The 72,089-nt window shown below is 39.4% G+C and overlaps 2 protein-coding genes across 2 annotated transcripts; both read right to left on the minus strand.

Moving 5' to 3' along the window:
• Positions 1-13,782: 13,782 nt before the first annotated feature.
• Positions 13,783-16,642, minus strand: LOC145043504 (ras-related protein Rab7-like). Its single transcript, XM_078992188.1, has 6 exons — positions 16,449-16,642; positions 16,307-16,333; positions 16,068-16,167; positions 14,970-15,197; positions 14,187-14,344; positions 13,783-14,102 (listed from the first exon to the last, which is right to left on the minus strand). The coding sequence occupies exons 1-6, from the start codon at positions 16,499-16,501 to the stop codon at positions 14,039-14,041; spliced, it is 630 nt and encodes a 209-aa protein (XP_078848314.1). The 5' UTR covers positions 16,502-16,642; the 3' UTR covers positions 13,783-14,038.
• A 2,021-nt stretch (positions 16,643-18,663) lies between these two features.
• Positions 18,664-25,542, minus strand: LOC145040597 (uncharacterized). Its single transcript, XM_078988508.1, has 4 exons — positions 25,458-25,542; positions 19,923-20,041; positions 19,153-19,851; positions 18,664-18,984 (listed from the first exon to the last, which is right to left on the minus strand). Exons 1-4 carry the CDS (start codon positions 25,540-25,542, stop codon positions 18,664-18,666), a joined length of 1,224 nt encoding a protein of 407 aa, XP_078844634.1.
• Positions 25,543-72,089: the final 46,547 nt, after the last annotated feature.

Genomic DNA, 72,089 nt, shown 5'->3' on the forward strand with positions numbered 1-72,089 from the left:
ACACATGTATGGGTATTTTGGTAAATACTTACTTGAGCTCGGCTTATTGCGTGCATCACAGCCCTTTTCTTTGTATAAACATTTTTAGAAAACTATTTTCTTTCAAAACGTTTACCAATTCCTCAGTTTGACTTCAGCCACACCCGAGAGTGTACCCGAATCCCTTAAACCAAGGCTCTGATACCAATTTGTAAGGTCCCAAAAATACCAAGTAAAATTTCATTTTTAAATAAGGCAAAACAATTTATTTAATATCTCAAGACAATCGGAATAATAGTGTTCTCAAAACAACAGAGTAATTCGTAAATATTCAGTGCGAAATGAATCATCAGGGGATGTAGTACGATCAATTTGGGCCCTTCCTTTTGAAACTAGAAATTCCTGAAACATTTTAAACATAAACCATAAGCACAAAGCTTAGTGAGTTCCCCAAAATACCCCCCTCCCCCCCCCCCCCACACACACATATATATATATATATATATATATATATATATATATATAAGAACACGTAGCTATGCCGGGTGCATGATAACCCCCGGGTCCATATCAACCTAAAGTCCATAATGACTCCATATAAAAACTTGTAACTATGTCGGGTCTTTACAACACCTCGGGCCCGAGTCAAACCCAAGTCCATAATGACTATATATAAAAGCATCTAGTTGTGTCGGGTTCACACCAACCCCTTGGTCTATTTCACCCTACATACATGTGCATATAGGCATATCAATGTGAGTTACAAAGATAACAAGCATATACATGCATATAAGCAACTGTCACAAAGACAACTATCATCCTACAAACATAATCTAGTAGGCCGATATTGGTGTCTTCGACCCACGAGCACAGTGAAGAGACTCACCTCAAACGATATCTGGGTAAAACACATACTTAAGCTACTGCTATCATAAGCTCCTCACTCTAGACATAACCAAAACAACACGAAATAACAATTAAGGAAATTTTCCTACTTAACATGTCCAAAAATAATGGGGCTAACCCTTATTTGGGAAAAATACCATTTTGCCCCTTCCAAGCCTTAAACCCCTCACAGTAGACCAAAAGTCAACTAGTGAAAAAGTCAACAGTCAACCCTTTATTGACACATGTGCTACACACTCTAGCTCTACACTGGACGTAGAGCTTCAATCCGTAAAAACAAGCCTCAATTAGGCTACGCAGGGCGTAGCTTGAATTACCCATGACATACTGCCTTAGGTTCTGATATTCACATTAAGCACTTATTTTATTAAGGCCTATCAATCAAAGCTCAGATCTAGTTCCTAATTGTCACAACTCACAAATTAGGGTTAAGATGATGACCCTTGTACAAGATAATCTCCTTGTGTAACCTTGCAACATTTCATTAGTGAAATCGAAACTTCAATGCTATTAAGCTTCTATTTTCATACATTGTCATTTAGGGCGAAACAACCACACTTAAGCCCAAAACTCGATCCAATAAGCCAAGTCTAATCATTGTGGGACTTAGCCTAAGAATTGCCAATCCAAATCCCTTATTGGACTAAGACTCTTTAGTGGACTCTATAATGGGCCAAAAAACTTCTATTTAGCATTAGTAGGCCAAACAACCACTAATAAGCCTTCCATTAAGCCAAAAACCACTATTGGGCCTCTCATTGGTCCGAAAGCTTTTAATGAAATTTCTTTGGACCAAAAACTCATACTTGGGCACAAATTGGGGCGAAAACCTCTTAATTGAACCAAGAACCCTTCATAGAATATTAATGGGCCAAGAATCCTCTTGGGCTAGCCAAGATCGAAGCCCATTATCTTTTGGACCACCTATGGGCCTAATACCTCTCTTAATCGATTATGTCCATGAGTAAAAAAAAAAAGATAGGTTGGGTAATAAACTTGACACCTCAAAGTTGTACAACAAATAACAATGCATTAACCCAAAACATCAAGACAAGATGCCATTACCCAACATGTTTCAAGGACACACACTCTTCCCTCTCTTCCCTCTTATCTCTCGGCCAAACACTCCCTTCATAGAAAATATCAGATTTTTTTAAAGTACTATGAGAACTATTCTAAAAAAGTACCAAAACCACTTTTATACAAAATTCTTATGAACTCACCAACTTTTTAGTTGACGCTTTTCAAAATGACTTGTATTCTCAGGGAATCTAGTAACAGGTAATCAACTATGCGAAGAGATAAAGTGGTGTAACCTTATAAAATTTTACCTTTTGTCACTTTTGTGTAACTAATGAACAAGTACGATATGTAAACAATGTAAGTTTGTGTTCTCAATGTATGTCGCTTGTAATGCTATGTTTAATTCATATTCAATTGTGATGGTACTATACAATGACATCATCCGCCCCCGGACGTTTCCGCCGTGCTGGTTCGGGGGTGTGACAGGTAGGTATCAGAGCATTGTTATAACAAGTATAATTATAAAAATAGTATGATGATTTGAACACTACAGGTAGGCCCCGGGATATGTATTTAGACTTTGAATAAATATAGCCTGATCAACTATATTTATCCGAGGTGTAACTAGCATACGTTGGGAAATAGTCATGGCAAACAACAAGTCTATCACTTACCAAGAAACTCTAGAATCAAACATAAACGATTAAAATACTATAAAAGTATTTTAGGATACCATATAACCCCTGCATTTGAATCTTCTACATGTTTCTCACACCTCTATTCTCGTGCAAACAACATGGCTAAATTCCATCACAAAGACCCCTACTATCCTAACGTAATAGCCAACGGATGGATCGGGGAGGCGACAAAAGAGGTTCAAGAGGAAAATCCAAAAGTGGGTCTTGAAGAATACCAAGAAATGGACTATGAGGGGGAGAATGCTGCTGAGGAGTTAGACAAGGATGAAGACACCAGAGGGATCCTTAGCGAGCCTTACCTTTCAGGAGCAATACTAAAAAATCACACAATGCAAGAGGGCCCTACCGACCGTCTACGCTCTTTAGAGGAGGAAGTGGACAGCCTAAAGCAGCAGCTCTTTGCAACCGAAGCTAGAGCAGTTCAAGCAGAGCAGAGGGTAGATGAGACCACTCGTGAAATGAGTGAAATGGACGAGCACCTTGTGCGTTATTTCGGCATATGAGCGTCACTACACTACTCACACTATCTCTTAGGTTTATTATGTACTTTGTTATGACTAGTCGTAGTAAATCAAGAGAGTTACACCCTCCAAGAACCCATGTAATACGAATCAACTAATTATACAAATATCTATATTCTCTTTTGTTAAACTTAACAATCGTTAAATACCTCCTACTATTTATTAACATAGATATAGCGAAGGGATGTAGATCGAAACATTTAGACTCATATCACAAAACATGTGGATTGTATGTGTGCATACATAAATGTGTATTTATAAATATAGAAAACATACAAATGGAAACAACCATAGTCACTTACGAGCTCGCTTCCCCTCATGCAACAAAAATCATGTCTTCCCATGGAAACAACCAATCAACCGGTGAAATACCGATCCAACAAATAGACTTTGCTACTTTCCAAGCCACAGTGACGACTGTTGTGACAGTTGTCATGGTACAACTCAACAACACAAATGGAAATGGAAATAGTGCTGACAATCCTATCCTTAGTGAGGACCAAAAGAACCAACAAGTGTTTGCCTACAAAAACGCCCTAAACCACAAACCCAAGAACAAGAAGCGAAGTCTTGCAACAAGAGAGGGAGCAGTTCAACTCAAGGACCTACCAAAAGGCAACAAGCTGTAACAACCCCTATCCTTACTGACTCTACTACCTCGACACTGAGAACCTCATATGTTGGGTCTCACCCAAAATGCAAGTGCGGTTTGCATCACTCTGGAGCCTGCCGAAAGTTACACTGCAAAAATTACAACATGAAGTCTCACAACTAGCAAATTTAGGTTAAGATGTGAATTCTTGCACAAAATAATCTCCTTGTGTAACCTTACAACATCTCATCTGGTGAAATTCAAAACTTCAATTCCATTAAGATTCTATTTTTATACATTGACATTTGGGTCGAAACAATCTCATATAAGTCTGAAACTCGAACCAAAAAGCCAAGTCTTATCGTACCAAAAATCACTCATTGGGCCCTAATGGGCCGGAAACTTTTATTAAACATTACTTTGAGACGAAAATTGTCGTAATGGGCCTGTTGGGCCGAAATCTCCTAGTAAGCCTTTATATGGGTCGAAAAACCATACATGGGCCTTAGTTGGGCCAAGACCTCCTACTATAGGTTTAATTGGGCCAAAAACCCCTAGTAGGCATCAAAGGGCCAAAAACTTCATTGGGCCAAGACAAATCAAGTGAACAAATTTTTTTTTGGGTTAACCTTGGGCCCGTTAGGGTGGGCTAGTCAAAAAAAGAAAAAAAAAAAGAATAAGTGGTTTATAATTGTGACACCTTATAATTACACTACATATAAACATGTTAATTACCTCTCATGTAACCATGCATGAACATTTGAACCAAGGGGCTAAAATCTCCATCTATCCCTTCTCTTGCCTTAAATTTAGCTAACCTCCTCCTTCTCTCCACACTCACTTCAAAATTCCTCTTTACTCATTTCCTTCCAAACACTAAAAGCTTCTCTCATTTCCTTTCCTCCCAAGAATTTGTGGGTATGTATATGAGTTAGCTTCAAGGATTTTTCTTCAAAGAGTCCCAAATTTGGTAAGTTCTAGGTTAATCTCCATTGTTTTATTTCAAGTTTATGCTAAGATCCTTCGCTTACTCTCCCATTTTAATGATTATGGACCTTAGAACAACCACCATTTCAAAAGTTTCACCAAGAACACAAGCTAGACTCAAGCTTCTTCTTCATCTTCTTCAACATCTCAAAAAACCTCAAGGTGAGCTTCATACCCCACTATTTTTCATGTTTTCATACTCTTTGGGGGGAATACAAGTCAAAGTTTTAGTTAACCATTGGATAATTGCATGGACCATTGTGTTGTATGTTTAACTTTTGGGTTTTTACTTAAACATGAAATTTATCATATAGATCTTCATAAAATCATGAAATAAGTGTTATTAACATATATATTGTTTAAAGCTGTAGATATGAGGCTATACACTCCAAAAATAGCATAAATAAGTCTTGTGTGCAAACATGTATAACATAAACTGAATTTCTAGCCTTCCACGAAAATGTTATATGTCATTCACAAACTGTTTTGACCACCTGGAATGTGATATTTTTCAAAACTGTTTTACATGCAAAAAAAGATCAGGTTTATACCTTTCTAATGACTACTCTCAAGCGTTCATATGATTTTCTACAATTTTTGGCGATTTTTACAAAACTGCTTATAATTTCAGGAATAATCTCGGACCAGTGTGTGAAGATGAACAATTTTACACTGGTTTGAGGCCATTAAAAATTATGAGAAAAATTTTGAACAAAGTAGACTCGGTTTCCAAACTTCCAGAGTTTATCCAAATTTTGACTTACAATGATTTTTATATAATTTTTCTAAAAACATGGACACAAAAACCAAAAACCGGAAAATTGTTTTAACATACTAAAAATGCTTATACTTGTGTTTAGATGTAAGTTAAAGGTTGTGACCTTTTGAAAACACCTAGATATGATAACTTGCATATGCTTATATACTTGATTATATAAATATTTTCGAGAAATAACTAACACCTTGAAGTTGATCAAGTAAATCGTTGATGCGAGGTAGTGGGTACTTGTTCTTGATAGTCACCTTATTTAACTCACAGTAATCAATACACATTAGCATTGATCTACCCTTTTTCTTGACAAACAATACTAGAGCACCCCAAGGAGTGGTACACGGTCGAATGAAGCCTTTGTCAAGTAATTCCTGCAGTTGGATCATCATTTCCTTCATTTCGGCGGGTGCAAGATGATAAGGAGACTTTGCAATTAGATCAACACCAGGTACAAGGTCAATTCAGAATTTTACTTGCCTGTCTAGAGGAAGTCCAGGCAAATCTTCGAGGAAAACATCAGGATATTCATTAACAACGGGAACGTCATCTATCGTTTTCTTTTCCTCTTTTGAGATATCGACAGTGTAAGATAGATAGATAGAAAACCCCTTCGATATGAATTTACGAGCTTTTAGGAAAGAGACTATTTTTAAGTTTCTTTGTTCACCGTAGGCATAAATAGGATTCTCCCCTTTAATAGAAATATGTACTATCTTTTCATAGCATAAGAGTTCTGCATGGTTCTCTGACAACTGATCCATGCCGAGAATAATATCAAAGTTGGGCAAGGAGATAGGAATCAGGTTAGCAAGGAAATTATAACCTTCAATTTCCACGACACAATTCCTAAAGATTTTATCAGCAAGTAATGATAACTTCTAGCAGTATCTACGTGAAATGGTTGCGCAAGTGCATAGCAAACAATTTGAAAGGAATGCACAAATTCATGAGACACAAAACAATCTAAGGCACCATAATCAAATAAAATATGAGTAGGTGTAGAGTTGACAAGAAATGTACCCGTCACAACATTCGGGTCGTCACGTACCTCTTCTGTGGTAATCTGGAATGCACGGCCCTTGGCTTTTGGCACCTCCTCCTTTTTAGTTGGAGTATTCTTTGATTGTTTAACAGGAGCTTGATTTCTCGTTGGTTGTTGAAAAGAAGCTTGAGTCCCCATCACCTGACTAGTAAGAGTAGGACAGAATTGCTTTCTGTGGCCACTAATACCACAAGCAAAACATGTAACATCCTTCATTGGACAAATAGGCTTCTTGTGGCCTATTTCTCCACATCAAAAACAGACCACTGATCCTTTTTCTAGTCTGCTTTCGCCTGGATGATTATTTCGACAATTTCGACACATTGGCGATGGAAGAGAAAAAGATTGTGACCTACCGCGGCCATGAGATACATTATGAGATTCCACTTGCTTGCTAGGTTTAGTTCGAATGGTTTAAGCTAGTGGAATAGAGGAAACAGGAACAGTTCGATCGATACGTGGATGCTTTGAGACAAAAAGTGTGGCACCACGTATCTCCAAGTCATGCTCGCGTTTTCGGGCATACTCAACAGCTTTATCAAAATATAGAATATCCCGATTAATTACGAAATCGTGGATTTCATATCGTAATCCTTCCATGAATAACTGAATTTTATCATCTTCAGTCGGAATATACTTTGTAGCAAACCATGCTTTTTGATTGAATTGCGTTTCATATTCATTCATGGTCATTCCTCCTTGATTAAGTTCAAGGAACTCCTTCTCCAATCTTCTTCTCATATTTATAGGACAATACTTCTTTATTAAATGGGGTTTGAACATTCCCCAAGACAAATTCTCTTGATCATACTCTTTAAGAGCTTCAAATGTTACCTCCCACCAGACCAGGGCTTCTCCAGTGAACATTGCGGAGACATAATTGACTTTGTCTTCATTTATCACATGAGAGATACATAATACTTTTTCCGTATTTTGGATCCAGGTAAGAACAACAATAGGATTAATGGCACCTGAAAACTCTGTAGCACCACTACTCTTGAAATCTTTGAACGAGGGACGCTTCACCTCTCCTTTTGAAGATTCTCAAGTGGCTTTCTCTTTGCCTTTATCATTATCCTTCTTGTATTCTTTGAGAGTCTGCCGAATGATACTAGTAAGTTTACCCAAGAGTCGCTCCTCTCGAGGGGATACTAGAGTATTTACTTCACCAGGTTTAGGATCTCCACCCACTCCTGGTGTATGGCTACCTTCCTGTTCAGCCATTCTTCTAAAAATTTGGAGCAACGTAGTATCTAGAATATTAGGACTTATTATTACCAAATACTTTACTTAAATTTTTCCTATGGTTTGTATCCGTATACTCCTAATGAATCCGTTCATATATTGAACTTCCAACGGTTTAAGTCTAAATACCAATCTGTGATATTTAGTTCACTTAAACTATTGCTCTGATATCATGATTGAAAGACATAACCTCCGTTCATTCTATAACTACATCATATTGCTGAAAGGTCCAAACTTTCATACTTCACAATATTATTACTCCCAAAACATGCTACATGCATATTCATAAAACAATATTTTACATTGATTATTTATTTACATAGACTGGACACAAACCGGCTATTTAGATTTTCACAATGTTTTACACATATTACATACTTTCCCAAGAATACAATACAAAAGTTATAATATTATCTATTCTATGTCTTCTACCAGTACAAAACTATATTGGATGCTTATCACCTACAATTGTTTAAACATTGAGAGGGATAAGCGGGTGACACTTAGTGAGTTCAATAACAGTTACAATATAACATTATGTCATATACATATCAATATGCCAGAAGCAAAAAGGAACAAGGAACAAGATAGGAAAATGAGTATTATATGACATGCTTTCCATAACAACGAATAATCAGATTCAAAGATTTGAAATCAATGAGACATAACAATTTTCCTACACTTGATATATACCAATAAGACTTCAACCCAAGTGGCATAGAAAATATATTTTCAAAATATCATTTCACTAGAATACACAGGCTTTCAGCTATGTCTTTGTATTCTGCTATGCCAAAGTGATGCTTATGTCATACACTTCATGGCCAAAGGCTACATACTAGTACCCAAGTGATGCTTATGTCATACACTTCGTGGCTTAAGGTATAGCTCATTATCATAATAACATGAGAAAACACATTGAACATATAACACATAACATATAATTGTCCCTATAATGAACTAACCGTGAAATAAGTGAAGGAATAAATGATAATTTGGGCATCACTTCGACTCTAACTATGACTTTCTACGATGAAACCGGAGATTTTAGTTGAAAACCGGCCTTACACAGGCAAAGTTTTGACTTGAAAATATAATTTTATCAGGAATTTTAGAGTGTCGAGACTAGCTTCGAGTGTCGGGAATGATATCGGGGCTTCTGGGGTTTAAAAGTAGGCTAAAGGGCTCTTAGAGTGAGAGGAAATGAGAAATTTGTAACATAAATACGACAACCTCGCATCCCTTTTATAGGGGTCCGAAGCAGCTCACTACGCGGGACGTAGTCTCACTGTACGCGGGGCGTACGAGGCTACGTGTCCGCTGCTCCGAAGGAAAGGAACGTGGCTCGGACGTGTCCGTTAGGTGGTAGTCATGCGAAGACCAGAGACGTGGCTGATCCGAGACCCTGCATGCAAACGTTAGGCGTACGCTTCTATGCGGGGCGTACCCCTTCGGACCATTTTCGAGGTTTGTGTCAAAAACTTGTAAATTTCATATCTTTTGCATACGAACTCTGTTTTTAACGTTCTTTATATGCATGCGTAGGTGAGAATATACTCTATAACTTTCATTTAGACGATATCGGCTAATTTTGACTTTATTTTTATTATGATATTTTTAACAGACCGGGACAGGATAAGTCCGTTAAAAATTCATAACTTCTTCATCCGACGTTCGTTTTCGTCTGTCTTTTTACCGTTGTAGTAATATTAACGATACATTCGATTCTCATTTAGGTTGTGTTGGCTAAAACTCACTCGGTTTTTATTTTGAGTTTTTAGTTGTCTACTGCTATACCGAAACTTAGAAAGATCTAAACTTCCTCATACAAAGTTAGATTTGGATGATCTTTTTATAAAAATTATCGGTTTAGCGAATACTACGACTTTCATTTAGATCATAAAGGCTAAAAAGTAGTTTATCGAAAACTTACTTTTTATGTTATACGACGTCGTGTCGGTTTTGTCGCGAAATTTCAAATAGTCATAACTTCTTCGTTATAACTCGGATTTCGATGAGGTTTTCGCCTAAATATTTCTAACGAGATTCTTTACAACTTACAATAATAAAATTTTACTTATTTCAAATTTTATATTTTCGTTAAATTTCAATATTTGACATTAGATTTGAATCTCATAAGACTTCCAATATTTTCTGAGTGATTCTAAACATAGTTTTACTTCATTTCTAGTAAAAAACTATCTGTTAGAACTCAACACTCAAAATCTATAATATTTCATAATATTATTATTCATTACAAAACACGATTTTAAAACGTGTAAGTTACAAAAACAATATAATAATTTACAACCTAGTTGTCTATATGATATGAATCCATAACGTCATACAATATCCATTTATGTGTTCTATTTTTTGTAGTTAAAACAAATACTTTTGAATCAATTCCACCGAATATAATTCAATTAAAATTAAAATATATAAACTTTTAAGGTAAATGACTAATCTAATGACCTATTATCATTATGCCATCAAGTCTCATAGTTATTAAGAAAATTTTCATTTATGAAAAAGTCACATTTATTAATATCAACACCCCCATTTTAACCTATAAAAAGACTTTACTATTATTGCCTATTTATGAAAAAAAATTCAAGATAAGTAACAATAATAATGTGAATAAAAAACCTAAATCAAAAATCCAAATTAAAAATGAAAAATTAACGTCCACCGAATATAATTCAATTCAAATTCAAATATATACACTTTCAAGGTAAATGGCTTATCAGATCATATATCGTCATTATGACATCATCATTATGACATCAAACCTTATATGTTATTAAGAAACTTATCAAATACGTCGTAAGTCTAATTTTTTAATATCAACCCTGTATTTTAACTTATGAAAAGACTTACTCATGACAATATGCATGTTAATTTTCCATAATAATGTTGAATAAAAAACATAAATCATAACTATTAGTTAACAAAGAAATAGTGACCAAATTATATAATTTTATAAGTACATATTTTTTTCAAAAAAGTAGTTTTTTTTTTATTTTTTATTTTTTATTTTTTATTTTTTTATTATTGTTTATTTTTATCAATTAACAGAGAAAGATGTAGGTTAATTCAGTTTTAGGATTGGTACTTAACTACTTATAGACCATCATTTAGGTTTATAGTACATATAAGAATTGAAGTACTAAATTCTTGTCGCCAAAATAGTATAATCCTTTATTGCCCACATATGATATGTATTGATAATGTCATATAATCTATTCATTTATATGTTATTTATTTTGTATTTAAAACAAATATTCTTTATTCATTTCTACTGTATAATTCAATTCAAATTCAAATATATACACTTTCAAGCTAAATGGATAATGATATCACATATCGTCATTATAACGTGAAGTCTCATATGTTAGTAAGAATCTTATAAGATATGTAAAAGTAATATTTATCAATATCAACATTTCATTTTTAGCTATAAAAAGACTTTGCAATTGTTCCTTATTTCAAACAACAAGATCAAGCAAATACAAGATATAGATGCAGACAACATTCATGATCTATCTTGGTAATGTCATCAACAAAGAAGGTTGTACATATTCTTTCTAATGAAGAACAGTTTTCATTGAATCTAACTAAATTTTATGAAATTGTCATTTCATTGTCTCATTAGATCTCATTTCATAATCTTTATTCTCTTCAATCTGTTTTTTTCTTTCGTTTTCATTTTTGTTTTGCTCCGTTATTAGAATAACATTTATTCATGTTCATCAACTACAATCTCTTTGGTTATATTGACAAATTATTTCATAATGTTTATTCTTTTTACCTATTTTTTTCCATTCATTTTCATTTTTTTGTGCACTATTATTAGAAGAACATTTGGTCGTGTTCATTGCTTACATTTTCATTGATCATATTAACTACAACTCCATTTTCTAAGAGTTTCCTTCTGATCATCCCATGAGATCTCATTTCATAACTTTATTTTGTTTAATGCGTGATGTTTTGCCTTGAATCATTAAGCAACATGTTATTGAATACATAAAATTACATCATCTTCTTCTACCTCCTATAGTGATGTTGTCACCAACCGAGCATTCTCAACTTCATCGTGTGTTCCATATATCTACACAACAATCACAGTGTTTAATTATGTTAAGCAAAATTAGTTTATGGATAATCATCTAGGATTATCTAAGTATCCTTTTTGTTGGTCACCTATTGTAAGAACATTAGTTGTTTATTTTTATCTTGGAGAAATATAAAAATCATTGTTGTTTTAGATGCACTTGTTTTTTGAATTGCTACAAAAATACTTATTGAATTCTTGCATGGAAGGCGACATGTAGTGTAGAAACTTCTTGATTTCCATGTAATACAGTTATTCGTTATTTATGGGAGAACTAACTCCAAACACCCATTTTGAACATCGAAATTGTAACATCTTTCAATGACTATAACTGTATAATTAACTTGCATATATAAATAAGTTATTTATAAGATATGATAGTAACCTATATGCATATTTTGGTGACACTTTGCTCTTATCTAATCTCTTCAACGAAATCAATGGTAGAAGTCTTGATACAAAATGAAGATGGTCAATGTTTTTGGTAACATGGCCAAGATAAAAGCTCATTTTCTTAATGAGTACATTCAAAACTGAAAAGATAAAGGATAGGGCTTTTGTATTTCTGCATTGCGTTTATTGCATTTTAAAATTCTCAAATATAAACTCATATAGGTTCTTTTAATCAAAATTTGTACTACTAAACATATTATATTATTATAAAATATATATTTTTCATTTAAATTTGCATGAGTTTGTTAAGTATTGGTACATTGAAAGTAACTCTTTGCTGAAGAACCATCAAAACCTTCTCTAAAGTTGTCTGTTGCTACATGGTTCTCTTTATGACTTCAGCAATGTATAATCGTGTGATATCCTTGCTTTCAGAATTAGGGAATGTAGAAACAATCGAGAGTAATGATATCTTTGTTATCGAATGAAATCGTTTATCTCCCATGTTTCTTGCACCTTCTTTATGTTTTCATAATCCATATACAACACATGATTGAGTTATCTCTCAATATCAGTTTTGCTAGAAATGGTAGAAGTTGCCATTGATCAATATGCTATTCTTAATTAGATTTATTGTATGTAATTTAAGGGGTAAGTGATAGTCCAGCTTGTACCCGACCGTAACTTTATCTAAGAAAGGACAACTTTGAACAAGGTGTTTGGGCATCCACACGCTGTGGGACTATAAATGCAAATAGTAGAAGCATTTATGTGAAGCATTTACTTAATACATGATCTTTAGCTTGACTTAAGAATTATTTACTCTATAAATTGATATTTCTAATCCCTTTTAAATCCAATGTGTGTCTCCCTTTATCTTTCATCTCTCTATTGACATGGCAAGTAACACATATGTTGAGAAAGACTATAAGCATGATGTTGCTTTGTTCTTTGAAGCTTATAAGGAGAAACTGATGCAGTAGATCAGATTGATGATGGACAACACAATTGTACTTTAATTCGGTCAAGAGAGTAAAAGTGAACAACTTGAGTCAACGAACGATAAAACACATTCTTAGGTCATGAAATTGGCAAGAGCTAGCGTTCTATATTGAACAAAATTATGCTGACAATATTCTTATAGGTTGCATAGAAGAGGTTTTAGAATATATCTTGAAGCTGAAAAGAAGCATCTCGATGCATTTATTTCTTTTTATAAAAGAAACAAATGTTTAAAATATATTTAAATTTTGTCCTTATAATAAACTTATGTTAAATATGTATTTAACTTTTGTCCTTACACATAAATAAATAAAATATGTTGGTTTATATGGAGAAAATGTTTATGTTTGCTAAGTGATAGACATATTTTCAAGATAATATCCTCACGATCCATGTTCCCAAGTGTCTATTCCTTAGTAATACAATACATTGAATATGTCCCAAGTTAATATTTAACTATATATTAAATATAAGCTAGAAATATTTTTTCAATATTATCAAATTAGAGAAATGTTATTGACATGTATCAAGATAAATATTTATTTTAAATTATTTTAAAAACATGACCAAAAAGAGTAATAGAATCACACTTAATTAGATTAAGTTAACTAATCTCTTGTGGTGATTGTGGGACCTCTCTTTTTCAAGGATCTAAAGAATCATATATAGCAAGATGAAATTCCTACCCCTTTACTATATATCCGCACAAAATGACAACAAAACAAGCAAAATCTACGTGAATAAATGAGCGTAGAAATTAGGAGAGATTAGCAGGCACAACTTCTTTCTTGCTCGGTTTCAGAAATTGTCGTTGGGATCCTTTCAAAATACCTATAAAAATATATATGATACCTCTAAGAACAAGAAAAAAGAAGCTTGAAATGTAGAGAGAAAATATTGAGAAAGGTTACTAACATTTCATTCACATCAGGGTGTTCATGTTCACTTGCAAGAGCTGTTTTTGCCACACAGAGGAATGCATCATCCACGTTGTAATTCTCTTTTGCCGATGTCTCAAAGTAAGGTATGTTTCCGTTCATGGCACACCACTCTCTTGCTGTCTTCTCAGAAACCTTCGTTAGAAATATGTTGTAAGTTTTAAGACTGTATTTGGTACAATGGACTAGACAAACTTTTCAACATTTTTTCAATGATGAAGTGGCATTGTTGTCCTTTAGAGATATGAGCGATTCATAATATGTCTCACCTTGTTCCATCATTTTATATGAGCGAATAAATCGCATTTCAAAATAAATGTCAATGCAGTACAAGAGTATCATGTCATTTAATGTCATGCTACTTCTTGTTTTATCCTATGTAATAAATGAAACCTCAAAGCATTTAAAATATTCGTACATACAAAACATGCAATTTTTTATTAATTACCGCATGAGCTTAATGCACGGCAAACGTTTTAAAAGCGTTGTTGCCCCCAAAGAGGTGTGTGGACCCAAAGAATTGTGATTTTAATCCCAAAAATAATATTTACATATAATAAATACACTAAAAACTAATAAATTCATATAAGTTATATTATGTACTAATAAATGTTCTCCAAACTATCGTTTAGAAAATTTTCAATTCAAATGTTGGATCTAGTTTTAAATTTTCTATATGCATCCATTAATATGGTTATGTTATGTAATATTCAATCTTAAATTGGATCTAAAGATAGTTTTACTTTTTATAAATACTTACGGCTCGACTGCTACCACCGTCGGTGTCTACTTTGTTCCCAAGCAACACGAACGGGAATCTTTCGGGGTTAGTTGGATCAGCCTGTTTTAGAAACTCTTCATGCCAAGTTTGAAGGGTTTCAAAGGTTTTCTGAATGTTGACATCGTAAACAAGAACACAACAATCAGCTCCTCTATAAAATGCAACTCCAAGGCTATGAAACCTTTCTTGACCAGCTGTGTCCCAAATCTGTGCATATGATATGTTAATTAATATCAAGGTACATATATTTATTAGTTTAATTCTACAATATACATACATATATATATATATATATATATATATATATATATATATATATATATATATATATATATATATAGAGAGAGAGAGAGAGAGAGAGAGAGAGAGAGAGAGAGAGAGAGAGAGAGAGAGAGAGAGAGAGAGAGAGAGACTTATATGTATACTTGTGCAATAATTTTTCAAAATTTTGGTAATTTATGTTCTTTTTAGTGTCACACAACCTTTAGCGGCTACGCCAAATGTGTGGGTCACAACTACCCTTATTTCTTGTAGTGGCAGTTTATTATATGAAAACTGAAATATTTTAACTGTAACATGTTTCAACGGTAGAATGGTGGTTGCATAATGTGTAGCAGTTGCATAGAATGGTTAATAAACATTATTGCATAAAATAGTAGAAACTAAGTCATTATTGTATAGATAAACATTTAACTAATGCAACATCATTATCTAACCAGTACGTGATCACAATGTCGCTATTTATTTATTTATTTATTATTTAACTTTCTTTTTTTGCTCTTTGTTACAATACTTGATCTCATATTTCATCGAAAAATCAACTTTGTTGTATAAAATGAAAAAAAAAAAAAAACAGTTAAACTTAATTTATATGAATGCATATTTAACTCATATAAATACAACCTTTTGAGCTTTGCTTCAAATAAATTCGAACCATAAGCAAGAGGAGGATTCGATTATTTGCAAGCTTAATTAAGTAGTATTAATTTATTATTCCTATTTGTATTAATTACAAAAACTATCTTAATTCATTTCTTTTAAAAGGGAAAAAGCAAATTGTGACAACTGGTGACTTACTTGCAACGTGACGAGCTTCTCGTCAATATGCAACTCTTTCGTCACAAAATCAGCACCAATTGTCGACTTGTACTGTTTGTTGAACCTGTTATAAACGTATCTAATATGCAAGTTAATTTAAACTTACAAGTCTACGAAGTCATCACGATTGTCAACACCTCAAGCACTTTGTATAAATATTAAACATTAACACGATATTATGATATATAAGAGTTATATTTTTAGTAGTTTAAGGATACCGATTCATCAAAGATGTCTTCCCAACCCTACAATAAAACAACAAATCGATAACAATCACTAAAAAGAGAAGAATGATTTAATATGAACTGAAAAAGCTCAGACTAATTAATTACTCTAATGCGAAGAAGAAATGATACGCACCCACTATCACCAAGCACAATGACCTTGAGCAACATCCGATCAGACATCAACATCGCCGGAGAAGTAAATCCTGCTGATGAATTGTATGCGATATTTGCCGGAGATGTGCGAAGCTACCGGAGGAGGAACCAACGAAGGGAAAACCAGTGGTCACCTGCCACGTTGTTTCTTTCTTTCTCAATTCTCATTTCACTTGTTTCCTATTTATGTAAACTTTTGTTGACATTTGACTTTTCAAAGTCAATAGATAGTTCTCGACATTTGATGTTTGATAATAATCATGTTTATTCTGTAAAACAATATGTTTAATTTCACATATACTACGAAAAAAATGTTTTATGATTTTCATACATCGATATTGATAAAATAAAATAAGTGGGTGTATGAATTATGATCTTTATAAATTTTGTTATAAATTAACTATTGCATTGTATTAGAAGAAATTATAGATCGTCTTCTAGATATGGATAAAGATATGACAAGTTTAAATACCTTATAAGTCTTTAAGTTGTGGGTTACTAGTAATTTTCATAATTAGTTAAACTTTGGCTTTGAGGGTGAAATGTTAAAATGATATTAGAACAGGGACCTCGATCAATAAAAATATTAAATAATGAAGATGGAGTATCAAACAAATCAGTTTTTAAAAGCTTAAATTAATGGTCGTGCGAGGATTGAACTTCATTGTCTTGTGACCCCAATCAATACAGGTAGATGACAGGTTACAAGTTTAAAGTGGTGCCACTTTTCACATTTAATTTAGGTTGGTGCTCTATGAGGCAAGGTTTCAAAAACCGGATCTGAGAATGGAGACCGAACAAACCGATTTAATGGTCCAATAGTTCAAATGGTCTAATCAGTTGGATCAGCCTCAAAAATCATAAAAACCGGATGATATCATAATTACATTATTATTGACTTTAATTACACAAAAATATAAATATCGAATATATATATATATATATATATATATATATATATATATATATATATATATGACAAAATTACAAAAATAGTCCCTATGGTTTGTTAAAAGTAACAAACTTAGTCCCTATCTATTTTTTTGATGCATTTGGCCATTGTGGTTTGTAAAAGTTGCATTGGAGGTCATTTTTCATAACATCGTCAATTTTAGCCGTTTGGGGTCATTAAGTTGGGGGTATATTCGTCTTTTTACGTTCGCTTCTCCACCCCCTTTAATAAGCCCTAACCAACGTTCACAAAAATCAAGCTAGCATCTCTGAAAGATCGAAGCTCTCCTCTCTTGCAAGAATGGTGATTTATACGTGTGGAAGTGTTGTTGTGAGAGTCACATCTTGGACGGACCTCAACCCAGGAATTTGATTCTGGTCTTGTGCTCGAAATGATCGAAGTTGTCCATTTCTTGGGTGGGTGGACGATCCGATGTGCCATAGAGCTGTGGAGGTGATTCCTGACTTGCTGAGGAGAATGAACAATGTTCAAATAATGTTGATTCAAGCTCATGCAGATGTTGTGAAGCTCAAGTGGATGCTTATTTTGTCTTGGTTCTTTTTTTTTTTTTCGTTTATATACGTATGCACTAAGTAGTAGTTGGATTTGGGGATGTATTTGGTCAGTGTATTTTGGATATGTAATGTCGGATGGTGTGTAGAACTAGAATGGGATATTACCAGTTGATTTTGGGATGGGATGTCATGTATTAAAATCTTAATGTAATGTATGGTTTTAGTTAATCAGTTTAATGGTATTTTGTCTTATGTTAATTATAAAGCATTGTTTTTTTTTGTTATTGATCAGGAATATTGGAATGGAATGGAAAGAGTTGTGTCCATTTATCAAAGATTGGAATGGAATGAGTTGTGTCCATTTATCAATGATTGGAATGGAATGAGAAAAATACAAAATCAAAACCCTATAAGTAAACAATGGAATGGAATGTGTTTTGGTCATTTATCAAACAATGGAATGGAATGAGTTTTGGTCATTATTAAACAATGGAATGGAATGAGAAACACACCATATCAAAACATGATAACTGAGATCATTATAACCAGAAATGTAGCATGACATATGGCTAATATCAACTTAATTACATCACTAATTTAGGTAGTTGCAAAAAGATGTAATTATCTAGATTAAACATGTTTTAACAAAAGCATCAACACAAGTTTATAATCTTAAACAAAAGGTAGCCAAATAATTTGATTAGTCATGCTTTTATCTGTATCCAACTTCACTTAGGTCCTACTTGAGGCTTTTTTCCCTTGTCTATCTTCTTTGCTCTTAACCCACCCATGAAATCTTCACTTGATCCACCAACTGAACCTTGACTTGTTCCACCAACTGCATCTTTACTTGATCCACCCACACCACCTTGACTTGATCCACCCACTGCTCTCTGACTTGATCCCCCTTGCCTCTTACATGTTCTATAGTTATGTCCTTTATTATGACACTTGGAACAAGTAACAGTCAAGAATTTCCTAGATAGGTTTTTTGATTGGTTAGTAGGCTCATCTATAGCCCTCCTCCTCTTTTTCTTTGGCCTTCCAACCTACAAAAATATTAAGGAAATGTTAAAAGTGGATGAATAATAAACTATGTTAACTAACATTCAACTTACTTGTGTGTGATGTGTAGGTGGTATAAGAGTGGTTAGACATCTAGATTTTGGCCACATGCTCCTGCCATTGATTGGATCTATTTTGTTACAGTACATTACCCTCCATGTTTCTAGCTTATAACAAGGATGCACCCAATATTCAGGTTGTTGGGCTTTTTCACCATTTTGAATATATTCCCATATTGCACAAACTTCATGCCTGCAGACTATCCGTGTTATCTCCTTATACCTACAACTACATGTACCCTCTTTCAAATTGACCACATACTGATCAAACATCATACCAGTCACTTGATATTTTCCAGAACCACAGAAGAGTGCCCTATATTTGCTTGCAGCTGTTTTGATTATGTCAAGTATGGTAGTTGCAGTAGGGGTTAATAGACTTTTGCATTTATCAATTTCTTTTTGTACAATGCAATGTCTCTTCATCAAGTACACTCTCATGTACTCCAAACATGTAATTATAGGCTTGTCCCTTCCATGCTCTAGCTTAGAGTTGAATACTTCACACAAATTGTTTAAAAGACAATCTGAATGGGCTCTACTTGAGAAATGAGACCTAGCCCAATGAACTGGAGGAATCTTACTTAGCCATTCATGAGCCTCTGCATTGAAATCTTTGAACTCATCCATTGACCTTTCAAAGTGCCTAATGGTTGTATGTGTAGCACACCCCCATAAGTGATCTCTAAACTCTTCTCCCCTCCATTGCAACTTCATGTTTTCATGTATATGTCTCAAATACCATCTATGCTCTGCATTTGGAAACAGTTTTGCTATTGTAGGTATTATGCCCTACATATAATGTAAATAATAGTTAGTATTGTTACAAGCTTTAAAAGATACTTATGTTATATGTAGTATACCTTTTGTCTATCAGATACAAAAGTGAAGTTGCATGATGCATCCAAATCCAAATCATCACCAAGGCATTCTAAGAACCATGTCCATGAACTTGTTGTCTCAGCTTCCACAACTGCATAAGCTAGTGGATATATTGCATAAGCTAGTGGATATATTTAAATGAGCGCCAAACGTAAAAAGACGAATATACCCCCAACTTAATGACCCCAAACAGATAAAATTAACGGTGTTATGAAAAAGGGCCTCCAATGCAACTTTTACAAACCACAATGGCCAAATACATCAAAAAAAAAAATAGATAGGGACTAAGTTTGTTACTTTTGACAAACCACAGAGACCATTTTTGTAATTTTGTCTATATATATATATATATATATATATATATATATATATATATATATATATCTTCCGTTGTTTACCGGTTCACATGATAAACGATTTTTTGATCTGTAGAAACTGGATTTGAGACCGGTTCCCGGTTGAACCAGCCATTCCGGTCTGGTTTCCAAAACATGGATGTAGGCCCTTATTCACCTTGCATAACGTTCCTATTGGAAAATATTTGATTTATTTGTACTTTTTAGTTTTGGAGATAATAATATATTCATATTCCACAGGCTTTAAAATAAGAATGATTATGCTTTAGGAATTATATTTAATACTAGCTTGCATAAATAGCTGTATTGTTTATTATTTGTCGGAATGTTTTTAGATAACTGTATCATATATCGTTTTTAGTTTATTTCTAAAGATTAATACTTGTTTATTGTTTATGGTTAGTTGGTTATAAAGGAGTTCGTTTCTCTTGTGCTTAATGAAAAAAAAATCAAATAAATCAAAAAATATAAAAACCCTTAAAACTAATAATTTTTTTTCAATCCATTAGTTTTACAGTATATTTTGGTAAAAATCACTATTTTATAATTAATCAATAGTATATTCATTTTAATGATTTTAAATACAAAGAATATAAGATTCTCAACAACCGAAACGTGAAACAGAATTCAATACATGTTATTCTAAAGTATCATTATAATGTTTGCTTAATGTGCAATGATTAATAATATGATTTCGATTGTTTATCTATTTATTTTGCTTTTGCGATACAATCACCCAAATGCAATATAATCAACTACTATTTTGATGGTTTAGTGTCGATTGGTACTGAATTAACGGGTTGACATAAAATGACAAAAGAATTAAACAGAGTAAAGTTATGGTGGATAATTTCAATTAAAATATCACTCGAAAGACTTAGTAATGCAGGTCAACACTTCGATTTTAATTTTTTTTTTTCGTTTTCTTTCATTGTCAACAATTCAATCGACCACTCCCTTCTCTTTTCTCCCCAACTCCTACAATTGCCCTCTAAACCTACTGTAGATTTCATCATTCCATCTTCCAACTCCACTATTTTTAGTTTTTCACTTTTTTTTTCTTTCTCCCTAACCCTTATCCTTTCAACTTCCTTAGTGATTCAACCTTATATGACACGACACATTTATAAGATATAAACCTAACATACAACCTGACACAAATAATTGGTTGACATAACACAATATGATTAACTACATGAGTCGGGTCATTTAAAGTTCGACTCGACACAAACCCGATACGACACAACAAATTTGTCAAGCCTAATTATAATACTAAACGGAGCGGATGATCGCTACATTCTCGCTAGGCTCACTAAGGTGAAAGGAACACCGCCCCTAGCGCTCGCTATATAACGTCTCATTTTCACAACAAAAATTATTTGTTTTTATTAACGTAAAAACTTCCCAATTATAAATCCATTCTAAGAAGGACCATTTATTCCCAATTACAGTTTTTCAAAAAGAATCGGAGTATTATAATAAGCACGGAATCCTCAATGTTATAGATAAGTGTGTATAGTCCCGTCTTCGTCTTCTCATGATCACTGATAGAACTTGAAACATAAACAACTGGGTAAGCAGAAATGTCAGTGGTTTTTCCCTAAAATACCTCATACAACAAACATACTAGCATGCATAACGGGCCCACAATCATCAGATCGGAATACCCTAACTCAGTCAGCCATCGAACTGGAATGCCAACATGCAATGGGTCCAATCAGTCATCGGACTGGAATACCCAGGGTTTGTTGGCCTGCTGCCTCAACCCAACCGCTCTTCCCGAGCCTCTATGCCTATGGCTTGTAGTCGGCCTGCATTAGGTATCTTGGCGTACAACATACAATAGGACCGCCTTAACCTCAACCTCTACCATATGTCGACATATAAACAAACAATGATCAAGTAGGCACATAATATAGGCAATATCAAACATACAGTTCGCTAACACCTACTAGATCTCTTACAACACATTGTTCCGCTCCAGCTAATCTCCATGGAATGCATAACCATAAGCAAACAGAGGTGAGATAGCCACCCGAACAGATGATCCTACTCAAGAGCCAAAAACCAAACAAGAAATGGTCATGAAAGCCTAGATCATGATTTCTTAGACTATCCTACATGACTATATATATATATATATATATATATATATATATATATATATATATATATATATATATATATAATCATTACAACATAGCAACATCCTATACACAATGATACATGACTAACTCTACATGGAATGTGTAACTATAACATCCGGAATCTAGAACGTCAATTATGGAAATAAATTCCGTTTTTAGAGGTCAACACGTCGAGTTTGTGGCATAAACTCGATGTGTTGGAAACGTTTAGGACGCGTGTTCTTAAGGACCAACTCGTCGAGTTGGTAGGGGAAACTCGACGAGTTGACGTTGTTTGAGAAAAACCCTAATTTTAGGGTTTTGCACCCTATTTAAAGATCTTAATTCCCTTTGTTGGCCTCCTTACCAGCCTCCTTGTCCATAAAACCCTAATTTCATGTATTACCCTTCAAGATTGAGTGTGTGAGCTTGTGGTGAGCTTGGAGAGTTGGTTTTTGGTGATCTTTGGAAGGAGTTTTAAGAATGAAGGTGCTTAGTTTGGAAAGAAGTCTTTGGATCCATAAACCCTCCATTTTTTGCAATCCTTTTGAGGTATAAAGTCGAAACCCTATGGTGTTATCTTCTAGATCTCTTTGTGGGATGTTTTAGTTTGATTTTTGGGTGCTTGATTGGGTTGTCCAAAGGTTAAGGGTTTCAGGGTTTATTATGCTAGATCAGACCCTTTTAAGACCTGTCTTGGCATAAAGTTGCAAGCTTTGCTAAGTCCTAAGTCCCATCCATGCATTAAGTCCTTTATTAAGCCATTTTGGGATCTATGATTCCTTTCTTGCATGCATAGACGTAAAGTTGGAAACTTTATGTGATAATCCATCCTTGGGATGTTAGATCTGTGTTTTGGGAGTATGTTTTAAGAGTTTAAGGGCATAATGGTTTAAGCCTCGCTCTATTAAGTGAAGGATTCGGGTTCATTGTAGTGGTTTTTAAGGGTAACGTTGGAAAGTTTACCCTTCTAGTCATCATTTGGCAAGAGATCTGAGAATGGAAGCTTCTAGATGCGATGGAAATGGCATAATGCATTAATTTGTTTGATTCCTGGCCAACTCGACGAGTTCATGAGGAGAACTCGGCGAGTTGATGCAGATTTTCCCGATTTGTGCATTTAATGGGAGAACTCGACGAGTTGAAGGACAACTCGACAAGTTACATCAACCAAACCGTTGACTTTGACTTTTGACTTACAATTAAGGGAATTATGGGCTTAGGCCCGTATGGGGTTGGGCCTAATTTGGAAAATTAGGCTATTAGTGGGTTTTGATGGGTTTAGTAGTTTATGGTATTTTGGGCTTGAGTTGTTAATGGGCCATTGAGGTACCAAGTGTTTGGACTAGAAAAATGGTTGGGCCTTAAGGCAGGGCCATGTAAGGAGTTTGGGCTCAATTTGGAAAAATTGGGCCATTAGTTGATTAGTGGGCCTTGGGCCTTTCATATTGTAGTTTGGCTCATGGGCTTGGTCAAAGCTAGATTAGGGGTAAAATGGTCCTTTTACCCCAGGTATAGAGTTGTGGTTATAGATCGGAGCCCAATTGTTAATTAGGTGTATTATTGATATTGCTAGTTTAGGAAGCCGTCAGAGCAGCAACCAGGGATTCTTCCAGTGAGCTTCCGTAGTGTGAGGTGAGTTTCCTCACTATATCCATGGGTCGAAGGCACCAATGCCGGCCCATTATGTGTTATGTGGTATGATAGTTGTTCTGTGATATGTGGTATGCTAGTTGTCTCTGTGATACTTGCATGGAAGACCCCGAGGGTAGCCCATGGCACTTGGATATCAGACCATGGGGGGAGCCCATGGCATTCTAAGTAAAGACCATGGGGGAGCCCATAGCATTCCTGATCAAGACCATGTGGGGGAGCCCATGGCAAGTATATGTATGTTGCATGATATTCTATGGTAGTATGTCTATAGTATTATGGGGAACTCACTAAGCTTTGTGCTTACAATTTTCAGTTTATGTTTCAGGTACTCCAGTTTTCAAATGAAAGAGCTCGGGACGATTGCAGGGCACACACCACATGTTTACTCTGATTTGATAATGTTTAACTAACCCTTAGTTACCTTGATTTCATAAGAAAGAAATGTATTAACGATTTATTAATCAAAAAGAAAAAAAATTGTGTCATGATTTTTAGGGCGTTACAGTAACCATATGTAACTAGAGGTGAAATAGACACCTGGACGGATGATCCTACTCTAGAGCCACAACCAAACAAGGAACATGCGGGAAAGCCTAGATTAAGAGTCCTCAGTCTATCCTATGATATTACATATAGTCCCTAGAGCATCCTTCTAATAAATGATAACCCAAACTAGTGGGCCGACATTGGTGCCTTCGACCCACAGGTATAGTGAGGGGAACTCACCTGAAATGAAAACCCCAGAACACTAAGACGCGTTTCCATTTATGCAGTGCTTGCTCCCGCGAATCCGTTAATCACCAAAACCTAGTTAAATCTCAATCCACGGTCTAAAACCCCCAAGTTTGACCCAAATCAAGCTTGGTCAAAAATTCAATAGTCAACGGAAGTAAAAAAAAAGTGCAAGTCCAAGGCAGGCTGAGTATGCCCAACGTATCCCAACCTACTCTCGGCATACGCGATTCAAGCCTAATACACCCAACGTACTCTCAGGTACGTGCAACATACTCGAGTTGGTTCCAATATTTCCATTAATCACTTTTCCCTCACGACCTTTCGTCCAACACTCAGATCTAGCCCCAAAGGACATCCTAAATCATAATGTTTCCAACTTTATGTCGTTGCATGGCTAGAAAGGGTCCAAATATGAAACCTAACTTATCCAAAGATTCTAAGCTTCATAACTCATGCATGAATGGAAGAACAAGACTAAGATTGCATTTTTATGACTTAACACTGTCAAATACACCTAGAAATGCACCTCACAAGTTCTGGAACAATTCACACTCATATGGACCAATTTGTGGGACAAAAAGGAGATAGCTTTAACATCTAAGCTAGATCTATCAATGAAGATATAAAGTTACAAACCTTATACCTTCTGGAGATGAATGAGGGAAGAGAACTTCATGGTCCAAATTTGTTGCAAACTTCCAAGCACTATCCCTACCATCTTCTTCCATTAAAGGCATCTAAAAGCATAGTTTTTGGCTCACAAGGCTCAAACTATGGTTAGGGTTTCAAGGGAGTATGTTATAGAGATGGAGTCTGAGAATGAAAGAGGTTTAGAAGATTTAAGGTGCTTACACAGGGCTCAAAACCCCATATTTAGGGTTTGGGATCTGGTCAAGTATGCCCAGCGTACTCTCTTAGAGGCGTCTTTCTTTAGCCGCTAGTATGCCTATCGTACTACCATTCTTCCAATTCAACACGAATTTCCAACCACCACAACTTCTTCGATTCACCTCCAACTTTAGAGTTCTTTATTTGTACAGAAAGGTTTTGAAGAGTCCCACAATCTTATCTAGTTATTTTAGATTAAAAACTTCTCGAACTAAAATCTGTATTTCATGCAAGAAACCCGATCCATGAGTTTTCCGTTTTCACCCTTCGGTCCAATACAAAAAGGTCTAAAATTTACCTCTTTAAGGCCTAAATCCTTTAGAGAATTAAATTTCGGCCCATGACCCCTAAATAAGAAATGATAAGAAACATAATGTTACAATTCTCCCCCTTTAAATTAGATTTCATCCTCGAAATCAGTTCTTGTTTCCACTTCTCGATATAACCCCTTGAGGGTCCTTCAAACCTAACTCCTTGATATGACTTATAACCGTTGTAGCATCTTCAACAGTCAACCATCCGTTGATAATTCTGCCAACATGGAAATTTTGGTGATACCACACACCCTGAAGAATATGTTCCATGCAACCTCCTTAAATCATGACACAAAGAACCCATTCCCTACTCGAAACCTAACGCAACCCTCACATCAACCAAACTTACCAAAAATCCATAGTTTGATTAGCCCAAAACCTTCTTGACCAAAGGCCTTCATGTTAATCCCGCACGTAAGTGTACCATCGCGATGAAAACCAACTAGTTACATATTAAGCTAGACCTTGCTCCCACTCGGATCTAACAACCCTTCTTAGTTATCCACTAAAAACACTCAAGTTTACCTTGATCTATTAACCAACAACAACACTCAGGCTTACCCCCGATCCATTAACCAACATCAACACTCATAGCCTAACAAGACACATACTGATCCCAACATGACTTAACTAACCCTATCAGGCCTTTGGGCTGTGACTCAGACTTTCGTACCCCAATCAGACAAGAACAAACAAGGAAGCTCTCATCACATCCTTCAACCTAGGCTCCTAACACCCTAGAGTCTAAAGCACAAGAACTCCCTCAAGATTTTTATCGCAACTAAAAACTAGTACGACTCGAGGGAAAACCAACAGATGAAGATGATCTTGATGCGAAATCGGAAGATTAAATAGTTGTGTAGAAGTCTTGAACTTGGAAAAATTCAACTGAGAATTGAACCTCAGATAAGGTCTTGTGGTGCGAGGTTCCACTCTCCCCCACTTGGAAAATGCTAGAAACTGACAACTTCACAATCCTTCGATACCCAGACCAACTTGAATTCTATTACTTGATCCCAACCACTGATATCCAGGTACAAAGGAGAGTCTAATCTCACACAACATTCAAAAATTCGAAAACGCATGTAACTGAGGACCATAATAATTAATTCATTCATAATAATAAATCAATTAAAAATGGGGCTAAATAAGATAATTGCATTCAATGGATCATCCAAGATTATAACTGAACTTCAAAAAATAAACAGAAATTACAGATAAATACCAACACTGCATGAATCGACTAAAATAGAAGAACTATAACTAAACTTCAAAAAATAAACAAAAATTACAAATGAATACCAACATTGCAGCAATCAACTAAAATAGAAGAACTGATAATTCAAACATTGGTTTCCTGGACTCTGGCTGTTCTACAACGATTTTCAGGTAACAACCAAGCTAGGGGTAAAGGCTCCAGCACCTCACCGAAAGCGAGAAAGGGACAACGAGCTCAGATGTCGCCCTCCTGGCCGCAATGGAAGAAAATATGCATACTCCTCCTGCGATCCCTACCGACATGGCCCTCATTGCCAAACATGTGACATACAAAATATTGGCACCTTCCATCATGAAACTTCCCGCACCTTGCATGCTCGAAACTCCTCCTCTCATATGATCTTGAACCAGAGTCGGTAGACTTGACCCACTTGGCCGCTGACTGATATTGTCCTGAAGTTGTTCCTTCCTCCTTCTATTAAATCTCTAACTCAATTTCCCTCCACCTGGTGCTTGACTGCATCTCAGTCAAGGTCTAGTACTACTAAGTAGATACAAACTCTCAAATCTCAGACTTGATCCTACTTAAGTATCGTGACATTTACGCCTGCTCTAAAGCGGCATACTCTGGGCAGAAAAGAGCTCTCTCCATAAACATTATGGTGATCTTCGTCATCGACTCCATCATCTATTTGAGCGACATGTAATCCTATGCTAGTAGCTCTCTCTCCACAAGAGGAACATACCCACTGTAGAACATATCCAAAAAATGCTCCCAAGTCATTGCGACTCGCTCTGCCTGCGAAAAGCCTTGATTCATAAACTCCCACCAATCCTTCGCACCCCGGTGAAGAAGATAAGCGCAAACTTCACCTTCTGGTTCTCAAGACACAAACATGTGAAGAAACATCCCTCCATGTTAGAAATCCACCTCAAAGCGATAATCATGTCCCTATCGCCTCTGAACTCCGGAGGCTTCATATCACCGAATTCTCGGTACTGTATTACCTCGCCTCTCTAAGATCATGTTATGGTGACAGCTGTTGTGGCTACGGAAGCAGATACATGCATGATGGCAGCATAACATAGGTCAAAATCCTCGATCAACATGGTCTTAATTGACCCTAGAAACCCTGGAATTGCCTCGTTGGTCGCCTTGGCCATTCCGGCATGAATGATCCCGCCGATCTCCTCATCATTCAGACCTGCTCTCCCAGTGCCATCAACTCCTGATCCTGAACCTTTAATAGCCACCATACTGAAAATATACCATGGAAAAATCATACATCAAAACACAGTGCTCAATACACCAGGCTACACTCCTATTAGTTCCTTAGAAGCCTCGAGGTCCCTCCTGAATCTCATCCGGATCTATGCTTTCAGTAGTATGGGCCCATATTACCTTCTAAACCTACATGCTCCTACAAGCTACAACTAACTTCCTAAGTACTCCTCCTAATATTATCCTTGCTCCGAAACCACTTGTTGCTTTTGTTCATGCTTATTGTACATAATACGGGGTCAAATAGAATGTCATATAATCAACTATGCCCTAAGTCCACAACCAAACAAGGAACATGAAATAAGGCTAATTCGAACATGCTAAGGCTATTTCATCTCGACCATATACAATTAATCAACATACACGTAGAAATCACACAATTAAGTAGCATATGACGAGCAACTCCATATACCATAAGGCATCATAAAAATCATGAATTGTTACCTAACAGCTCCTAAAAGAACCTTATCGACTAGAAAAATCAAAACTCGGCACATATAAAAAGTATAGGTATTCTGGGAACCACTCTCTTTTTTGGGCTTTGGCTAACTATACACACCGTATCTTACTGTAAAACAAAAATTAAGTCAAGGTCCATGTTCCTAATCCCAAGCCAACAATCAAACAAGAACATGATAAGAGACCGAGCCCATGTCCCTAACCCAACCCTTTAATTATAAATTATTTTTCAAAAATGTTTTGTGAAAATTCATGGATCCTAGTTTGAATCTGGATTCACACAAGTGTCCCTCCAATTTGCTCAAACCAGGGCTCTGATACCAAGTTGTAATGCCCATTTTGACAACCAAAAATTTTAATTTTTTTTAAGGTAAAAACTTCCCAATTATAAATCCATTCTAAGAAGAACCATTTATTCCCAATTACATTTATAAAAAAATAATCAGAGTATTATTATAAACGCGAAATCCTCAATGCTATTGACGAGTATGTACAGTCCCACCCTTCACCTTCCCACGATAAGCGATAGAAACTAAAACATAAAAAATTGAGTAAGCACAAAGCTTAGTGAGTTTTTCCTATAATATTCCATATAACAAATGTATTAGCATGCATAACGGGCCCACAATCATCGAATTGGAATACCCCGGCCTAATCCGTCATCGGACTGGAATGCGAACATGCAACGGGTCCAGTCAGTCATCAGACTAGAATACCTAGGGTTTGTTGGCTTGTCGTCTCAACCCAACTGCTTTTACCGAGCCTTCGTGCCTACGACTTACAACCAGCCCGCACAAGGTATCTTGGCATACAGCATACAGGAGGACCGCCTCAACCTCAACCTCTACGTTATGCCAACATATAAACAAACAAGGATCAAGTAGGTACATAATACAGGCAATATCAATTATACAGTTCGCTACCGCCGACTAGATCTCTCACAGCACACTGATCCGCTTCAACTAACCTCCATGGATTGTGTAACCATATGCAACCATAGGTGATATAGCCACTCGAACAGATGATCCTACTCTAGATCCACAACCAAGGAATAAGCACGAAATCCTAGATCAAGATTCCTCAGGATATCCTACAGGACTATATATAGTCCCTAGGATACTCCACTAGACGATAACCTGCCGAATGGTACTCTAACAAATATACCACTACTATTGCATCCTATCATGCCAGGATACATATAAATCTAGCAAATCACCATAGCATATCAACATCCTATACATAAGGATACATGACTAACTCTACATGGAATGTGTAACCATATCTAACCAAAGCTAAGATAGACACCCAGACATATAATCCTACTCTAGAGCCACAACCAAACAAGGAACAGGCTGGAAATCCTAGATCAAGAGTCCTCAGTCTATCCTACGTGACTACGTATAGTCCCTATAGCATCCTTCTAATAAATGATAACCAAAACTAGTGGTCCGACATTGGTACCTTCAACCCATGGGTATAGTGATGAGAACTCACCTGAAATAAAAACCCCGGAACACTAAGAAGTGTTTCCCTTTCTGCACTACTTGCTCCTGCGAATCCACTAATCACTAAAACTAGGTAAAATCTTAATCCGCAATCCAAAACCCCCAAGTTTGACCCAAATTCAAGCTTTGCCAAAAAGTCAACGGTCAATAGTAGTTAAAGAAAGTCAAAGTCCAAGGCAGGTTGAGCACGGCCAGTGTACTCCAACCTATGCTCAGCGTACGCGATTCAAGCCTAATACACCCAGCTTACTCCCAGGTACACCCACGTACTCGAGTTGGTTCCAATATTTCCATTAAGCACTTTTTTATTTAAGACCTTTCGTCCAACACTCAGATCTAGCCCCAAATGACATCCTAAATCATAAAGTTTCCAAATATATGTATTACATGGCTAGAAAGGGTCCAAATCCAACACCTTAACTTATCATAGGATTTTAAGCTTCATAACTCATGCATGAATGGAAGAAAAAGATGAAGATTGCATTTTTTATGACTTAACACCCTCAAATACACCTAGAAATGTACCACACAAGTTCTGGAACAACTCACACTCAAATGGACCAAATTGTGCGACAAAAAGGACATAAATTTCACATCTAAGCCTGATCTATCAATGGAGACATAAAAGTTTAAACTTTATACCTTCTGGAGATGAATGAGGGTGGTAAACTTCCAGATCCAAAGTTATTCCAAGCTTCCAAACACTATCACCACCTTCTTCTTCCTTCAAAGGCACCGAAAAGCACACTTTTTAGCTCACAATGCTCAAACTAAGGTTTGGGTTTCAGAGAAGGACATTGGATAGATGGAGGTTGCGAATGGAAGAGTTTTAGAAAGAGTTAAGGTACGTAAATGGGACTCAGAATGCTAGATTTAGGATTTGGGATCTGTCGCCTATGCCCGACGTACCAAATGGTATGCCCAGCATAGTCGCTTAGAGACGCATTTCTTTAGCAGCTAGTACGCCTAGCGTAGTACCATACTTCCAGTTCAACACAATTTTCAAACCACCACATGTTCTTCTATTTAAATCCGATTTTGATGTTCTTTATATGTATGGAAAGTTGTTGAAGATACCCACAATATAATCTAGTTATTTTTTGCTAAAACCTTCTCGAACTAAAATCTGTATTTCTTACAAGAAACCCGATCCATGACTTTTCCCGTTTTACCCTTCCGTCCAATACAAAATACAAGGGTTGTATCTTACAACCATCATTATCACCTCCCAAAAGGTCTAAACTTTACCTCTTTAAGGCCCAAATCCTTTAGACAATCAATTTCTAGCCCATGGCCCTGAAATATGAAATGACAAGAAACAGGATGTTACACGCTAAGGAAATCGCTAAGGGTGGTCATTGAGAGTTTGGCAAGTAGAGAGATAATCAGACGAAGCAATCTCATTGGTTGAAGAGGGGTTGGACTGATTGCTTACTTTCCTTTGACTGAATTTAATTTCCAACATAAATTCTAACTTAAATGTTTTACCAACTTCTTCATAATTAAATGAAAAATGTTTTAATTAATAAAATTCAAAATATTTAACTATAATTCAAATACTATAAATCAAACCACACTCTCAACATTCACACATGCATAAAATATCATTATCTCCCTCACATACTCTCTCAATCCACTAAAGAAAAATATCTTCATCTCAACCAAAGAAAACCCCAAGAATCAACAAAAAGAAATCTTCGAACCTTCCACCTGTAAACACTCAATCACTAAACCTTCCATCACCACCATATTATCGACCTTCATACGATCTACCCATTCAACTACCTGATAGATTACACTTTCCCTCTATGGCTCCAAAAATGTTTTCATTCAATATGTACTCCTCTCAAACCATGCATTTTTTCCACAGCCATTCCCAACCAATACCTTGTCTAAATTTGGATTTTGATATGTTTGAGACGGTTCAAGAAACTCAATTCTTTTCATAACCTCAACCCCAAAGTAATTTTTAGTGCCAACCATGGTGCCTACTTGACGAGTCAATCGATTCTTCCAATGAAGGACACGTTGAAGGCCATGTTTAAGAGTCATTCTAGGATCTCAAAGTTGAACCAACAAGAAAAAATAAAGGAAAAATGAAGGCTCCATGCAAAGGGTGGATGGATGATGAAGACAGGGCACTAGTGCAATCATGGCTAGATGTGTTGGAGGATTTGGAGACGGGTGAAGACAAAGATTCGACAACCTTGAAATCTAGAGTTTGGCATAATTTTTTTCATCAAATGAAAAAACAATACCGCAATCATGATCAACTTTACTCCAAATGGAGGACCGCCAACAAAGCCTCAACGGAGTTCAACAACTTCTACATGAACGTGATCTGTAACCCCCAAAGTGGTGCAAACGAGGTGGATGTGTTAGCAAAAGTTCGTAAGATTTACTAGGCCAAAGTCATAAAACCTTTGGTAATGAGGTGTTTTGGGGAGTTCTGAAGGGCAAACTGAAATGGCTTAATCTAAAAAGTGTTGATGGTTACATTGGCACTTCTAAATAAAGCAAAACTCCCGAGTCGACCCATAGTCAATCTTCTGATACACATATCGGGGGTTTGACCTCCACAACGACGATCCATATGAAGTCCCAACACGTCCTAATTGATGAGACATAGCAAAAAGAAAGTTGAAAGCAGCACAAAGTTCATCGAGTGAAGTGGACGAGGTGAGGAGCAACATCAAAGGGTTAGATGCTAAGCTTGGGGGATTTATGGAATTGGGAAGGATAAAAGAAAGGAACCGTGTGCTAAAGCTTTTCATAGGAGGATCATAGGACTTTCAACAATGCAAAGAAGGATCTTGTGAAAGAATACAACTGGGATAAATCGTAGTATTTTTATGTATTAGATGCAGTTTTAATTTATGTTTTTTTGTCTAGTATTAATGTAACCTTATTTATTTAAATATTAAGTGTTATATATATATATATATATATATATATATATATATATATATATATATATATAAAATTTATTTGATATTAATTGTTTTCGAATTAAAAAAATAAAATATATTTAATATTAACTCTTTGTGTATTAAAAAATATAATTTAATTAAATTAGAAAAATAAAAAAATAACAATAAAAAATGCTAGGAATGTTACCACTCCCTTCCAAATGCTAAGAATTAGGTGCTAAGATAGAAAAATGATGTGGCACTCAATGAAATGATATGCAAGGTGCGAATGTTACTACTCCCCATAGCCTAATAGCTAAATTAAAAAATCTACATCATATACTTCACTTTATGTATTTACCTGCATTCAAATAATATTGTAAAGACATGTTCAAGACTCAATAGATCATTGATCTATGATTGTAAAATAACTAATTTTATTAATATACTTTTGAAGTTTAAAATAGGGAAAATTTAAATTTATTGGACCTATTGTCCACGTCAAACTTCATATTTTAAGTTTTTTTGTCTCATATGATATGGGGTCATTGATTGTCCTACCACAATCTTAATTACCAGATAGATCCAGTTTCAATGAGCGGTGTCAAAAATTGTTCATGTAAATGATGAGGTGGAAAATAATAGTTTCCATTAATTTTCCTTAATTTCAACAGAGGTGTGAATAAAGTCATGAATTTCCCTTCTTCCTTTCAATCGATTCCAGATCATGAAGTAGAAAGTCTTCCTCATTGACCATAAGAAGCATCAAGAAAACAAATTCCTAATGAAACTCAACATACCGATGTGACTGTGGAAAGGTATTAATGAGTTTGGTTGTTAAGGTAAGGAAAATGTAACGTCCCAAAAACTCAGAACCAAAAATTTTGTTATTATATTAAATTAACTATCAACCAAACATGTTTAGCAAAACATTAAGGGGAATCAAAGTATATCAATAAACATCCAAAAATACATCAAAGTCTAATAAAGCAGAAATCATGGTGTGTGCAATGCGATCATCCCGAGCTCTTCCCCTTCGAACAAGAACTACCTGAAACATAAACTGAAAACCGTAAGCACAAAGCTTAGTGAGTTCCTCAAAATACCGCATACCATACATATATGTTAGATTAAGGTTGTACCCAGTCTATTTCACCGACATGTCTATTTAACCCCCGAGTCTATTTCAACTCGTATGTCAACACAAGGCTGTACCAGGTCTATTTCACCCCCGAGTCTATTTCAACTCATATGACAGCATATTTCACCCCACAAACATAAAGAAAATAGGCACATAGGCATGCATGCATATAGCAGGAGTCACAAAGACTACAAGCACATACAATCCCTAGTGTCCTACAGTATAGTGAGTAAACTTACCTCGATCCGCTGCTAAACAAGTAGATGCTCCGGCTGCCGAACCGGATAATCCCCCCACTATTCAATAAAATAATATCCTTAATTAATAGTTTTGGTCATAAACCATAATCAGGACTTTAATTTACTAATCCCGACTCTTAGGGTGAAAGACCATTTTACCCTTCCTTTTAATCGGCCCAATTAACCACGACTCACTCAATGGCACTCAAATCCCATTAATGGCCAAAATCCATAGAAGCACTCAAACCCAATAATGGTCCAAATCCATAAAGGCACTCAAATCCCAATAATGACCTAAATCCGAAAAGGCCCAACTTACTAAGACTTGTGGCTCAACAAGAGCCCAAAACCTAAAGTCCAAAAGTGACCCAAAACCAGAAAGCCCAAAATAAACCCTGACATGTACGCTCAGCATACCACCTTGGTATGCCCTGCGTACAGCTTTGCGACCAAGGATTTACGGGGCTTCAGCCATGTACGCATAACGTAAACTATTGTACGCCCGGCGTACACCCCTAGTAGCCAAAACTTCATTAAGCACTTAATGCTTTAAGACCAAACATCCATTTTTTAGATCCATACGTTGGGGGATGTATTAAACAATAAAGTTACTAACTCGATGCCTTTGCATGGCTCAAGTAGACTCAAACCCTATATTTAGCATCCTACTTTGACCAAATGAGCATTTAAGCATGGTTGATCTTCAACCATCAAGATGTAAACTTTATGGACTAGGGACCTCAAAAACATCAAGAGGAGAAACTCCTAACTTTCAGAGAGATAACCCCCACTAGAACTCATACATGGGACCAAAATGTGCTCAAAATTGCTCAAAACTCACTAGATCTAGATCCAAGCTTAGAACAACCAAGGTCAAGACTTTATACCTCAAAGAAGATGACAAATCCGAGTAAGCTCTATATCTACAAGCTCCAACTTGATTAATGCTCCTTCACCAAGCTTCTTCTTCTTCAAGGTTCACCAAACACCCACCAAAACACGCATACAAGGGTCAAATCACTCTAAATGAATTAGGGTTTGAAAATGAGGCTCAAAGTGGGCAATGGAGGCTTGTAAGGGGAGAACCTTGCGGCATAAGGTTTTTTAAATAGGGTCCAAAGCCTAAAAATTTATGCCCAACATACGCGCACACCCTCAAATTTTAATTAAACACTATTAGGGACAAATTTTGCAAACTATTTTTATACCAAGGTCAAAATGTAAATTACCTTGAATCGTGTGTGGCAATTCTCCCCCACTTGAATTAGACTTCATCCTCAAAGTTTGTTGCCGCAAATAACTCTGGATAATACTCCCTCATCTTTTCTTCCGGCTCCTACTACTCCTCTGAACCATTTCGGTGTTACCACTGCACCTTCACAAGATGCATAACCTTGTTTCACAGAGTCTCCATCCTCCTGTCAAGGTTCATCACTGGTCTCTCTATATAATTCAGGCAATCATCTACTTGAATGTCCTCTAATGGAACAACTGTGGAATCATCAACCAAACATTTTTACAACTGAGAGACATGAAAAGTGCTATGGATATAATTGATCTCCTATGGCACATCCAAATGATACGCAACCCTACCAACTCGAGCTATCACCCTAAAAGGACCAATACACCTGGGGCCTAACTTACCTTGATTCCTGAATCAGATGACACATTTCCAAGGTGACACCTTCAGGAGTACCATATCCCCAACCTTGTTGCATTAACCAATATACCAGGCCACATCCCGCTTCATGCATGGACACCAAAAGTCAGATCGGAGATCTTTGTATATCTTTGTCGCCCCGGGATGAATAGAAAACCTCTACTTATATGCTTCTCCCATCAAAACCTATCGCACACCACCACAATATGGAACCCAGACCCTCAGATGAAGAGTCAATAATCCTTGAATATCATAATCAAAAGAAGTCACCTGACCCACTATGCACTCACTCTTCCGGTGTTCTTCCTTCATAGCATCAACCTAAGCCTCTCAAATCTGCTCTAAGAGTGGGGTAATCACGATCATCCTTAAACACATATCCCCAATCGGGACAGTAACCACCTTGTGGCTGAGAGCATTCCTTACCACATTGGCCCTCCCAGGGTGATAAAGGATCTCACAATCATAATCCTTCACCACATTTAACCATCTACACCGCTTCATGTTCAGATTCGGTTGATCCATTAGATACCTCATACTCTTGTGATCCATGTAAATAGTATAACAGACCCATAGAGGTAATGTCGCCAAATCTTGATGGCGAAAACCACTGCCCCCAACTCCAAATCATGTGTAGGAAAATTCGCCTCATGAGGCTTCAGGTGCCTCGAAGCGTAAGCGATCACATTACCCCACTGTATTAGTACTACACCCAAACTCGGGATTGGTGCATCAGTATGTAGGATTTCTAGACTTAAACTTAGAATGTAAGTGCTGATTGTAAGATGAGTGTCTGGTATATTTTAGACACAAGCACTTGCTTATTTTAGGAAAGATGGCTAAATTGCTCTTCTGTGATAAATGACTTATGCTATAGGGATGCCTTATATTCTATTATGGTATATTACCGACCAGATCTGGAAACCTTATGTGTTCAGATTTCTAATCGTCGACTACGATATTAGAACTGGCATGTAACTTTTCAGAGAAACAAGGAGGGTTTAAACATCTATCGTAAATAAAGATCTAACTTCACCTACTTTAGTGTATAGATAGACATGGTGAGAACTCGAAGCGGATTAGGAAACGCTAATGGAAACACTAATGGGAACCATCAGCCTGAGCCACGAGTGATTGAGCATGCACCAGAAGTAGCAAGTGCACCTGAGCCAATCACGGTCGCAGGAGTACAAGAAATGATTCAAATGATGTTGGATCATCAGATGGAAGCAACAAGTTGTCTACTTCAAAAGAATAGGGATGAACCTACTGTGCATGTTGAGCAGCATGAACCAAATGAGGGGCAATCATAAGAAGGAAACTATAGTAGAATCGTTGGCCAAGCTGAACAGCGAGTGGTTAAAAGAAACAACCAAGATGAAGGGATTGAAAGGAATAGATGCAAGTACAATGAATTCACGACTTGAAAACCATCAATTTTTACTGGGAAAGAAGATCCAGTCAGAGTTATGGATTGGATCTCTAAAATGGACCTATCTTTCATAAAGTGTGTTTGCAAGAGCAAGCTACGAACCACTTATGCAGAGCGTCAATTTAGAGGTGGTGTTGTTCGTTGGCGGAACAATTTGGGGAAGACCATAAGCCCCCAACGAGCCACTACAACTGACATAGGAAGAGTTCTTGGTATACTTTAAATGCAAGTTCTGATCAGCCCGAAACATGTTAGAACTGGAGAATCGGTTTTTGACATTGAAGAAGGGAAACATGTTTATTGACGAGTATATTAATGCCTTCACAGAAAAGATGGAGTTTGCTTTGTGCATTGTCCCTGAAGAGATAAAAAAATTTGATAAGTATACGAAAGGACTAAAATGGGAGTATGGTGAGCTAGTATGCCAGGCACCTACTCTTGAGGCGGCCATATGGGCTGCTAAGTCTGTTGAAGAGATTATCAAGAGTAGAGCCGGCAACAAGGTCGAAGTTGGCGAGAAGAGGAAGTTTGAAGGATCTTCAAGGTCCAAAAAGAAGAGAAAATTCTAGAAGTCTGGTTTGAGAAGTTTGTAGGGGGAGGAGGTGAAGCAAGATGGTGCGATATGTGCAAAAAGAAACACTTTGGAAAAGGTGGCGATGAGGTGACTTGTTTCAAATGTGGAAAGTATGGGAATTACGCCAATGAGTGCACATTCAACAAGAAGGTGTGTTTCAGATGTAATAAGAAGGGCATATTTCTAGTGTCACACCCCCAAACCAAGGATGGCGGAAACGTCCGGGGGTGTAGGACTTCATGTATAGTATCATAACCACAATTTCAATAGTAATTTAAGCAAACACAACCAACATATATATAATTGAAAAAGTTACATCACTTGTATGAATTACATGTTTCAAAATCAATTACAATATGTTGACAAAATATGAAAAGTTTGACGCCTTAACGTCCCATCCTCAAAAGCACTTGATTACGTGTTTACTGTTTTCCTGAGAATACAAGTTGTTTGAAAAGTGTCAACACAAAGGTTGGTGAGTTCATAAGCTTTTATTAATAAACTTAGTAGAAGTCTTTCACATGTAAATGTCGCGTTTGTTTCAGAAAAATCCGATATTTTCCTTGAAATCCGTAAAATGTAGCCTTATAACCAAAGACCAAAATGTATAAGAAATCATCATTACTTAGTAGAAATGTCGTGAGTTTAAAATGATATGGAAAGTAAATTTTTAATCAACCTAAAACCTACTTCGGTTTTATGAAATCCCATAAACTTTATGAATTGTTAACTCCCTAGGTGAGTCGCTATAATCATACTGTGACTATGTAAACCTGCCACAACGTTTCTCAGGCGTCGCGAAAATGAAATGACATTTGTCACCCGTAGACCTGTAGGTCCCACTGTAGCTAGCAGCAAGGTGTGGGGTGTCAAACCCAATATAGATCTATATACAAGTATCACGTTCTCCCTCAAGGAGATTCTGATTATAACTACCAGGAATTATATCCCGCACTCGGACGTACGGGGAGAGAGAGAGTCTCACAACATAGGTTAACAAGTTTACGTGGAATGTGTGTGGATATAAATCTTTCTTGTATGAATGTACCCTTTTTGTACGAGTGTGTTGAGTGATGTATCATAAACTATACCTATTATAGTTTATCTAAAATGTATGTAATATGTATGAATTCGTTTATGGAAATGTATTAGTGTTGTGAATTTATCAAACTATACTTTTTATAGTTACATAATACGTGTTCTAAAATGAATGAATAATATTTAATATGAATGACTTAGTTTCAGTTCATAATAATAAACAAACAAGGAAACACATTCAAATATTAGAACTTATGATTATACACTTTGCTCAACATAATACAAAGTGTTATGATATTTACATGGTGTTGGCTAACTTTAGCCATTCTGCCCTGTTTTGGAAAAATCATAGAAAAATCATACGAAGTCGAAAACTAGATCCGTAAATTCTGAGAGTTCACAAAATGTGTCTAGTTTACTCATAATTTTTATCACGATTTTTAATGACCTCCAACATGGGTGAAAAGGTCCATATTCACAGACTGGTCCGGATTGTTGTTTGAAATGATAGGCAGTTTTGTAAAAATCACCATAAATTGTAGAAAAATCGTATGGAGATGTGCAAGTAGTCATTTTAAAGCTACAAACTTAAAATATTTTCACCTTGTACAGTTTTGAAAACAAAAATGTTTAAGATGCCCAAAACAGTCCGTGAATGGAGTTGAACTTTTCTGATGAAGGCTGTTAGAAATATTTAGTTATGTTCTTGATGTTTTAACTTGTATTCCCCCCCCCCCCCCCCCCCTGAAAACGTGAGAAAACATGAAAATGTAGGGGTATGAACTCACCTTAAGTGATTTCAGTAGATGATTGTTGAAGAATGGAAGTGTTTAATTCAAGAACACTTGGAGATGCCTTGAAGGTTTTCGAGAATCTAACATTATAGTTATGGAGTTTGTGTAAGCAATCAAAGATTTGAGTGAAGGAAGTGAATTAATAATAGGGAGGATGAATTTTTACTTACTAAGAGTGGAAGAACACTTGAAATCAGCCTTGAATCTCGAAAATTTGTATAGAAAAAGTTTGAGAGAAAAGTGGTGTTTGTTACTTAGTGGAATAAGAGAAATGAGAGAAAATGAGGAGTGTGGTTGTTTGTTCCAGCTCAAAAAAACGTGGGAGTGAGTGAAATTTGAGTGTAAGGGGACATTGAAGTGACATAGGTAAGGTGGGGAGGTATGGCTGGTCATAGAGTGGGTGTGGGGTGGTTGCTTGTGTCATAAGTTAAGGCAAAGTCAACACTCCACCTTAAATAAATTCCCCATTAGATCTTTATTATTTAGATAATGATTTTCATAAAAATATGTTTAAATTATTAATATTTAGAGTTTATTATGTTAAAATATGATTTTGGGTGACAATCTTGCGTTAAAATAATTAAAAATGGGTCTTAAATGCATAACTACGCGAAAACCGGGAAGAAAGGCATTCCCAGCGAGACCTCTCGGTCCCTAGGCCGAGGTTCGGTCCTTGCTGGGGGCTGTAGCCGGAAACGAAACGAACAGAGGGAAGCGAAAGGGGCGAGGAAGCGAGAGGCGAAGGCGAGAGGGGGTTCGGTCCGGAGATAAGAGGCGACGCGTCCGACCGAAAGGTGCCGAATGAACAGTGGTGAACAGTACCTTCGGGTTCGGTTCTTCCAGGGCGAGGTTCGGTTCCTCTTAAGCGGGGTTCGGGTTCGGTTCCTCTTAAGCAAGGTTCGGTTTCGGTTCTTCCAGGGTGAGGTTCGGTTCGGTTCCTCTTAAGCAGGGTTCGGTTTCGGTTCTTCCAGGGCGAGGTTCGGTTCGGTTCCTCTTAAGCAGGGTTCGGTTTCGGTTCTTCCAGGGCGAGGTTCGGTTCGGCTCAGGAGGGTTCGGCTCCTCCTTGCTCTCAGTCCCTAAGAGGACCTTCGGGTCCTAAGAAGCTTCTCTCTTCTCGAGAGGTTTCGGTTCCTAATGTCTATTTTTCTCGTTTTTACCCCGTTTTAAGCCGTTTTTGACACGGTTAAGCGTCGGAATGACCCGAATGATTCTAAAAAGTTACGGGAAACTTTGGAGAGAGATTTGGGAGAGATTTTACATACTTGGAGAGATTTGGGAGAGATTTGACATTCTTGGAGAGATTTCTCATACATAGAGATATTTGAGAGAGATTTCACATACTTGGAGAGATTTGGGAGAGATTTGACATTCTTGGAGAGATTTCTCATACAAAGAGATATTTGAGAGAGATTTCACATACTTGGAGAGATTTGGGAGAGATTTGACATTCTTGGAGAGATTTCTCATACAAAGAGATATTTGAGAGAGATTTCACATACTTGGAGAGATTTGGGAGAGATTTGACATTCTTGGAGAGATTTCTCATACAGAGAGATATTTGAGAGAGATTTCACATACTTGGAGAGATTTGGGAGAGATTTGACATTCTTGGAGAGATTTCTCATACAAAGAGATATTTGAGAGAGATTTCAAGTGTGGCATTTGTGAGTGTTTGGCTCCGCTAAGCAAGTTTCTTGAGCCCCGTTAAGTCATGGTTAAGGATCCCACACACTCCCAATGAGTATGCAACATGGTTTTTATCAGTTTAGTTCATTGATTAGCAATAGGGCTTAGGAAATTTTTTTTTTAACACAAGACTTTTCTCAAGTGATGTTTTCCCATTAATATAGCAAGTTATACAGTATGAACATAACACAAACCCTAATACACAAGGTTTAATCGAGTTGACCGGCTTGACTTGATGACTTGACTTGACTCAAGATTGACGATTGTCACATCATTCCCCCGTTAGAGGGAATTTCGTCCCAAAATTTAAATTCGGCTGGGAACTTCAAGGGTTTGGGAAAAGATGTGGATACTTTTGCTTCATTTGATCTTCACGTTCCCAGGTAAACTCAGGCCCTCGTTTCGCGTTCCAACGAACCTTCACTATGGGAATGCGACTTTGTTTTGTTCTCTTGATCTCTCGATCCATGATCTCGACGGTTTCCTCCACAAAGTGGAGATTTTCATTAACTTCGATTTCTTCGAGTGGTATTACGAGTGTCTCGTCAGACAGACACTTCTTTAAGTTGGATACGTGGAAGGTAGGGTGTACATTACTAAGTTCTTGTGGTGGTCGGAGTTTGTACGCCACAGGACCAATCCTAGCAAGGATTTCGAACGGACCGATGTACCTTGGGTTTAGTTTCCCTCGTTTACCGAAACGTATCATCCCCTTCCAGGGGGAAACTTTTAGTAGTACCCGGTCTCCGACCTTGAATTCTAAAGGTTTGCGTCGCTTATCCGCGTAACTCTTTTGTCGATCACGAGACGCTTTTAGTCTTTCCCGAATTTGAATGATCTTTTCTGTGGTTTCCCTTATGATTTCAGGCCCAGTAAGGGTGCTATCAGGGACTTGCCCTCTGGCTAGCTGAGTATCTCCAACTTCGGCCCAACACAGTGGTGATCTACACTTGCGACCGTAGAGAGCTTCGAATGGAGCGACTCCAATGCTAGTGTGATAGTTGTTATTATAAGAGAATTCGATAAGCGGTAGATGGGTATCCCATGCCTTACCAAAATCTATCACACAGGCTCTCAGCATGTCTTCCAATGTCTGGATGGTTCTCTCGCTTTGTCCATCAGTTTGTGGATGGTAGGCCGTACTCATGTCTAGCCTGGTTCCCAGAGACTTCTGTAGGGACTGCCAGAAACACGAGCTGAATCTACTATCTCGATCAGAGATAATGGATGTTGGTACACCATGTAGTCGCACGATCTCTTTAATGTACGTCCTGGTTAACTTCTCCATCTTGTCTGTTTCCTTTATTGGCAGGAAGTGCGCGGACTTGGTCAATCTGTCCACAACCACCCATATGGTATCCATCCCACCTGATGTCTTAGGCAGTTTGGTTATGAAGTCCATGGTTATTCGCTCCCACTTCCACTCGGGTATATCCGGTTGTTGAAGTAGTCCTGATGGCTTCTAATATTCCACCTTGACCTTGGCGCAAGTGAGGCACTTGCTCACATAAGTAGCAATTTCAGCCTTCATGTTTGGCCACCAGTATAACCTTTTGAGGTCTAGATACATCTTATCTGACCCAGGGTGAATGGAGTATCGAGTCTTGTGGGCCTCGTTCATTACAACGTCTCGGTACCCACCGAACTTCGGTGTCCAGATTCGATTCATGAGATAACGAGTTCCATCCCCTTTGACTTCTAAGTTCTTGTCCATCCCCCTTAGTGCTTCGCTTGCCACGTTTTCTGGTTTCAAGGCTTCTAATTGGGCGTCCTTGATCTAGGTGGCCAGTTGGGAGTGGATGGTCATGGCTAGGGATTTTACTCGGCGACCCGAGTATTATTTCCTGCTTAAGGCATCGGCTACTACATTGGCCTTGCCCGGGTGGTAGCGAATTTCACATTCGTAGTCACTCAGTAATTCCACCCATCTTCTTTGGCGCATGTTAAGTTCTTTCTGATTGAGAATGTGCTGAAGACTTTTGTGATCAGTGAAAATGGTGCACTTGGTGCCGTAGAGGTAGTGCCTCCAGATCTTCAGGGCGAACACCACCGCTCCCAGTTCAAGGTCGTGGGTTGTATAATTAACTTCATGTGTCTTCAGTTGCCTTGATGCATAAGCGATGACTTTTCCCCTTTGCATGAGCACACAGCCGAGGCCTTGATTCGAAGCATCGCAATACACCACAAAATCATCGGTTCCTTCTGGAAGAGACAAGACTGGTGCGCTGCATAGGGATTGCTTTAGTGTCTGGAAGGCGGCTTCTTGTTTATCTTCCCATTAGAACACTACACCCTTCTGAGTCAAGGTGGTGAGAGGCTTAGCGATCTTGGAGAAGTTTTGTATGAATCTTCGATAGTAGCCTGCGAGTCCTAAAAACTGTCGGATTTCTGTTGGCGTTGTAGGTGTTGACCAATCTTCGATTGCTTTGATCTTTGAGGGGTCCACATGTATTCCTTCCTTGCTTACTACGTGGCCAAGGAATCCTACTTCACGGAGCCAAAATTCACACTTTGAGAATTTGGCGTAAAGCTTCTCGGTTCTTAAAATCTCCAGAACTAGTCGTAGATGTTGTCTGTGCTCTTCTTCGCTCCTCGAATAGACCAAGATATCGTTGATGAATACGATGAAGAATTTATCCAAGAAGGGTCGACACACTCGATTCATCAAATCCATGAACACCGCAGGTGCGTTTGTTAACCCGAATGGCATCACTACAAATTCATAGTGCCCATAGCGAGTTCTGAATGACGTCTTGGGGATATCCTCTTCCTGAACTCGTAGTTGATGATAGCCCGACCTCAGGTCGATTTTTGAAAAGTAGTTGGCTCCTTGGAGCTGGTCGAAGAGGTCATCTATTCGGGGTAGGGGATAACGGTTCTTGATAGTGAGTTTGTTTAGTTCTCGATAGTCTATGCACATGCGAAAAGACCCATCCTTCTTCTTTACAAATAAGACTGGTGCTCCCCAGGGCGAGAAGCTTGGCCTGATGAACCCTTTGCTCAATAGTTCATTCAACTGGCTGGATAGTTCTTGCATTTCTGCCGGTGCTAAGCGATATGGAGCCCTGGCGACGGGGGTAGCTCCTGGGATTAAGTCGATCCGAAATTCGACTTGTCGTGCGAGTGGTACACCTGGCAGATCGTCTGGGAAAACATCAGGGAAGTTGCATACTTCTGGAATTTCTTTGATGTCCTTCACCTCCTATTTCTTGTCTACGATGTGGGCTAAGAAAGCACGGTATTGCTTTCGGAGGTACTTTGGGTTTTAACACAAGAGATGATTTGTAGGTTCGCACTAGGTTTATTGCCATAAACGGTGAGAACGTTGCCATTTGGCAGATTGAGGCGGATGGCCCTTTCGTAACATAGAATGTCGGCACGATGAAGGCTTAACCAATCCATACCAATGATTATATCGAAGCTTTTTATGGTGACCGGCATAAGGTCAATTTTGAACAAATGGTTGTCTAGAGTGAGAGTACACCCTATGTAAATATCATTAGCGCGCTCAACCTTTCCATTTGCCATTTCTACGATGTAAGAATCTTCTAGTGGTTGAGAATTTTGCTTAAGTATATGTTTGAATTGGTGACTTATGAAACTTCTTTCTGCCCCACTATCGAAAAGTACGCATGCATAAGAGTTATTGAGGAGGAACGTACCAGTAACCACAGAGGGATCCTTGACTGCTTCTCCCTATCCTAAAGTTAGGACTCTCCCTACACCCCCAGCATTAGGGGCTCATGCCTTGGGGCAGTTCCTCCTGAAGTGTCCCGTTTCACCACATCCATAGCAGGTTTGGCTTGCTTCGGTGTTGGCGGTTGTAGCGACTTGTGCGGCGGGTTGGATAGTCGCTCTACAGAATCGTGCGGTGTGCCCCTTTTTGTTACAGTTATTGCAGTGTAACTCTCGACAAGCACCGTTATGGTGGTAGTTACACTTGTTGCACTTGGGAAGAGTTCCTGTATACTGTTTCGGTGGCGCTGGAGCAACAGCAGTAGTGGCGGCACGAACAGCAACAATCTGTTGCTTTTTGGCGGGGTCCTGAATTGGTTGTTTCTTTTTATTGCCCCAGAACTTCCTCTTGTTGTTCCCTCCTTTTGTTCGGTCGGTGGTGGTTATCACGGTACCACGGCTAGCCCTGTGATCTATGAGTTGTTGTGCCAATTCCTTGGCACTCTCAAAGGTAGTGGGTTTCGAGGCCAATACACTATCTTGAATCTGGGATGACAGCCCCCAGATATATCGTTCCACCTTCTTCTCTTCTGGAGTGACCATTGTTGGAAAGAGGAGTGCTAGGTCATTGAAACGGGCAGTATAAGTTTCAAGATCAGTGCCTGTCATTCTGAGGTTCCAAAGTTCTTCTTCAAGTTTTTGTATTTCGCCCCTCGGGCAGTATTCCTTTAACATTAGGGCTTTCAAATCCTCCCAGCTGATTGCGTTAGCTACTGCGGGAGTAAGTGATTTAACTCGGCCATTCCACCAAGTAAGTGCTTTTCCAGTGAAAGTGAATGCCGCATACTTGACCTTGCTCGCTTCGGGACAAGCGCAGATTTCAAAAACTGCCTCGGTCCTTTCGAACCATTGCACCAACGTGATAACGCCCCCGCTTCCATTGAAAGGGTCGGGTTTGCCATTCGTGAAGTCTTTGTAAGAGCACTCCCTCGTACGCCCCGTGCTGTCCCCATGAATGGAATTGGTAGCTCCGGATCCAGAACCGCCAGAACCATTGGTTCCCATTTGCGACATTGTTGCCGCCACGGCTGCCGTTACTGCAGCCTGGAACATTGCAAGATCAAACTGCGGAGGTGGTGGTGGAGGCGGCACTGTGTTGTTGGAAGGCCTTGGTCTTTTCCTTGGTGGCATGGCTCTGTCATAAAAAAAAAATGACCAGTCGGTAAGACTTCAATAGTGATAACGAGTCGAGTGTTACTGGTTTCATCCCTCTTGTATTTTATCAAAACCTTATTATTCGTAAACTGTTTGTGTGATCAGGTTATGATGTATAGTGCCAAACATTCAATAAATAAAACACATGCCAAATTTCATTGATAACTTTTAGTACATAACGTTTAGAGGGAAAAGTTTGACCTCATAAGGGTCTACATTACATCGTTACAAAAGATAGTTTTGGCATTACAAAAACCCTTTGAATAGTGTAATCACATAGTCGCAGGGTCGACCTACATACAAAGAGTAGCACCAACGCGTACTCATAAAATTTTACTACCAAGACGTGAGAATAGAAACGAGTTCTAATCACTGCGACCCTTCTTTGACGGAGGCTGCGATGATGTCGATGCGCCCTGTAGTTCCGCCAATCTGCGTTCGGTTGCAACCATTCTCTCTTCGAGTGCCATGTATCTTTCCCGATACTCTCTTGTTTCTGCTTGAGCTGCGAGAAGGTCTTGAATGAGTTGGTCTCTGTGGTGGGAGTCTCGTTCTAGGTCTCTGGTGCGATCAGTAGTAGACTGTACAATGGCACTTAACTCCTGGACCTGATCGGTCATCGTCCTACCACGATCATCCATACTTGCTATTCGTTGTATCGTGACGGGGAGAGCTCTGTCAGCCGGTCCACCATGAGTGAGATCATAGTAACCTCGTTGGTAGCCATATAGTGACCGCTGGCGTTGTTGTCGGCTCCATCTTTCGATCGTTGTTACCCAAGGGGGTTCAGGTCCGTGGTTGAATACTTCTGGTGGTTCCTCTGCTTCGTTCCCAAACATGACTATCTCATCACCTTCCTCTTCTTTCTCTTCGTCTTCCTCTTCTTCTTGGTCGTCTTCCTCTTCTTCTTCTTGTTCGTCTTCCCCCTCGGGCTCCCCCTCAGGATCCTCCTCGGGATCCTCTTCGGGATCCTCCTCGGGATCTTCCTCAGGATCCTCCTCGGGCTCATCTTCGATCCATCCCGCGTTTCCCTGATTGGGAAAATAGGGGTCCCCGGGTATGTGAAATCCTGCCATGTCGTCTGCACGAGAAACGGGGTTAAGAAGCACATATCGGAAAATAATAATCTGGCACTATAGAAACGTACAAATACTCCTATAGTATTTTTAAATGTTTATATTTGGTTCTTAGCGTGTTCTTTATGGAGTGTAATTAGGTTATCAGATTTGTCGCTCATTACGACTATTCCTTAGTGTGCGTAAGTTACTTCTTGGACGGATATAGTTGATCAGGCTATATCCCTCCCAGAACTGATTACACATGCTAAGGCGTACTAATAATGTTCGACTCCTCCTCTTTCAATTTATGCTCTCCTAAGATATGACACCATGCTAGTATAGAATGCATGTAAGTATACTTTAAAACTAGAAATTATTTGTTTTCTAAAAGTACAACTCGTTAAAGCATTTTAAGAATCAGAGACCTCTAGTCCCAAATGTGTTTATAGTTTGTATATCTTATGTGGTTTGACATACTTAATTCACTATAAACCGTGCTCTGATACCAATCTGTCACACCCCCAAACCAATGATGGCGGAAACGTCCGGGGGTGTAGGACTTCATGTATAGTATCATAACCACAATTTCAATAGTAATTTAAGCAAACACAACCAACATATATATAATTGAAAAAGTTACATCACTTGTATGAATTACATGTCTCAAAATCAATTACAATATGTTGACAAAATATGAAAAGTTTGACGCCTTAACGTCCCATCCTCAAAAGCACTTGATTACCTGTTTACTGTTTTCCTGAGAATACAAGTTGTTTGAAAAGTGTCAACACAAAGGTTGGTGAGTTCATAAGCTTTTATTAATAAACTTAGTAGAAGTCTTTCACATGTAAATGTCGCGTTTGTTTCAGAAAAATCCGATATTTTCCTTGAAATCCGTAAAATGTAGCCTTATAACCAAAGACCAAAATGTATAAGAAATCATCATTACTTAGTAGAAATGTCGTGAGTTTAAAATGATATGGAAAGTAAATTTTTAATCAACCTAAAACCTACTTCGGTTTTATGAAATCCCATAAACTTTATGAATTGTTAACTCCCTAGGTGAGTCGCTATAATCATACTGTGACTATGTAAACCTGCCACAACGTTTCTCAGGCGTCGCGAAAATGAAATGACATTTGTCACCCGTAGACCTGTAGGTCCCACTGTAGCTAGCAGCAAGGTGTGGGGTGTCAAACCCAATATAGATCTATATACAAGTATCACGTTCTCCCTCAAGGAGATTCTGATTATAACTACCAGGAATTATATCCCGCACTCGGACGTACGGGGAGAGAGAGAGTCTCACAACATAGGTTAACAAGTTTACGTGGAATGTGTGTGGATATAAATCTTTCTTGTATGAATGTACCCTTTTTGTACGAGTGTGTTGAGTGATGTATCATAAACTATACCTATTATAGTTTATCTAAAATGTATGTAATATGTATGAATTCGTTTATGGAAATGTATTAGTGTTGTGAATTTATCAAACTATACTTTTTATAGTTACATAATACGTGTTCTAAAATGAATGAATAATATTTAATATGAATGACTTAGTTTCAGTTCATAATAATAAACAAACAAGGAAACACATTCAAATATTAGAACTTATGATTATACACTTTGCTCAACATAATACAAAGTGTTATGATATTTACATGGTGTTGGCTAACTTTAGCCATTCTGCCCTGTTTTGGAAAAATCATAGAAAAATCATACGAAGTCGAAAACTAGATCCGTAAATTCTGAGAGTTCACAAAATGTGTCTAGTTTACTCATAATTTTTATCACGATTTTTAATGACCTCCAACATGGGTGAAAAGGTCCATATTCACAGACTGGTCCGGATTGTTGTTTGAAATGATAGGCAGTTTTGTAAAAATCACCATAAATTGTAGAAAAATCGTATGGAGATGTGCAAGTAGTCATTTTAAAGCTACAAACTTAAAATATTTTCACCTTGTACAGTTTTGAAAACAAAAATGTTTAAGATGCCCAAAACAGTCCGTGAATGGAGTTGAACTTTTCTGATGAAGGCTGTTAGAAATATTTAGTTATGTTCTTGATGTTTTAACTTGTATTCCCCCCCCCCCCCCCCCCTGAAAACGTGAGAAAACATGAAAATGTAGGGGTATGAACTCACCTTAAGTGATTTCAGTAGATGATTGTTGAAGAATGGAAGTGTTTAATTCAAGAACACTTGGAGATGCCTTGAAGGTTTTCGAGAATCTAACATTATAGTTATGGAGTTTGTGTAAGCAATCAAAGATTTGAGTGAAGGAAGTGAATTAATAATAGGGAGGATGAATTTTTACTTACTAAGAGTGGAAGAACACTTGAAATCAGCCTTGAATCTCGAAAATTTGTGTAGAAAAAGTTTGAGAGAAAAGTGGTGTTTGTTACTTAGTGGAATAAGAGAAATGAGAGAAAATGAGGAGTGTGGTTGTTTGTTCCAGCTCAAAAAAACGTGGGAGTGAGTGAAATTTAAGTGTAAGGGGACATTGAAGTGACATAGGTAAGGTGGGGAGGTATGGCTGGTCATAGAGTGGGTGTGGGGTGGTTGCTTGTGTCATAAGTTAAGGCAAAGTCAACACTCCACCTTAAATAAATTCCCCATTAGATCTTTATTATTTAGATAATGATTTTCATAAAAATATGTTTAAATTATTAATATTTAGAGTTTATTATGTTAAAATATGATTTTGGGTGACAATCCTGCGTTAAAATAATTAAAAACGGGTCTTAAATGCAAAACTACGCGAAAACCGGGAAGAAAGGCATTCCCAGCGAGACCTCTCGGTCCCTAGGCCGAGGTTCGGTCCTTGCTGGGGGCTGTAGCCGGAAACGAAACGAACAGAGGGAAGCGAAAGGGGCGAGGAAGCGAGAGGCGAAGGCGAGAGGGGGTTCGGTCCGGAGATAAGAGGCGACGCGTCCGACCGAAAGGTGCCGAATGAACAGTGGTGAACAGTACCTTCGGGTTCGGTTCTTCCAGGGCGAGGTTCGGTTCCTCTTAAGCGGGGTTCGGGTTCGGTTCCTCTTAAGCAAGGTTCGGTTTCGGTTCTTCCAGGGTGAGGTTCGGTTCGGTTCCTCTTAAGCAGGGTTCGGTTTCGGTTCTTCCAGGGCGAGGTTCGGTTCGGTTCCTCTTAAGCAGGGTTCGGTTTCGGTTCTTCCAGGGCGAGGTTCGGTTCGGCTCAGAAGGGTTCGGCTCCTCCTTGCTCTCAGTCCCTAAGAGGACCTTCGGGTCCTAAGAAGCTTCTCTCTTCTCGAGAGGTTTCGGTTCCTAATGTCTATTTTTCTCGTTTTTACCCCGTTTTAAGCCGTTTTTGACACGGTTAAGCGTCGGAATGACCCGAATGATTCTAAAAAGTTACGGGAAACTTTGGAGAGAGATTTGGGAGAGATTTTACATACTTGGAGAGATTTGGGAGAGATTTGACATTCTTGGAGAGATTTCTCATACAGAGAGATATTTGAGAGAGATTTCACATACTTGGAGAGATTTGGGAGAGATTTGACATTCTTGGAGAGATTTCTCATACAAAGAGATATTTGAGAGAGATTTCACATACTTGGAGAGATTTGGGAGAGATTTGACATTCTTGGAGAGATTTCTCATACAAAGAGATATTTGAGAGAGATTTCACATACTTGGAGAGATTTGGGAGAGATTTGACATTCTTGGAGAGATTTCTCATACAGAGAGATATTTGAGAGAGATTTCACATACTTGGAGAGATTTGGGAGAGATTTGACATTCTTGGAGAGATTTCTCATACAAAGAGATATTTGAGAGAGATTTCAAGTGTGGCATTTGTGAGTGTTTGGCTCCGCTAAGCAAGTTTCTTGAGCCCCGTTAAGTCATGGTTAAGGATCCCACACACTCCCAATGAGTATGCAACATGGTTTTTATCAGTTTAGTTCATTGATTAGCACTAGGGCTTAGGAAAATTTTTTTTTAACACAAGACTTTTCTCAAGTGATGTTTTCCCATTAATATAGCAAGTTATACAGTATGAACATAACACAAACCCTAATACACAAGGTTTAATCGAGTTGACCGGCTTGACTTGATGACTTGACTTGACTCAAGATTAACGATTGTCACATCTAGGGACTTCCTGAAGAAGAAAGAGGTAGCAAGTCCTAATGTGTCGCCGAGGCCAAAGGCAAGAGCATTCCAGATCAATCTAGAAGCATAAAGGGATGAATCAGATGTTGCTTCAGGTACCTTTCTTGTAAATGGATTGCCTGCCAATATATTGTTTGATTCTGGAGCAATATACTCATTTATATCGCATAAATTTAGTGGAAGATTAGCACTGCCTGTAGATAAACTTGATAATGCTCTAGTCGTAGAAGTTGCTAGTGGCAAAGTTGTAACACCCCAAATCAAGTATTACTCTTAGGACCCTTGAAATGGAAAAATATGGCATAATGGTCCCTTAGTGCATGGGGTGTACTCCAGGAGTACGCTTAGCGTACTAAGTATAATGATCGCGGAGGGTGGCTATATACACAGGGCGTACCAAGAGGTACGCAGGGTGTACGCGAGAGAAGGATAAAACCCTAATTCTCAGCTTTGACACGTATTTAAACATCCTTAAGCCTCTTGGACTAAACCCTAATTAGCCTCTAGAGGCTCATTTCGTCCCTTTACCTCAGTTTCCCTTTGAGAGTGTGATTTTGAAGCATAGAAGAGTAATGGTGGCCATTTTAGAGCTTATTCAAGAAGAAGAAATTGATGAGCAAGCTTGGGGTGGCATTGGGCTTCAAGATACTGCATCTAGTTCACCTTAAGGAGCTTTTAGAGGTATAAAGTCTTAATCTTGCGATCTTATTCATTAGATTGAGCTAGGGTTTGCTATATTGTCCCATTTTTGTTCATGGATCATCTCTTGGGATTTTGAGCAACTCTAGAGCTTAGTAAGAATAGATCTGAGGTCCCTTAGTTCTTTCATACCATAAAAGTGCAGTCTTGATGAGTGTTTTGACCCTATGAATGATTTAAGACCCTTGGAAAGGTCTTAATGGGTTATAAGGGTTGTTGGGAACATATGGAGCATGCAAGGGAATAAAGTTGCCAATTTTATGCCTTCGAACATCTTAATGGACTCAGATATAAAGCTTAACGTTAATAACCCAAGCATTAAGAGCTTAATAGTCATTTGTGTATAACTGACTTGTATGTTGCGCGTAGCAGCATGTACGCAGTGCGTACTGGTTCAGACACTAATACGCTAAGCGTACGCACCCCAGAGGGTTTTGGGCTTCGTGTGGGATTATAAACCCTTTGGGCCTTAATCAATTTTGGGCCTAGTCATGTTTTGGGTTGGTGGTCCAATTTATCTGTTTCGGGCCATGGTTGCTTTGTTTGGGTCTTATTGGGCCATGTGGCCCATTAATAGCTTTGGACGTGGACTTTGAGCCCATTAGAAAAGGAAATACTTTTGGGCCATTATGGAAGGACTTGGGCATAGGTAATTGGGATCTTTAATTAGATTGTATTCAATCCTAATTTTGGGTTAATAGCATAATTGTTCAGCACGGGTGGTTTCGGACTGTTAGGCTAGCAATTTTTGGGTTTAACAAAGTAAGATTAGTTTCCTCATCATATCAATGGGTCAAAGGCACCAAGGTCGGCCCATTTTGTGATATAGGGTACACAAGTTGATGTAGTGATATGTGGTATACTACTTGGTTATATGTTATGTGGTATGCTAGTTGTTTATGTGATATTTTCATGAAAGATCATGGGGGAGCCCATGACACTAGGTTATATGTAACGACCCGTTACCGGTACGTTAATTCATTAGTAATTGTTGTAAGTTTTCAAGAGGGACTCGGCGAGTTCTAGCCTGACTCGCCGAGTAGGGTCGCGTCTTCGAGCACGCGTGAGCCGGGGACTCGGCGAGTCCATATCCCTGACTCGGCGAGTCCATCTGTCTGGGTGAAACCCTAAATCCCCGGGTTGCCCACTATTTATACCACCTTATAGCCCCCATCCTCGCCTCCCTCACCCTGAGAACGCAGTGAGAGAACCCTAATCCTCCCTTGAAGAGCTTATATGTGTTTTGGTGCCATTTTGTGAAGGTGTGAAGAAGGAAAAGAAGAAAGAAGCAAGGAGAAGTGTGGTAGTGCAAAGATCCAAGGCCAAATCAGAGTTAATTGAGGTATTTTCAGAGTTCCATCTTGTTATATGCTTTAAACTTCCATTAGAGCTCTCCTAAGAGCTAGTTGATGCTTGTTCCAAGCCTTACACTTGCATGAACGTCTTATTAAGTCGAAATAGCTATGGATCTGAATGTTGGGGTGTTGTAGAGCCCAGATCTACTGTCTTTTTGGAGTTATATTGCATGATAACCATAGATATACCCATTTTATGCATCTTTTAGCCTTATTTCCCTTATTCATGAGGTTGTGCACGTAAAGTTGGAAACTTTACGTGGTAAAACAGCTTATTGGACTCAGATCTATCAATTGTATGCATTGGATTCAAACAAAATCGAGTAAAAATCAGTTGCATGGCGGCAACTCGGCGAGTCGGAAGAACGACTCGACGAGTTGGGTCGCAAGTCCCGAAGTCCTTCAGTTTTATCAGTATCGAGTGGACGAGGTGAGTTAGGGAGTGGACTCAGCAAGTTGAGAGTAGACTCAGTGATGGAGGGACTCGGCGAGTTTGTTCATACAACTCGGCGAGTCCAAGGCAATCTTCTTGGGATCAAGAACAACTCGTCGAGTCAGTTCATACGACTCGGCGAGTCGGATGAAGATTGTCTGAGTTCTTGGATCAAGAGGGTACTCGTCGAGTCGATGCCTGACTCGACGAGTAGCAGCGAGTAAGAGTGAAAAGTGAGAGTAGGACTCGGCGAGTTGGGTGGCCCAACTCGGCGAGTCAGCCCAAAAGAGATTTGACTTTGACCGAGGGTAAAAGAGTCATTCTACCCCAAGCGCAGTGTTTAGTATTTGATTGAGTGTGTTTATGGACTTGTAGCCGAGGAGATTCAAGAACAGCAGCCGTTAGCTTCCCGAGCCACACACTCAGCAGCCAGCTTACGAGGTGAGTTTCCTTCCAGTAGGAACGGGTCTAAGGCCACAATGCCGGCCCGTTCAGTTAGCAGTAGTTTCCGGATTTAGGTCCGATGCAGTAGCTAGTATGTTCGATGCCTTCATGGCTCGAACAGGATTTGTGTGATATGTTTTATGCGTTAAGTATTATGTGTTCCGGGCTACGGCCCGATGTAGTATGTCGTATATGTTTTTATGCTAGTTGATGTGTTATGATATGCCATGTTCAGTCAGTCAGTTCCGGACTTCGGTCCGATGCAGTTAGTTCCGGACATTGGTCCGATGCAGTCGGTTCCGGACTTCGGTCCGATGCAGTTAGTTCCGGACATTGGTCCGATGCAGTTACATCCGGACTACGGTCCGATGCAGTTAGTTCCGGACTTCGGTCCGATGCAGGGGACAAGGTCTCAGTCAATTCCGGACTTCGGTCCGATGCAGTTAGTTCCGGACTTCGGTCCGATGCAGGGGACAAGGTCCCGGTCAGTTCCGGACTTCGGTCCGATGCAGTTTCCGGGCTTCGGCCCGATGCAGTGGGCAAGGCCTAATATGTGTTTATATGTTATTGTATGGTATGTGGTAGTTTGGGGGAGCTCACTAAGCTTCGTGCTTACAGTTTCAGTTTTGGTTTCAAGTACTTCCGCAAGCAAAGGGAAGAGCTCGGGGTGACGGCATCGTACACACCACAGCTTTAGCTTTTAGCCTGGGATTGATTTAGTTTGTTTTGATTTGCCGTAGTATGATACAGTTTCCGCACAGTGTTTTCTATTATGTTGGAATGCATCACGTATGGTTTTATTATATGACACTCTGATTATGGTTTTGTTTATATCGAAAACGAAATTTTTGGGTTGTATTTTTGGGTCGTTTCAAGTTGGTATCAGAGCCTTGGTTTGAGGGATTCGGATACACTTCCGGGTGTATCTGAACTTAAACTAAGGGAAGTAAAAGATTTTAGTAAAATAAAAATGTTTTACAAAAAGAATTTTGAAAGCACTTAGAAAGAAAGAATTGTTTTTAACAAGATAGAGGTGTGTGCATGCGGTCAGCCGAGCTCAAGTAAGTACTCCCAAATTACCCATACAAGTTATTTGTTCAGTTTCAGTTTCAGTAGAACAACATGCTAGTATAGGGCTAAGGATCTAGGAGAATGCCTTATGTGCCTGCTTATGTGTTACGGCTTTATGAGTATTGCATGCTAGAATTGAGTAGACAGCAGTAGGATAGCCTGTTTAGGTTATGCCTGATAGTATGAGCTTAGCATCCTATGCTAATGCAGTTTCTTGTTATAAGAATAGTTTTGCCTGAGTCTGTTTCCCTTGTCCGAATGCTGCTTGCTTCGTGCTTGGTGGGGTTCTGAGTAGTGGGAGTTAGCCATTAGGTGAACACGTCACACCACATGTGATCAGGTTTGAATAATCCCAGAGTGCTGGAACTGGCCCTATTGCACAACTCTTGTTTGAGTCCAACCGTTGTAGGGACGGATCTTTTACTTGAAGGATTATATGATCCTCATCACATGTGATGGTGTTTAGGTGGTGGCTAGCTGGCATTATGAGGAGACCTACAGCAGCTGAGGACTAGTCGTGTTGAGCTTGAGGTTTCCCTAGGGCAAGCCTAGGATGAGAGTAGCAGAGAATGGTAGTAGTAGAAGTGACTTGGTGGAGTCAAGGCAGTTCTTGAGGAAAGTACAGATAGATGTGGAAGGTAGTATGGGCCCGTACTACTGAAAGCAGAGGATCCGTACTCGAATCAAGGAAGGCCAAGACAAGACCAGGAAGCTAGTAGTAGTATCATGATCCCTTGAGATATTTCAGTGTTCTGATGTTGTTATGAAATGTTTCAGAATGGTAGTTTTGCGTCCGAGACCAGCAGTCGGCAGCTCAGATGCCGGGGGGGGGGGGGGGGGGGGGGGATCAGGATCGGGATCAGGCCCGGAGGTCGGGCAGATGGATGAGCAGACTAGAGAGTTCCTTTCTTCTGAGGTTACCCGCATCATACTGGAGCAGACTCCTGTGATCTTCGGTTCGATCAAGGATGGTATTTTAGAGCTGATGGATGAGAGATTGAGTACTTTCCGTGCTGAGATGGCGGCCGTGATGGGGTCGCGCACACTTACGTTCAGGGAGTTCAGGGCATGCGGAGCTCCAGACTATCATGGGGCGCGGGACCCCATAGCGAGTACCAGATGGTTGGCGGATGTGGCCAACGCTTTCCGCACTAGCAGGTGTCCCGAGGGGGACAAGGTCAGATTGGCGTCCTGTCTCCTGAAGGACAAGGCACGGGATTGGTGGGAGGAGGTCGGACATGCCATCGGGGATGATGCGGCATTGGATGCCATGACCTGGGCTGATTTCTCTACCAGGTTCAGAGCGGAGTTTGCACCAGTCATTGAGGTGCAGCAGTTAGCTAGGGAGTTTCAGGACCTTACCCAGACTACAGAGACAGTGGCGGAGATCACCGCCAAGTTCAGGGAGAGGGCCCTTCTTGTTCCTCAGTATGCAGCCGATGAGGAGATGAAGAAGGCCCGTTATCATGAGATGTTGCGGAGTGACATCCGCATGTTTGTGAGCCGGTCCAGTTGTAAAACACTGGACGACATGATTGCCAGAGCTAGAGAGAGGGAGATTGATCTCGAGATGGAGAAGAAGAGGAAACCGGAGGCGGTTTCGGGTTCAGGCAGTGTGGGCAAAAATCCCAAGGTTTCAGATCACAGGTCTAGGAGTCAGCAGAGCCACGATCGGTGTGGAAAGTGTGGGAGATTGCATGAGGGGGCGTGCAAGGCAAGGAGTTCCGGCTGCTACAAGTGCGGTCGGACTGGGCATTTGAGTAGGGAATGTACGGCCCCTGCTACTATGGTTGCAACATCAGATCTGATTTGCTTTCAGTGCAATCAGAGGGGACATAAAAGGTCCCAGTGTCCCAGTTTAGCTGCAGCAGGGAAGGTGGTTGCACCTGCCCCTGCCACCTTGAGGATTACGGATGGCCGGCAGGGCCGATCTGATGCGCCAGTGGCGAAGAGCAGGGCATTTCAGATGACAGCAGAGGAGGCGCGAGCGACTCCTGATGTGGTGACGGGTATGAATCTTTCCTTCATCTTTAATTGTTATTATATCGGTTGAGTATTACTTATGTGGGTATGTTCTATTTAGGGTCGTTCTCTGTGAACGGCATTTCTGCTTTGGTATTGTTCGATTCGGGGGCTACCCGATCATTTGTATCACTTGCGCTTAGCAAGAGATTTAGCAGAGCTCCCAGGGAGCTGGATTGTCCACTAGAGGTTGAGATAGCATATGATAGGACCGTGAGGGTCGGCAGAGTACATAGAGGGTGTTCCCTTCAGATATTTGATGAGCAGTTTTCAGTGGACCTGGTTCCTATTCCCCTGCGTGGGAATAAAGTTATTGTGGGCATGGATTGGCTGAGCCCCAATGGGGCGGTGATTGATTGTGAGCTTCAGCTAGTGAGGGTTCGCACTCCCAGTGGGGGAGAGATAGTGATTCAGGGCGAGAGGCCCCAGCGAGGACCGATCTTTTGTTCCGCCGCAAGGGCGAGGCGCTATGTTCAGCAGGGTTGCGCCGGTTTTATAGCTTACGTCTTGGATGCCCGGGAGAAGGGCAAGACGACGATTGATGATGTTCCTATTGTTCGTGACTACCTGGATGTGTTTCCCGAGGATTTGCCAGGGATACCTCCAGAGAGGCAGGTTGAGTTCAGGATCGACCTAGTTCCTGGTGCGGCTCCGATAGCCAAAGCACCGTATCGACTTGCTCCCCCTGAGATGCAGGAGTTGTCTACACAACTTCAGGAGCTGTTAGACAAGGGTTTCATTCGGCCGAGCAGTTCGCCTTGGGGAGCGCCGATCTTATTTGTGAGGAAGAAGGATGGGTCGCATCGTATGTGCATTGATTATCGGGAGTTGAACAAAGTAACGGTGAAGAACCGTTACCCACTTCTGAGGATAGATGACTTGTTTGATCAGCTTCAGGGAGCGTCTTGGTTCTCCAAGATCGATCTACGCTCCGGTTATCATCAGATGAGGGTTAGAGATGAGGATCTACAGAAGACTGCTTTCAGGACCCGGTATGGTCATTATGAGTTCGTGGTGATGCCATTTGGGCTCACCAATGCCCCAGCCGCATTCATGGATCTCATGAACCGCGTGTGCAGACCGATGCTGGATCGGTCGGTGATAGTGTTTATAGATGACATCTTGGTGTATTCCAAGACACAGGGGCAGCACGAGGAGCACCTGCGGGAGGTGTTGGAGACTTTGAGGAGGGAGAGACTTTTCGCAAAGTTCTCCAAGTGTGAGTTCTGGTTGCGCGAGGTGCAGTTTCTTGGTCATCTCGTCAACCAGAAGGGTATTTTGGTAGATCCGGCCAAAATTGAGGCCGTGATGCAGTGGGAGGTCCCGAGGTCTCCATCTGAGATTCGGAGCTTCCTGGGGTTGGCAGGGTATTATCGGAGATTTATTCAGGACTTCTCCAAGATAGCAGTGCCGCTCACCCGGCTAACCAAGAAGTCGGTGGTTTTTCGTTGGGGGCCTGAGCAGCAGGCGGCGTTCGAGACTCTCAGGCAGAGATTGTGCGAGGCTCTGATCCTTACCTTGCCGGAGGGAGTAGAGGATTTCATAGTCTATTGTGATGCTTCGATCACAGGTATGGGAGCAGTATTGATGCAGCGAGGCCATGTGGTAGCTTATGCCTCGAGACAGTTGAAGCCTCATGAGGCTAATTATCCTACCCACGATTTGGAGCTGGGGGCAGTTGTGTTTGCCCTCAATATTTGGAGACATTACCTTTATGGGGTCCGCTGTACTATATACACGGATCACAAGAGTTTGAGATATCTTATGGATCAGCCGAGTTTGAACATGAGGCAGAGGAGATGGTTAGACGTGCTGAAGGACTATGTGTTGGATAAGGTGTCTAAGTCCATAACTTATTTGGTATATACTTGACCCGACCGGCATGGTCCATTTGGGTTGCATCTCATCCAAACTATTATGGATAATTTTATGAGAGTTATACACATATGTTTATTAATATATTATGAGTTATAATATATTAATATGAAGTTACGTTATTTAATTAGTTTTAGTCTTAAATTAATTATGAATTAATTTAGAGATTAAAAGGAATACTAATTAAATTATGGGCTATTTGTTTTATATAGTGTGGGCTAATACTCATTTGTTAATGGGCTAGGCTTATGTGGAAGTCCATGGATGATCCATGGAGCTTTTAACCCATGGATCCTTGGAAAAGGAAAAGACATGGGTTATTAGGGTTTCACCCTAACCATGCACACTATATAAGCATGCTTATGGAGCATGAAATGGAGCCTAAGAGAAAACTAGTGATCTAGTGTGTGTGTGTGCATGTGTGTGGCCGAAAATACAAGAGTGTGTATACTCTCTCAAAGTTTTCCAAGAGTTTGTGGTGTTTGTGATTCCATTTGAGGCATTCACACTATTGGTGCTTGGCCCTCAAACTCCTTAGAACCAAACTCACCAAAAGGTATGTAATCTCTTCTAACTCTTTTATGTTGAAATGTTCCCCATGCCATGTTAGATAGGTTATAAACCTTGGAAAATTATTATTTTGTATGTATTTAGACAAACATAGATCCAAGGTTTATTAGGGTTGCATGCACACTTAGGAAGTGTCAGATTGCTCAAAACCCAACAGTGGTATCAGAGCCTAGGCTTGCTTGTTTGATACTTGATGCAAAATAGTGAAAAAAGTCGAAATCGTTGTTGTCTGCATGGTGGACTCGCCGAGTCCATTGGGGGGACTCGACGAGTCCAAGGCAAACTTCAACCTACTCGACGAGTCAGTTCATGCACTCGACGAGTAGGATCGAAAGAGTGCAGATTCTCGACTTTTGCTGCTGGAAATGGACTAGAAACATTACCCTAAACTGTTTTGGTGTTATAAAACTTATTTTAGTTGGTGTAATGGTTGTTCTAATCCATTTACAATAGCATATATCAAAAATCCATGATTTTATGTGTTCATATAATTCTTGAATTTTTGATGATCATGTTCATGTTCTTATGAATTTAGAAAATGATAGAAATTATTTGCTGAATTATTTAGAATTAATTCTTTATCATTTATGTGTTTTAATGGAGTCCATAATTTGTCCTCAAGTTATGGATTACCAAAGGTCACTTTCATTTAACACACACTTAAAACACATAAGTTACATGAAAATGAAGAGTCTTCATTTTTATGAACCTTTAATTCATAAGTTATGAAATGAAGAGTTTTGCAAAGTTACAAAACTTTCCCTCAAGTTTTGGAATTTGTAAAGTTTCACACACTTTAATAAACTTTAATTCCAAACCTTAGAGTTTTAATAGTTAAAATTCAACCCTTATACTATTTATAACATTAATGGTTAATTATTATATATATGTATAAGAATAAGTCGTTTTACCGTTAGTAGGCCTCATTCACGAAGCCGGTCTATAAGGTGGGTATAAGGTTGTTGCCTATAAAATGGTGACTTAATGGGTGTATACTCTCACCCACCGCTTGCTTGATCGGTGGAGGGTCGTTAGCCGAACGGGTAGAACAATGACTTTAAATCCTCATTAAAAGTATAATGAATATTATAAAATAACTAAACTCTTTTAATTCCCAATCTTAGTTATTTTAGGAAAATGTGAACATGGTGCTAATCCATGGAATTCACACTTTGTACCTTACCAAGTCGTTGGTGGAGCGTGTGTGGTTAACCGGCACACTAACTAGGACTAGTAAGGATCACGAAGGGTAACTTAATGTTTGTCATAGATCAATGGAGCGTGTGTGGTTAACCGGCACATTGATTAGGTGATAATATTAGGAGTACCAAGTGAATTAGCATGGTTATTCACACCTTGTTTTGTGATCCTCGGCATTCCAGTCACAAAACTTGAAGGGCACAATCGAGATTGAAACATGCCATTGAAAAGTTCAATGAATCTCAAAAGAATCTAGGAATTTCAAATCCAATTAAACCTAATAAATCATTTCCGTTTCATGGTGGAAATTGGTGAATCGTCATTCACCTACCTTTCAAATATATTATTACTTAGATTACGGCATCCCTCTTCTAAGTGTAATATATTGTGATTGGATCCTACCCTTAATATTACATTTGGGTGTCTTATTAAGGATTCTAAATATCTAATCTAAACTTACTTTCTTCTTTCAGATGTCTTCCAACACTAATGCTTCAGGCTCTAACCCAACTGGTTTTTTCTCTCTCATGAATCTTTGTGGGAGGGTCATCTTTGATGGTTCCAACTTCATGGATTGGATTAGGAACATCAGGATGGTTACTCGTTACGAGGACAAGGAATATGTCCTCGATAAGGAGTTAAAAGAACTTGATGAGTCTACTGCTACTCCTGAGGAGATCGCTGAATTCAGGACTCATGAGAGAGATGCTACTAAGGTGGCATGTATCATGATGGCCACGATGACAGCCGAGCTCCAAAAGTCGTATGAAGATTTCTACCCTTTTGAGATGCACCAAGACCTGATGGAAAGGTACCATCAGAGTGCTCGTCAGGAGTGGTATGAAATAATCTCCTCCATAATAACTACCCGCATGAAGGACGGTGAATCCGTCACGGGCCACATGCAAAAGATGCAAAGGTATGTGGACCGTTTGCTGAAGCTGAATGTTAACATCCCCGAGGAGTTAGCAATTGACATCATTTTGCACTCCTTGCCTTCTTGTTATGATCATTTTCGAATGACATATCATATGAACAAGGAGGAAGTTACCCTCAACAAGCTTCAAGGACTCTTGAAGACCGCTGAAACCGGTCTTAAGGGTAAAGCGGTTGTTACCTCTACTACTCCTACTCCAACTTCTACCCCTGTTTTAGCTATTGGGCAAGGCAAAGGGAAAAAGAGGAAGCACCCTTCGAAGGGTACCAAGGGAAATTCTCTTGAAGGCTCCTCATCAAAGACTAAGAACAGTTCTGTCACTCCTTCTGCCATTCCCAAGGATGCTGAATGCTTTTATTGCCATGAAAAGGCACACTGGAAGCAAAACTGCCCTAAGTACTTGCAGGATCTAAAGGATGGGAAAGTGAAACCCACCTATGCAGGTATTTACACTATATTATCTAATTACTCAACATATTCTAACTCTTGGGTGCTTGATACAGGATGTGGTATTCACATATGTTCTGATTTGCAGGGCCTAAGAAGAAGTGAGGATGTGGAGCACGGGAAGATAAACTTAATCATGGGGAATAGGAAGGCTTCACCTGTTTCCAAGATTGGAGTTTATACTTTGTTGCTTAATAATGGGTTAAAATTAGATTTGAATAAATGTGTGTACTCGTCTGAAATGGTGAGGAATATTATTTCTTTTCATGCTTTGTACAAACAAGGTTTTACCTTTTCGTTTGATAATGAATGTGGTGGTATTAATGCTTTCTTTAATAATGTGTTTTATTTTAAAGCATTACCTTATGATGGTGTGTATGAAACTGTGTCGATTGTAGACAACTTAGGAAATAATGTGTTGTATATTGATTCTTCTACTAGCCTAGATAAAGCATCATTGTGGCATTGTCGTCTTGGACATGTAAACAAGAAACGCATAGGCCAACTCCAAAAGAGTGGAGTCTTGGAATCATTTGACCTCAAATCAGATGATAGTTGTGAATCTTGTCTACTTGGAAAAATGACAAAATCACCCTTCACTGGAACTTGTGAGAGGGGTGAAGGTTTGTTGGACCTAATACATACTGATGTATGTGGGCCATTCAAAACCGCCACAAGGGACGCTAATCGGTATTATGTTACTTTTATTGATGATTTTAGTAGATATGGGTATGTCTACTTAATCAAACACAAGTCCGAAACCTTTGAAAGGTTTAAGGAATTCAAGAAGGAAGTAGAAAATCAATTGGGCAGGAACATTAAGATGCTTTGATCCGATCGAGGTGGTGAGTATCTTAGTACCGAGTTCCTTGACTACCTTAAGGAGTGTGGGATTGTCTCACAATTGACTCCTCCCAGGACACCACAGCTGAATGGTGTAGCTGAGAGGCGTAATCGTACCCTGTTGGACATGGTTCGCTCTATGATGAGTCGAGTTTCGTTACCAATCTCTTTTTGGGGGTATGCCTTAGAGACTGCCACCCATATCCTTAATCTAGTCCCTACAAAGAAGGTTACCAAAACACCTCATGAGATGTGGACTGGGAAAGTTCCCAATTTAGACCACATCAAAATTTGGGGTTGCGAAGCCTTCGTGAGGCGTGAAACTCATGATAAGCTTGAACCCCGAAGTGAAAGGTGTATTTTCATCGGCTACCCACAGAAATCCTTCGGTTACCTTTTCTACAGACCCAGTGAGAATGTGGTCTTTGTAGCACGAAGAGGGATCTTTCGCGAGAAAGAATTTATAAGCCAAGGAGACAGTGGGAGGCAGATTGATCTTGAAGAAATTCAAGAATCAATTGGTGAAGGAACCTCAGACACTAGCAATCAACCTGAGGAAGAAACTCCTGTTGATCCAGCTGACGAGTCTGTACCTCCGAGACGTTCCACACGGGTTAGGAACACACCTTCGTTTTATTATGGTTTTCATATTACTACGGAAGGTGATACGTTTATTAGTGATAGTACACTAGTATATTTGGATGAACCTAGCAGTGTTAAGGAAGCCATGGCAGGCCCGGAGTCTGCTAAATGGAAGGAGGCTATGGACAGCGAGATACAGTCCATGTATGACAATCAAGTTTGGAACTTGGTTGACAATGTACCAGGCCGTAAAACAGTCGGGTGCAAATGGATCTTCAAAAAGAAGACAGACATGGAAGGAAAAGTGCATACTTATAAGGCTCGACTGGTTGCGAAGGGTTTTACTCAAACTCAAGGTGTTGATTATGATGAAACCTTCTCGCCGGTGGCCAAGATTAAGTTTATTAGGGTTATGTTAGCCATTGCGGCATTTCATGATTATGAAATATGGCAAATGGATGTCAAAACCGCTTTCCTTAATGGTAAGTTGGCTGAGGATGTGTACATGAATCAGCCAGAGGGTTTTGTCAATGCAGAGTACCCTAATAGAGTATGCAAGCTTGAGAAATCCATTTATGGATTAAAACAAGCATCTCGTAGCTGGAATCTTTGTTTTGATGAGAAGGTAAAAGAGTTTGGCTTCTTGAGAAGCGAAGATGAGTCTTGTGTGTATGTCAAAGCTAGTGGGAGTATAGTTAGCTTCTTGGTACTGTATGTGGATGACATACTACTCATAGGAAATGACATCCCAACCTTGCAGGAGGTTAAGTCCTGGCTTGGGAAGTGCTTTGCTATGAAGGACCTAGGGGAGGCTACCTATATCCTAGGGATAAGGATATTAAGATAAAGGAGTAGAAGACTAATTGGACTTAGTCAGAGTATCTACTTGGATAAGGTGTTGAAAAGGTTCAACATGGAGAATTCCAAGAAAGGAGATTTACCGATCCAAAGCAATACCAAACTGAGTAAGACTCAAAGTCCGAGTACAGAGGCAGAGATAGCTGAGATGAGCCAATTACCATATGCTTCCGCAGTTGGCTCGATCATGTATGCTATGACTTGTACCCGTCCTGATGTGGCATTTGCTTTGAGCATGGTCAGCAGGTATCAGGGGAACCCTGGCAAAGCTCATTGGACCGCGGTAAAGAACATTCTCAAGTACCTGCGGAGGACTAAGGATTGGGTCCTTACCCTTGGTGGCAGTGATGACTTGAGAATATTAGGGTATAGTGATGCTGGTTTTCAGACTGATAGGGATAATTTACACTCTCAGTCGGGCTGGATCTTTACCTTAAATGGAGGGGCATTTCTTGGAAGAGTTCCAAACAGGAGACGGTGGCTGATTCGAGTTGTGAATCAGAGTATATAGCAGCGAGTGAAGCAGCGAAGGAGGCGATATGGCTAAAGAACTTCATCGGAGACCTTGGAGTTGTACCAGCTATTAAGGAACCTATAGAGATTTTCTGTGACAACAATAGTGTGGTTACCTTAGCCAAGGAACCAAGAGATCATGGCAGATCCCGACACATTGACAGAAAATATCACTTCATAAGACACAAGATTGAAGAAGGACTCCTTGTGACAAGGAGGATATCGTCGGATGAGAATCCTGCAGATCCCCTTATGAAGGGACTGACGAGGGTTAAGCATTTTCAGCATGCGAGACGCATCGGGCTGAGGGACGATATTAGTTTTACAGATTAGATAGTTTTCCTGAAACTTGTAAAATGTAATCGATGTTTGATGATGAATAAAATTTGTGATTTATTTATGAGTAAAGTGTTACTATCATTGTCAATTATTTACTATTGTTTCAGTTTTGCATGTTTTGACTTCCAGAATAATTAATTTATTCAAACCTCCACAATCGATCATACGTCGGAAGTAGGTATGAATCAAGATTGTCATGAATTGGGTTTGTAGATGCCTTAAAGGTGTTTAGACATGGCAATGGTTGCTGCAGCATTCATGAGTACTCATAAGTTATGAGTATTGGTATAAACCCACGCTCACTTGTATCACTTCATGGAATTTATCTCGAGTGATCGTGAGACGATAACATCATATAAATCTTTAAACCTAGAGATATGAGTTGTTACCTATGAGTTGGTTGTGCATTGATTGCACGTAAACGCATCAGTAACTTGATGTTATAAAACGTGCCTTTGTGTACAATTCAATAAGTAGTAGAACAAGCATATCAGTCGAAGTTTATCTGTTCCTTCTAGAAATAGAAGCGATATCTGGGCCCCTCGATGATTTTGTGTTGACCCATGAACCAGGCCTGGTCAGAACTAAACCGATGTGTTCAGTGAAGTTCTTCGTCAAACAAATCGGAAAATCGAGAAACAACTGCTAGACAATAAGCAAGACATAGTTCCATGTGTTTGTCCGGCTGATATCATGAGAACAGAGGATTATGTGATCACTTATCTAAAATGGCGCTTCATAGTTCGACAGAGTCTTCATTGTTCGAGGGAGTTTTCGAGAGCTACGATTGTTGGTTGGTTCCTGAAGTTATAGGCAAATATAGTTATTAGACTTATCCAAGTGGGAGTCTGTTGGATAAGGTGTCTAAGTCCATAACTTATTTGGTATATACTTGACCCGACCGGCATGGTCCATTTGGGTTGCATCTCATCCAAACTATTATGGATAATTTTATGAGAGTTATACACATATGTTTATTAATATATTATGAGTTATAATATATTAATATGAAGTTACGTTATTTAATTAGTTTTAGTCTTAAATTAATTATGAATTAATTTAGAGATTAAAATGAATACTAATTAAATTATGGGCTATTTGTTTTATATAGTGTGGGCTAATACTCATTTGTTAATGGGCTAGGCTTATGTGGAAGTCCATGGATGATCCATGGAGCTTTTAACCCATGGATCCTTGGAAAAGGAAAAGACATGGGTTATTAGGGTTTCACCCTAACCATGCACACTATATAAGCATGCTTATGGAGCATGAAATGGAGCCTAAGAGAAAACTAGTGATCTAGTGTGTGTGTGCATGTGTGTGGCCGAAAATACAAGAGTGTGTATACTCTCTCAAAGTTTTCCAAGAGTTTGTGGTGTTTGTGATTCCATTTGAGGCATTCACACTATTGGTGCTTGGCCCTCAAACTCCTTAGAACCAAACTCACCAAAAGGTATGTAATCTCTTCTAACTCTTTTATGTTGAAATGTTCCCCATGCCATGTTAGATAGGTTATAAACCTTGGAAAATTATTATTTTGCATGTATTTAGACAAACATAGATCCAAGGTTTATTAGGGTTGCATGCACACTTAGGAAGTGTCAGATTGCTCAAAACCCAACACTATGACTGTGAGATCCTTTATCATCCAGGGAAGGCCAATGTGGTGGCCGACGCCCTGAGCCACAAGGTGTCGACGGCCCCTATCAGAGATCTGTGTATGAGGATGACAGTGATCACTCCGTTGTTGGAGCGGATCAAGGAGGCTCAGATGGAGGGCCTCAAGGAGGAGAGGCAAAAGTGTGAGAGGATAGTGGGCCGAGTAGCTTCATTTGATTACGACAGTCGGGGATTGTTGATGCTTCATGGTAGGATATGGGTACCGTACTAGGGTGGAGTACGGCAAGTATTGATGGACGAGGCCCATAAGTCTCGATTTTCTATCCACCCGGGAGCGACGAAGATGTATCGAGATCTTCGACCTGGTTATTGGTGGCCCTGCATGAAGCGAGATGTCGCTTGGTATGTGGAGAGATGTTTGACCTGCTGGAAGGTCAAGGCGGAGCACCAGAGACCTCACGGCAAGATGCAGCCGTTAGACATTCCCGTGTGGAAATGGGAGGATATCACCATGGATTTTGTCACCAAGCTCCCCAGGACCGCACGTGGAGTGGACTCGATATGGGTAGTAGTGGATCGGTTGACGAAGAGTGCCCATTTTATTCCGATTCAGGAGAGTATATCGGCGGAAAAGTTAGCCGATATCTATGTGCGAGAGATTGTGGCACGTCATGGAGTGCCGGTATCGGTGGTGTCGGACCGAGATGTTCGTCTCACGTCCAGATTCTGGAAGCGATTCCACGACGAGATGGGTACTCGTCTCCATTTTAGCACCGCTTTTCATCCTCAGACTGACGGGCAGAGCGAGAGGACGATTCAGACTCTCGAGGACATGCTTAGGGCATGTGTTTTAGATTTTGGGGGCAGTTGGGATACGTATCTTCCGTTAGCGGAATTCTCATATAACAACAGTCATCATGCGAGCATTGATCGACCTCCTTTTGAGATGTTATATGGCAGGAAGTGCAGGACCCCGATTTGTTGGGGCGAGGTCGGTCAGTGAGTTATAGGGAGCACCGAAGTGGTGCTCAAGACGACGGAGTTGATCCAGCAGGTCCGTAGTAGGCTGCAGACTGCGCAGAGTCGACAGAAGAGCTACGCCGACAGGAGGCGTTCGGACTTGGAGTTCCAAGTGGGAGATATGGTTCTTCTGAAAGTCTCACCTTGGAAAGGTGTCATCAAGTTCCGGAAGAGGGGCAAGTTGGGCCCCAGATTTATTGGTCCTTTCAGGGTTTTGGCCCGAGTGGGTCAGGTTGCTTATCGGTTAGATCTCCCTGAGGAGCTTAGTCAGATACACAACACCTTCCACGTGTCGCAGTTAAGGAAGCGTTTGGTGGATGAGACGGCAGTCGTTCCCTTAGAGGATATCCAGGTTGATAGCGGCCTGAATTATATCGAGAAGCCGGTCGCGATTCTGGAACGGAAGACCAAGACCTTAAGGAACAAGGTAATTCAGCTAGTAAGGGTGCAGTGGCAGCACCGGAAGGGGTCTGAGTGGACGTGGGAGGCTGAAGAGGAAATGAGAGCGCACTACCCGGAGTTATTTGCAGATCCAGCCGTAACAGACTTCGAGGACGAAGTCTGAGACAAGTGGGGGAGAATTGTAACGACCCGTTCCCGGTACGTTAATTCATTAGTAATTGTTGTAAGTTTTCAAGAGGGACTTGGCGAGTTCTAGCCTGACTCGCCAAGTAGGGTCGCGTCTTCGAGCACGCGTGAGCCGGGGACTCGGCGAGTCCATATCCCTGACTCGGCGAGTCCATCCGTCTGGGTGAAACCCTAAATCCCCGGGTTGCCCACTATTTATACCACCTTATAACCCCCATCCTCGCCTCCCTCACCCTGAGAACGCAGTGAGAGAACCCTAATCCTCCCTTGAAGAGCTTATATGTGTTTTGGTGCCATTTTGTGAAGGTGTGAAGAAGGAAAAGAAGAAAGAAGCAAGGAGAAGTGTGGTAGTGCAAAGATCCAAGGCCAAATCAGAGTTAATTGAGGTATTTTCGGAGTTCCATCTTGTTATATGCTTTAAACTTCCATTAGAGCTCTCCTAAGAGCTAGTTGATGCTTGTTCCAAGCCTTACACTTGCATGAACGTCTTATTAAGTCGAAATAGCTATGGATCTGAATGTTGGGGTGTTGTAGAGCCCAGATCTACTATCTTTTTGGAGTTATATTGCATGATAACCATAGATCTACCCATTTTATGCATCTTTTAGCCTTATTTCCCTTATTCATGAGGTTGTGCACGTAAAGTTGGAAACTTTACGTGGTAAAACAGCTTATTGGACTCAGATCTATCAATTGTATGCATTGGATTCAAACAAAATCGAGTAAAAATCAGTTGCATGGCGGCAACTCGGCGAGTCGGAAGAACGACTCGACGAGTTGGGTCGCGAGTCCCGAAGTCCTTCAGTTTTATCAGTATCGAGTGGACGAGGTGAGTTAGGGAGTGGACTCAGCGAGTTGAGAGTAGACTCGGTGATGGAGGGACTCGGCGAGTTTGTTCATACAACTCGGCGAGTCCAAGGCAATCTTCTTGGGATCAAGAACAACTCGTCGAGTCTGTTCATACGACTCGGCGAGTCGGATGAAGATTGTCTGAGTTCTTGGATCAAGAGGGTACTCGTCAAGTTGATGCCTGACTCGACGAGTAGCAGCGAGTAAGAGTGAAAAGTGAGAGTAGGACTCGGCGAGTTGGGTGGCCCAACTCGGCGAGTCAGCCCAAAAGAGAGTTGACTTTGACCGAGGGTAAAAGAGTCATTCTACCCCAAGCGCAGTGTTTAGTATTTGATTGAGTGTGTTTATGGACTTGTAGCCGAGGAGATTCAGGAAAAGTAGCCGTTAGCTTCCCGAGCCACACACTCAGCAGCCAGCTTACGAGGTGAGTTTCCTTCCAGTAGGAACGGGTCTAAGGCCACAATGCCGGCCCGTTCAGTTAGCAGTAGTTTCTGGATTTAGGTCCGATGCAGTAGCTAGTATGTTCGATGCCTTCGTGGCTCGAACAGGATTTGTGTGATATGTTTTATGCGTTAAGTATTATGTGTTCCGGGCTACGGCCCGATGTAGTATGTCGTATATGTGTTTATGCTAGTTGATGTGTTATGCTATGCCATGTTCAGTCAGTCAGTTCCGGACTTCGGTCCGATGCAGTTAGTTCTGGACATTGGTCCGATGCAGTCGGTTCCGGACTTCGGTCCGATGCAGTTAGTTCCGGATATTGGTCCGATGCAGTTAGTTCCGGACTTCGGTCCGATGCAGTTAGTTCCGGACTTCGGTCCGATGCAGGGGACAAGGTCCCAGTCAGTTCCGGACTTCGGTCCGATGCAGTTAGTTCCGGACTTCGGTCCGATGCAGGGGACAAGGTCCCGGTCAGTTCCGGACTTCGGTCCGATGTAGTTTCCGGGCTTCGGCCCGATGCAGTGGGCAAGGCCCAATATGTGTTTATATGTTATTGTATGGTATGTGGTAGTTTGGGGGAGCTCACTAAGCTTCGTGCTTACAGTTTCAGTTTTGGTTTCAGGTACTTCCACAAGCAAAGGGAAGAGCTCGGGGTGACGGCATCGTACACACCACAGCTTTAGATTTTAGCCTGGGATTGATTTAGTTTGTTTTGATTTGCCGTAGTATGATACAGTTTCCGCACAGTGTTTTCTATTATGTTGGAATACATCACGTATGGTTTTATTATATGACACTCTAATTATGGTTTTGTTTATATCGAAAACGAAATTTTTGGGTTGTATTTTTGGGTCGTTTCATTATAAGACCATGTGGGGGAGCCCATGGCTTTCCAGGTAAATACCATAGGGAGTCGATGGCACTTAGATGTCAGACCATGTGGGGGAGCCCATCGCTTTCCAGATAAAGACCACGGGGGAGCCCATGGCACATAGGTGTAAGACCTTGGGGGAGCCCACGACATCATGGAGTAAGACCCTGGGAGGAGCCCACGGCATCCTTATATGTTTATATGCATGGATTATGTGATATATGGATTATATGTAACGCCTCGAATCTCAGGTGATAATTTTATGGCTTTAATTGCAAGGTCTACTCGACGAGTAGAAGCTGACTGGGCCACGTGTTTAAGTGACCTACTCACCGAGTCCAAGATAGGACTCGATGAGTAGGAGCTGGAGGATGATACCCTAATTTTCCGGGTTTTACACCTTATTTAAAGGATCATAAGCCTCCTTTAATCCCCTTACAGCCTCTTGAGAGTCTAGCAAACCCTAATATATGTGT

The sequence above is a fragment of the Lactuca saligna genome, chromosome 4 (assembly GCF_052625555.1).
Source record: "Lactuca saligna cultivar CGN05327 chromosome 4, ASM5262555v1, whole genome shotgun sequence".
Taxonomy (NCBI): Eukaryota; Viridiplantae; Streptophyta; class Magnoliopsida; order Asterales; family Asteraceae; genus Lactuca; species Lactuca saligna.

Excerpts from the sequence above, each read along its gene's own strand:
- LOC145043504 (XM_078992188.1), bottom strand. The coding sequence starts at position 16,501 with ATGTTGATGTCTGATCGGATGTTGCTCAAGGTCATTGTGCTTGGTGAT. Across the intron at positions 14,345-14,969 it reads ACGGTGGTAGCAGTCGAGCC|GTTTCTGAGAAGACAGCAAG; the intron begins GTAAGTATTTAT and ends TTTCTAACGAAG. Across the intron at positions 14,103-14,186 it reads CACCCTGATGTGAATGAAAT|GTATTTTGAAAGGATCCCAA; the intron begins GTTAGTAACCTT and ends ATATTTTTATAG.
- LOC145040597 (XM_078988508.1), bottom strand. The coding sequence starts at position 25,542 with ATGGAAGAAGATGGTAGGGATAGTGCTTGGAAGTTTGCAACAAATTTG. Across the intron at positions 19,852-19,922 it reads TTGTATCTGATAGACAAAAG|GGCATAATACCTACAATAGC; the intron begins GTATACTACATA and ends CATTATATGTAG. Across the intron at positions 18,985-19,152 it reads ATAAGCTAGAAACATGGAGG|GTTGGAAGGCCAAAGAAAAA; the intron begins GTAATGTACTGT and ends ATATTTTTGTAG.